At 44.9% G+C, this 72,089-nt stretch overlaps 1 long non-coding RNA gene across 1 annotated transcript; it reads right to left on the bottom strand.

Moving 5' to 3' along the window:
- Positions 1 to 32,929: 32,929 nt before the first annotated feature.
- LOC138658359 (uncharacterized) lies at positions 32,930 to 38,424 on the bottom strand. The gene is made up of 2 exons (XR_011317467.1): positions 38,240 to 38,424; positions 32,930 to 33,206 (listed from the first exon to the last, which is right to left on the bottom strand). It is a non-coding gene; the product is annotated as an uncharacterized lncRNA (long non-coding RNA).
- Positions 38,425 to 72,089: the final 33,665 nt, after the last annotated feature.

The raw sequence follows: 72,089 nt of genomic DNA on the forward strand, positions 1-72,089 counted from the left end.
TTGTATCTCCTTTATATGACAAGTTCTGTCTGCTGGGTGCGGAGCTCAGGATATACAGGACACAGTGTGACCCTGGAAAAAAAATACAATTGGGGCATCAAATGCTAAAATATTGCACCGTCACACAGAAACATTTCTTGTGAATTTACAGATGCTGATTTCAGACCATTAAACAAGCGCCTATAAGCCGTGTTCTAATGGTTTGGCGCCTGTTTGCTGGTCTCTTTACACAATCTGATGAATGATGGGGGTAGAACAATCACCAATAGATCATTCTGTCCACATACATATCACGTTATCAGCAGCACATCAGATGAATGAGCATTTTGTGTTGGGTCATCGCTGACATGTTTGTACCTTCCATCACTCCTCTGCATTGCTAGTATTTAATGTGAAAGCTGCACACACACACTGCATGCTCGAAACACATTGTATGTTACACACAGACACAGACACAATCGGCTTCAGAGGTGGGCAAAGGCAGAAGAGGGTCTCAGAACCATACCAGTATAGGGACCTTCTTGACATGGAAGTCGGCTTCAGTGTTACTGCACAAATGGTATGAACGCCCCTGCACTGCATACTGGAGACACACCGCTTCTTAAATATTGGAGAAAACAACTCAATCCCTAAGGCCGGTTTAACATGAGAATAGAGGGGTCCCCATGCTGGTTTTTTAATTATTTAAACAATTTAATAAAATGGCATGGGGTCCCCCCCACATTTTTGACAACCAGCCTTGCTAAAGCTGACAGCTGGGGGCTGGTATTCTTATACAGGTAAGGAGCCATGGATATTGCCCCCCCCCCCAGCCTAAAAATAGCAGCCCGCGGCCACCCAAAAAAGGCACATCTATTAGATGCATCTATTCTGGTGCCTTGCCTGGATCTTCCTGCTTGCCCTGTAGCGGTGGCAAGTGGGGTTCATATTTGTGGGGTTAATGTCACCTTTGTATTGTCTGGTGACATAAAGACCACTGATTACTAATGGAGAGGTTTGTATAAGACCCTTATCCATTACTAATCCTATAGTTACATGGTAAATAAACCAATCCTATTCCCCCTTCCACCACGACCTCGCTTTTTCCCCCTCTTGTTGTATGTAGCCTTCCCCTCTTGTACCCTGCTGTTTCGCAACCTTAGGCCCACACCTGTCAGTCACCTGTCACTAAATGAACAATCACTATTTATTTTCTTAGATAATGTGCCTGAACAACGCTGTTAAACTTAGCGATTTTTAAGTGGAAATCTGTCTTTCTGATTTCTCACTGAAACACAGTTTTATCAGAAATGATTTGGATTAACAAATGGTGTCTCCTGACTGCACCATGGTATTAGCACAATCTAGTTAGATGCTGGAAGATTGATTTCACACAGGACAGGATCCTATCTAGTGAACTGACAAGTTCCAGCAGCAGCAGCGCTATCAGGATCGACCTCTCTGCGCTGTGACACTAAGAAAATGGCGCCAGCAAAACAAGATGTCCGCGTTTTATATGACCAGGGACATGGAGCCGGCAGCCAATCACAGAAGACCTCGTGTCATGACGTATATGAAATGATGCATAAATTGACAACCGTATAACAAGTAGACATTCTTTTGACAAGAGGTGAAATATAAATACATGACAGAAATGAGATGACCAGAATCAGACCTGTCATAACCACAGCAGGGTCTTCAGACATGACCTCCGTCCAGGCTTCTCCAGTGGTTTAATTTCCCCTGAGATCACAATGTAACAATGTAACAATGTAAGCCGGCCTGGATAACTTTCAGCAATGCTTATGATAAAGCCATCTTGGTAACACGTGGCGAGGATGAATAATGCTGGCGACTGCCTTCGCCTGCACAATGTATCAGGATCATCTGTGAGATGAAACGATTTCATAAAGCTCGGAGAACTTAGATCCCTATTGATCTACAGATGTTACGGAATATTCTGTCTGTAGGCTGCAGCGCGCCAAGTCTGAGATGTGATGTCCTGGAACAACATAATGAATGCTCCGAGTGCGGTGGGCGGCCGACACATCAAGGTGCAAAACACATTCACTTAAGGTGAACCTTCCAGAGATTAAAGGAGAAGTCTGGAACAAAACGTACGCTGTGCTCCCCATGAGAGTGCTGGAGAGCGGAGCGAGATGTCTCTGCCCTTCAAGGTCTGTGCACACAGAGGTATTTAGGTGCCTTTAAAGCAGAAACTTAGTGAAGACTATGCAGAAACTCCCCAAATCCTTCTAAAAAGAACCTTCTGGGAGATTCCGCTCAGTTTCTGTTCGGAAAACTTTGCAAAAGTCATGAATATGCACATACCCTCACACCGTGCAGAACAACGTTTGCTTGAGTTTTCCTTTAAGGTCAGTGGACTCCGTCATTTCAGATTTAGGCTATGTGCACACGTTCAGGATTTCTTGCAGAAAATTCCTGAGAATTCCGGACATTTTCTGCAAGAAATCCGCAAGAAAACCGCATGCGTTTTTGCCGCGATTTTGCCGCGGTTTTGATGCGTTTTTGCCACGGTTTTGCCGCGTTTTTGCCGCGGTTTTTTCCGGACACTTCCCAATGCATTTTGGAGTGGGAAATCCGCAAAAAAACTGGAAAATTAATGAACATGCTGCGTTTTTTGCCCCGATGCGTTTTTTTCGCGGAAAAAAATGTATCATGTGCACAAAACATGCGGAATTCATTCTAAATGATGGGATGCTTATTGTATGCGTTTTTTTTGCGGTTTTATAGCGTTTTTATCGGGAAAAACCGCGAAAAAAACGCGGAAAAAACGCAACGTGTGAACACAGCCTTTGACTCACTCTGCGTTCACACATTATCATGCACTTTTGATCTTGTAACAAAATGTAACTTATCAAATTTGTCTTATTAGGCTAGGGTCACATTGCGTTAGTGCAATCCGTTTAGCGCTAGCGGATTGCGCTAACGCAATGTTTTTAAAGGGTCGCGTTTCGGGGTCGCGTTAACGTCCCCGCTCTCGCAGATCCCCGATCTGCGAGAGCGGGGAACGGACCTCGGGCGCGCCGCGGACGCTGCAAGCAGCGTCCGAGGCGCGCTACAAAAGACCGGCGCGTCGCTAGCTCGTGCCGAAAATGACACGCGCTAGCAATGCGCTGGTACATTGCGGGCAATGGGAGCGCTAACGGACGCGTTGCATGGCGTTAATTTCGCCGTGCAACGCTGTCCGTTAGCGCTCTGACCAAAACGCAATGTGACCCCAGCCTTAGAAAAACAAAATACAATCTGACATTTTATATTTTACAGCATTCATTTGCTACGCTAATAAAGAGTTAATTTTAATCTGTGCATCAGTTCATTTATGGCGATGCCAAATTGATTTATTTCTGTTTTATGGCTTTTATACAATAAATAGAATGTTTAAAAAATGGTTTGTTTTTGTGTCACCGTTTTCCATGTTCCAAGAACTGAGCTGTTTAGGGGCTTTGAGTGACAACATTTAGTTTTCATTGGTATCTTTTCTGTTACATAGGACTTTTTATTATTATTATTATTATTATTATTATTACTACTACTATTTATTACACTTTTTGGAGGTGGAAATAACAAAAATAAGAACAGTGATACTGGATAAAAAACAAACAAACAAACATTGCTTGCATATTCAGCAGAATTTATATAGGAACTTGTCAGATAATAAATGTCGCCCAAACGAAGTACATACATGGGAGAGACCGATTCCGGAGACACCTTAATGTATCTTTCATAGACGCAGCCGAGCACAGACCTGAATTCATAGGACAAGCTGGTGTTTTCATTAGTGATATTTTATTGATTTTTTATCACCTTTTGTTTCATTTTTAGGTGATAGAGATGAAAGCACAGACATTCTGTTATTGGTTTTATCATTATGTTTTTTTTCCCACCACGTTAGATAAATAATGATACAGTTTTACAATATGCAGTGTTACCCGAGTATCACAATATCCAAATCTGTGCTTTTTTGGGCGATGTCTCTTTTTCAGATAAAACCACTCTTTATTGGGACATTTAAGATCAAGGCTGGGTTCAGACAATCGTCCGCATTGTCATCCGTCTGTCCGTTTGTTACGTCCGTGTGCGATCTGTTCTCATGCTTCTACATTCATAAAGTGTATGTGATCAAATACAGTTTCCTAGGTTAATAATGCAAATGTATCCATAACAATGGGATGCTGTATGTGGGGTCTGATATTATTTTATGCACCCATAGACTTGTAAGGGGGCGAGTCTTGTCTGATACATAGAAAAGAACAGAGCGTGAAAAAAACTGGACAGCAATATCTTGGATCCAATATCTTGGAACATGCACTGCACTACTTCTGTACTTCAGTAGTGCAGTGTATCGGTTTTATAATTTCAGGTCGACTATTAGACCCCATCTAGGCTTTGGTCTAGGGCAGACCCTGGGGGCCATTGTTAGGCCTCTGATTACCACTGCAATTGTGCTGGAGGAGTGTCAATGGGCTGACAGAAGGAGAGGTCTCCATCTGTCAAACTCCTCAGATACTGTTGTCATCTGAGGGGTTAAACTGCTGAGACTGGAGATACATATTAGGCATATTACATCTGGCTCCTGCACAGTTCCTGTGCCCGCTCCGTCCTGATCCTGAACATGTATATTCTGATCCAGGAGGTTTCGTCCCATCAGGATTTACACCACACGCACAGAAATTTGTTTTAGGTGGTTACATTTTATTTTTTTCTCTAAACTTATAGGACATGCAGGAGTTAAAAAAGTCAAACAAAGTAAACTTTACTCCCCCCGCAGTGCTCCAGCACCAGTTCCCTGCTGTCACCCACGGTCTTTGGTGACAAGCTGCAGCGGTGACGACTCATGCCACGTGACCGCTGCAGCCTTTCATCTTCTCGGAGTTTTGCTTGTCTTCAGGCCTGGACCCCGTGGGCGGCAGCGCATTTACTCTGAGCGCATTTCTAAGAGTTACATAACATTCCACGGAAATCGTCACATTGTTTCGAGCTCATTAACTCTCTGAATTGATAATTATTATAATAATTGTAATTACAGGAGAGCAGCTCTGACCCCGGCAACATCGCGTCACGACGCCTTCTTATCTTAAAGAGTGATTCATTACATGGAACAATAGATGATTATTTCTTCCTTTCAGGACTCATTCTAAAACATTCTAAAGATATGAAAGTCTATTAAAGGGCCAGTAAAGCTTAAAGGGATTTACCACTCTTAGAAAAGTGGTCTCCAAATGACCAGAAAGAAAAAAAATATCTAGATAGTTCTCACCCTCCCGCGGTCCAGCGCCGTCTCCCCACATCACCTCTGCAACCAATCACTAAACTCTGGCTCAGTGATTGGCTGCAGCAGCGTGCAATCAATGATGGACTGAAGGAGGATGAGTATTATTTCGCTTTTACTAATATCTGACCGGTTGACGTCACCTTTCCTAAAAGTAGAAAACCCCTTTAATTATTTATAATATATACATACACCCTACTCTACTCACCTCCAGAGCTGAAATCGCAATCCTGCTTGGTAACGAACTTACATTCAACAGTTTGTCAAATAAAATGCAACTTCTATGGCAGCAAGTAGAGATCTTGACGGAATCGATTCAGAAAGTTAACAGTTGTATAAGTTTCCATTATACCAAAAATAAACTTATATTTGCTGAAAGTAACGCACCGCTTCGAGCCATCCCCGAATCTCCGCACCCTCCTGACCGGAGCAGAACTCCGCCATATCTGAAACTCGGCATTTTTCATGCTTTAGATTCCAGCTCCTCACCTCTAATTTCCCTTCTGCTCAGCTCATCATCATCCCCGCGTTTCATAATTTACTTGTGCAATTAATTACCATGTTCATGTTAATTATGTCATTAGGATGTCGTAACCTGACGGATCGTCTGCAGCCTCCTCAATAAATCTGCACATAGGAGAACGGTTTCTAATGAGGCGGCTCACACTGACTGTGAAACGCAATGAGATTATGGAAATGGCACAGACAGCTTCAGGGGTCTTCCATTCATTTCTCAGCAGGTGGTGATGTCATCGGATGATGTCACACCGTGAACAAGAACATCTCTGCCAGAGACCATGTGTAAAATAATGAGAAGTTCACGTAAGAAGTCACTGATTTGGACAATTCCTATTCAACAGGCATAACGTGGCCTGATTAATGCAGGATGTGGCTATACAACCGGTGATGATGGCAACCGGGTCTGTAAGCTTTAAGGATGGGGATACTGGAAAATCTTAGCAAATACAGATTAACCCCATCCTGAAATAAGCAATACATGGAAGCCAGAATGCGCCCAACGGCGGCCATGCATGGCGATGACAGTCACAGCGAAGGTTAGGGCGCCCTCAAGTCTCCATAACTTCGATGAGCGGACCCGTGGACGGTCGGGTTCGACCAAACTTTAGCCCAAAGTTCAGCTTGGGTAGCAGAACTCTACTCAAACTTGAACTCGAACCCTATAGAAGTCAATGTGGTCCCGAACTTTGGTGCTGTAAAAATCTCTATCCGAACACCGAACAGTAAAACGGATTTCTGGGAGAAGTCAGTGTTTGGGGTTCAGCACTAGTCTCCGGTACGAACCCCGAACATTGCAGCTTGGGTTCTCTCATCTCTATAACATACAGAATTAGAATATCATCAAAAAGGAAATTTATTTCAGTTCTTCAACACAAAAAGTGAATCTCATATATTATATAGACTTTTGGGTTTTCATTGGCTGTAAGCCATAATCATCAACATTAACAGAAAGAAACACGTGGAATAGATCACTATAGAATATAGGAGATTCACTTTTTGATGATATTCTAATTTTGTGAGAAGCTCCTGTATCTCATAAAAAGGAAAATTCCTCAATCTCTCCGTGTCTGAGTAATACGATGTCTGTCACTCTTCAGAATCTCTGTGTGATCTGCAATGAAGTAAACTTCAAAGTTAAACTTTGAAAGATTTACAACTTTCCAATAGACGTGACGCTTCGGATTCTCAGCAGTTTCCAGATCTCTGTTCACTGACGGCGAGTTTGAACACTTTACGCTTAAACACCGTAGCCCTGGATTTATAGTTCTACTCACAGCCAAGAAGTGGATACAATGGTATCCTGTAATAACAAATAAATAAATAATAAAAGTATCCTGCCTACTCAAAGCAAGACAAAGTAAAAGAGTCGGAAATGTCCAGCTGCAAATACACAAAACCATAGAAAAATTTGCAGAGAACAAAAAACTATAACATTATTTAGAATAAGCCCCCAAAAGGGAGAACAGAACAAAGTGACACGATAACTTATAGACTAGTGTTGGTGAGTATAACCCCAATTCCAAAAAGTTGTAAAGAACACAAGAATTAATGATCTGCAAATCTCTCAGAACATTTGTTTTACATAGTGTACAGCTTGTTTCCATGGAGCTCGCCCCCACAAGAGCTTTGAAAAGTGTTTACAGTTGTTAAGGAGAGACATAGAATCATAGAGATGGACCTCCTGGGTCATCTGGTCCAACCCCCTGCTCAAAGCAGGATTCACTAAATCATCCCAGACAGATGTCTGTCCAGCCTGTGTTTGGTCCTCAGATACCAATCAGTTCGCTCCAGCCTATTAGTTTTGATATCTACTTGCCTACCATCTCCATCCCCAGCTCCTGACAAGCTGCTGTTATAAATCTTGCAAGATCAGCAGCTTCCGCCATTAACAGCTTCCAGAGCAGTTCTCTTAATCATGGCCCTCATTTTCTGGAGCTCTGTGCTTGTTCAAATATCCTGTGTACGCATTAATAGCAATGTAGACTCAAAAAAATAAAAGGCTACATAGCTCTGAGCTGCTCGAGAGACAACTTTGATAATACCCCTTTAAGATTTTTATTGATATAAAGGGATGAAAAGGGCAAACTAATTTTTCTATTCAAATTACTACTCTTCCAATCTATCCCATCCCAGCACGAGCGCTGTCATATAATGAAGCAGAACAAACCAACCGTCATCATATCCATGAAGATGAAATTGAAGATATCCATTACAAATGAAACCCTGCTGAGTACGCACGTGCTGCCCCGGGGCTCACACGGCTGCTCGGAGGATTCTAGCGCTTGGCTCGGTGTGCTGGAAATAGAAGGGGCCTCATTTTATTGGAAATCGTGCAGAATCTTGTATTTCATAAGAATGCTGATGGGTATCAAAGAAGTCAACACGAAAAATAAGAACCAGCCCTTACAGCGCGGCGACTGCTGGAACCGACCAATTTGGAGTAAATTATATCAACTGAGTTTAATAAAAGTTCATGTTGTGCGGCGGCGACGGCAGTACGAAACGGTGGATACAGAAGATGGGAAGACTCTAGAAACACATGAAGACAACTTGTGGGATGAGACTCAGATTGAAGCTACTGGACGTTTTGCAAAACATAACCCAGGGGCCACACAATAATCATGTGTAATAATGTGGGTGTCGATGTGAAAGCATTGGTGTCCTGTGGTGGAAGGTGGTACAACCCTTATAAAGGATTTTGAAGTGATAAGCCTCTTTAAAAGTAAGAACACAATGAGCCTTAGTGGTGAAGTAGTTCTAGTACTCCACTCAGGGAATGAAAAATGCCGATGTACACATTATTTGCTTCAACATTTTTTACTCATCGGGAATCAGCAATGTTTCTTAAACATAAGTAGATCGTTGGTATTATTAAACAATGAGTCTTCTATCGTGATATTTTACACAGAGCTGCAATACTTCTCTGCAGCTCTTCCACTCAGGAACAGTGTCCCTGGTAACAGTCTGCTGGCAAGTTCCACAGCAGCACTTCCTTCACTCTGGAATGTAGAATATGGTAACAGTCTGCTTGCACACTCCACAGCAGCACTTCCTTCACTCTGGAACAGGGTCTGCGGTAATTCTGCTGGCATGCTCCTCAGCAGCATCTACTTCACTCTGGAACATAGTATATGGTAACAGTCTGCTTGCACACTCCACAGCAGCACTTCCTTCACTCTGGAACAGTGTCTGCAGTAATTCTGCTGTCATGCTCCTCAGCAGCACTTTCTTCACTCTGGAACATAGTATGTGGTAGCAGCCTGCTTGCACACGCCACAGCAGCACTTCCTTCACTCTGGAACAGGGTCTGCGGTAATTCTGCTGGCATGCTCCTCAGCAGCATCTACTTCACTCTGGAACATAGTATATGGTAACAGTCTGCTTGCACACTCCACAGCAGCACTTCCTTCACTCAGGAACAGTGTCCCTGGTAACAGTCTGCTGGCAAGTTCCACAGCAGCACTTCCTTCACTCTGGAATGTAGTATATGGTAACAGTCTGCTTGCACACTCCACAGCAGCACTTCCTTCACTCTGGAACAGTGTCTGCAGTAATTCTGCTGTCATGCTCCTCAGCAGCACTTTCTTCACTCTGGAACATAGTATGTGGTAGCAGCCTGCTTTCACACTCCACAGCAGCACTTCCTTCACTCTGGAACAGTGTCTGCGGTAATTCTGCTGGCATGCTCCTCAGCAGCACCTACTTCACTCTGGAACATAGTATGTGGTAACAGTCTGCTTGCACACTCCACAGCAGCACTTCCTTCACTCTGGAACATAGTATGTGGTAGCAGCCTGCTTGCACACTCCACAGCAGCACTTCCTTCACTCTTGAACATAGTATATGGTAACAGTCTGCTTGCACACTCCGCAGCAGCACTTCCTTTACTCTGGAACAGTGTCTGCGGTAATTCTACTGGCATGCTCCTCAGCAGCACTTCCTTCACTCTGGAACATAGTATGTGGTAGCAGCCTGCTTGCACACTTCACAACAGCACTTTCTTCACTCTGGAACAGTGTCTGCGGTAATTCTGCTTGCACCCTCCTCAGCAGCACCTACTTCACTCTGGAACATAGTATATGGTAACAGTCTGCTTGCACACTACACAGCAGCACTATCTTTTCTCTGGAACAGGGTCTGTGGTAAAAGTCTGCTGGCATGCTCCTCAGCAGCACTTCCTTCACTCTGGAACAATGTCTGTGGTAACAGCCTGCTGTCATGCTTCCTTCACGCTCTCTTTAGCTCTCCTAATGTAGCACAGCACACATGCTGTGATGGTTACAGCTCTTCTCAGGCACTATGCTACAACCTTCTCTGGTAATCCTAAAAACCAGAAAGCCGTGAACCTTCCCTTTGCTGTGAGAAATCCTCCTCCTGTCAATGGATGAACTGTTCACTCCCAGGAATAAGCCTCTCTGCTCCTCTCTATGGTAACAGTCCTGACACTCTCTTAGTTATGGCAGCACTCTCATGCTTGTGGACTGGTCTCGCTCACACAGATTGCTCCTCCCTGACCCATGATTCAATATCACCAGCAAACTCATTGCAAATTCCTATCAATAAAATAGCTTTAGTATATATGGGTATATATAGCACAGCTGCTTGGATATACTGTGTGTCTCGTATTTGCAGTCTATGGCAATCACATAAGTTGAGCATACCCTACTGTCCCTCCATGTTTATTGTAGCCCCATCCCCCGTCACCACTTTAATCGTATTCCAATATTATCATAAAAAGTAAAATCTGCAAAAAAAGCTGAATCAGGAATTCTGTCCATAAAGAGGAAAGAAATTCTGCAGCTCACGCTCGAATGTTCACAGGATCAGATTATTACATTCCTGTAAGGAGTGATTATAACCCCAGGTACTGGCACAGCTGGGATGTCGTATCAATGACATTACCTACAGCCGTCACTTACAGCACAAGCTGCTCACTGCCAGGACGGTAATGTAAAGCAGCGGACTCAACTGATGGGTCACCAGGAGGTTCATGTCCTCATTCACCCCCGAAGAACTGATATCTCATCAAATAAATGGAGAACTGCGATGTGTGCAATGTCAGTGCGCCCTGCATTCCTGCTAATGAGAAGAACCCTCCCACAACCTTGTCAGTGCTTCAGATTATCACCCCCCCACACAACCTCCTATCAAAGACCCCAATATTAGGAAGTGATTTGTTGAGTCTGAGGTCGTTTGGATGAAAAGATAGAATGTGTCTTTAATTAGACCTTTGAATAGAACATTGTTACATTATGTCACGTACAGTTTTCAGGAGCCAATGTGGCCCCTAGGTGAAGCTTGCAGCTGTTGTGAGGGGGTTCCTGTGGAGGTGGCTTAGGTATACATTTGTGTCAGTCAGTAAGGGACCCATCTGGGGGTCTGCTTTGTCCCCGAGTACAGGTCGTCTCGCTTCACTTGTCTTTTTCATTCACTCTTCTGATGAGTACAACTTCTGAATAGGAGGAGCCTAAAACCAGTCTGTGCAGCACAGAGAGGCAGTCGCCTGTATAGCAAAAAAAAAGCCTTCCTGTGCCTATGACAGAACAAGGAGCTGCATGTGGTCAAATAATGGTCACTCAGACTGGGAAACAAGTCAGATAATCAGCAGAAATGTCTACTCTGCACTCCCCATATATACGCCATCTAGGAATGAGCCGCTACGGGCCGGAATAATCTAGATATGGGTCACTATGGGCCGGTCTATACATGGTACTTCACTTTATGCTCATTCCCTTATATCAGTGTTCCCCATCTCCGGTCCTCAAGAGCCACCAACAGGTCATGTTTTCAGGATTTCCTTAGTATTGCACAGGTGATGGAATTATTGCCTGTGCAGGTGATGGAATTATCACCTGTGCAATACTAAGGAAATCCTGAAAACATGACCTGTTGGTGGCTCTTGAGGACCAGAGTTGGGGAGCACTGTCTTATATTGACAGCGCCCGGTCCAGATCCGACATCGCACATCCAGGAATCCAGAGTGGAGCCACGAATAGGACAAATCTCCACCGTCTCCACCTTGCTGACGGTCTCCATACAGCGCCACATCTGTAATACTCTGTGCTGCTGTGCTTCATCCAGTCTGTGACCACCTATAAGATCAGGACATGCCCCCTCCCCCTTAATAATCTGTGCTGCTGATTCTGCCCTTACCAATACATTTGTCTCCTGAAACACTCTGTGCAGCTGTGACTGTCCGCAGATTTCAGGATCCCTTCGTGATTATAACTTTAACCCCATTCTCCCCCTTCAGACATGTCTTCCTGTCACCAGCGGGGCGTGCTGTGCCTCCGCGCACGGCGTTGCGGCATCCCGCCTACAAACACTGGCTCAGTTTATGGATCTTAAAAATATTCCCGTCCCAAGAAACTAATTGCAGAGGCCGCGGGGTCATGTGAAAGTAAAAGAAGTGCGACCTCGGGATCATCAGACGTATCTGTTTGTAATAAGAAGATGATAGCCGACTTCAGGACGACATGTCCCCGCGCTCCTTAACTCCTTAATCGCCAGATCACCATACGAATCGGTGTCAGAACTAGGAAAAGTTCAAGGACATTTCCCCTTTAAGACGATAGTTCCCAGTAAATACTTGGGGTCAATGAATATTTATTTACTTTGTTTTAAACATCTGTTTCTAGGAAAGTTCAGCGGAAAGAAATCCGTCCTCAGGTTGTTGTCAGGCCCTTACACCGATACATTGTAACAAACATATGTGTAACATATAATGATATGTTACTGTTACAAGGATGTCAGTGCCAGCTATAACCACCATGCTGGGAGTTGTAGTGTTCATCATGCAAAGCCCAGGTTGGAGGTCAGTGATTTATACATTTGCTTCTTGCTCCGCACTCGTTCTGTTTTATATCTGGACATTCGCCAGCGAACATGTTAAGAAAGTTTGCGATTCTTCGGTGTGGAGTTTGGCCGGGGTCTGGCGCGTGTCAGATCGTCCTGTCATCCCCATTTTTGGGATCACTGTGATAACTCAGTCCCGCTGGAGTCATCGTTTTGCTAAGGATCGTTCAGGCTTTTAAATAGTAAGGATGAAATAGAAAGTTTAGAAACGCGCGAAGGAGCGGAACAATGCAGGAATTTACAACAGGTTTTTTTTTTTTTTTTTGCATCAAAACGTTGCATTTTTCACACCATTTTTCCGGAAAACTGTGTGATTTTTTTTTGCCCTTTATGCCGCTCTCATAACTTTTTAAAAGCAGTGATATCTAGATACAATTAGTTCTAAATGGAAATCTTATATCTTAAGATGCATTAAAGGGGTTGTCTGACATTGGAAAAAGTTTTCTTTATGCGTTGATGGGGACACAAAAACCTCGGTGTAATCAGCACCCTACTGGATCCAGCTTTGTTCGCCTAGGACATCTGTGCTGGATCGAAAAGTGATGTCTATTTCTCGACAGCAAGTCAACAGGACCACTGCAGCCAGTGATTGACTGCAGTGGTCAGGGGATTAGAAAAGTATTCATAAGAGAAACATTTCTGGCTGCACCGGTCTTGTTGACTTCCAAATGGAATAGACGTAATATTTGGATCTGGTGCAAACCTCAGGAGCAAGCAGCGCTGGAGAGTGAGTAAAAAAAATATTTTTAGGGTTGGAACATCCCTTTAATCAAATATTGTGTAACGCTTCCATAAAGACGGCACAAATGACGGAGATCACGAAGAGAAATCATACAATGGAGAGTAAGGCTTCTTTCACACTTCAGTTGTTTGGCGTCAGTCTGCTCCGACATAGTGGCGGATCGACGGATCCGTCACAATTGTTGAGAAAACGGTTCTAACGGATCCGTAGACAAAAAACGGTATAATGTCCGGCAATGTCTAGATGACGTCCACCAAATCTCGACGGATCCGCCACTTGGCGGATGGAACGGACGACCATCCGCCACAATCCGTCGCTAATGTATGTCTATGGGAAAATAGCGGATCCGCCCAAAAAATGGCGGATTCGCTATTTGAGGAAAATGGCGGTTTCAGACTGACGCCAAAAGACTGAAGTATGAAAGAGGCCTAAGACGGTGCCGGGCCGGGGACTTCAGCCTCCGCTCAGAATAGATGGCGCCCGAAGAGTCATAGACCTGGAGATAACCAGTGACCACTCGTAAGTGGCGCAGTTTAGGAGTGTGTGCAAAGAGCTGGGGGTAGCGGCATTTCTGGACATTTCCTGAGGAGCCTCCCGGCCTCTGATCATAGGGCAATGGCCTCTGGATATTTCTGCAGCTGTTATTAGATTTTGGTTTCTTTCTGTAGTGAAAGAAGTGATCATTTTACTTCTGGAGTTAATTTGTGCCAACGTTTGCAACTTTTCGAAAAGTTGCAAATTATAATCCATCAAAATAAACTTTCGCCGCTGTACAGCTTCAGCCTTTCAGAAGCCTGGGAAAGCTGGATCACCAGGTAATTTCAATAGACCACGGTGTCATATTCAATAGTTTTCCTTTAACTCTTCACATTCCCTCCAGCACAGCGGATGGTACAACCTGCTCGATGGCTTTTTCCAGTCTGACCTGGTGAGGTCGGTGCGCTGGAGAAACGTAAAGCTTTATGTTTGGACGTGTTGCTAAAATAAGTGAATGGTGTTCGTACATAGCGTGTAATCGATACACATGTATTCACAGTTCTCGTCATGAGTTATTGCTGGTCTGTCTCATGGATTTACTCCTGATCAATAGGCGGTTGTAAAGCTTTTTTTGGTGCTTTTTTTTCTTATTTAAACCCTTATTTAGGCACCGTTTCTGTATTTATCTTTATTAACTTGTAAAAGGCCCCAGAGTCCAGAAACGGGTTGTTTTTTTTAGTTTTTAAAAGTAAACTTAAGATCGATCAATACCTCCTCTGAAGTATCCGACACCTTCAGCGGTTTCCTCCGGACACCAACACATCAGTATCACATTGACTCTCCAGAAAATGTGGAATTTGTGTAATAAGGGACCTGGATACTGGCGCCAACAGCCTCCTTCTATATACTATAAAGGGCCAATGTATCAAAGAATGTGGATTCATTCCTTCAGTAATGTTATTTATTTACCCATTTATTTGATAGACACGTGTCACATTCTACAAATATTATAGACTATTGTATGGGACCCACCCTATATATTTCAGGTACATTGGCTATCACATCCATGTATACTGTTATTGATGGGTCCAAGGGCTGTGAAGCAGCACAGTTATTCTTGGAAAATAATACAATACAATACTCTCCAAATTGAGTTTATGATTTAATGTATCTCATTCATTTTGAAGCATAATTACTTTGTATATGACCATCAATTTTATTTACAAACATGGGGTCCGGCTATGGGGACCTGTTTCGCGCTGAGTTACGCCAACCTGTATGTTGCCAAGAGGGAACAGACTGCCATCTACAGGAATGGCGTGCTACGCAGATATATATATATATTTTAATGTTTCCTACAAATATTATATTATAATATATCTTATATTTGATCTCTGACCCTAATAAGGAGCAAGGATATAGTTTACAAATGTATACTATACAGTATATTTCATATTTTAAATGTCACATTATTTGATCAAGATGATTTTTTTAAATGTATGATAAGAGTTTCTATTCCTTTATGGTCCCTATATGATCTATCTATACGCTCCTCCTATGGGTGGGCCATTGACCTCCAAGAGAAGTTTGTGTAATAAGGGCCCTAGACAGGTGATAATGTTCTGATGAAAAAAAAGGAAAACGCCATCCCAAGGCAACAAGGTGTAGCCGATTAGGATGAGTCCTAATTCTAGTATCTCACCTTGCTATGTTACTTGCCTGTACTATTACTATTTCATCCTTACTTTGTTCATTGTTTTTATCCTAGGTTTTACCTATTATATCCATATCTGGTTGTAGGAAAGCTTTGTGGCAATCAGTATAGCCCCCATTACGGTTCCCATAATCTCCAGACATCACGAGTTATCATTAACAGGGACTTTTGTTTTTCTTAAGGGAAATTAATTTTAAAATGATAGAACGTTGAGCGATTCTATGCCCGGATCCAAATCAATAACACGATCAATTAACCTGTCAAATCTCATTAAGTTGTAGAGTTCAGTGTTAATGATCAGGATGCGAGGATTGGAGTAAAGAGATGAGAAATCTGTAGATCGTGTTCTACAGGCGAGAGCTTAGAAGAGGTAAAAAAGCAAGAAAAAAATGTAAAAAAAACAATATAAAAGATGCAGGGACAAGAGAGGCACATAAAAGTGCAAATAACACAAAAAGTCTTGTTTTTAGCAATGTTTGCTTGCACATTTCAGCCATGAGAACACTTTCATATGAGACCCCGTAATACAGTCACCTGTGTCTGTCCTAGGATAAACTGGAGAAGCAAAAGATCCAAATGTGCTTTAATTAAAAGCACTGTCAGACGGATGGATGGGAAGTAAGGTCAAGATGGAGGAAGACGTCCCTGGCGATGCACAAGGCAGACAGTAAATATGTAGATAGGACACCAGCATTCTGCAGACATTGAATACAATGTATTCATCTAATGAAAGGCACCCCCGCTTTCTTAGATAAGTCCTTAGAAGGAAGAATAGACACTATCCTGCAGCTGCAGTGCAGTACAGCGCAACCTCCACCAGGGGGAGCTTGGTAGGGAAGCCAGACTGCACACACAGAGCAACTGAACAGATGCCACCTAGTGGTGAGAGCGAGGTCAGGAAAGCTGAGTCAGATCACAAGACAGTACAATAGTACAAACAGAATGAATAGTCAGGACATAGCAAGGGATAAGTAAACTAGGACGGGCAAAATACGGTACAATAGCGACAAACTGAAACAGAGTCAAAGAGCCAAGCCAAGAGATCATAACCAGGGAGTCAAGCAGATATACAAACAAAGAGACACTGGGAAAGGGCAGGCAGAGGGAGATAACAGACACAGGACAAGTCAGGGTTCGCAGTAGGACAAACCAAGGGCATCCAGAGTCAGGTTCACACGTCAAAGACAGAGCTATAGCTGACACCACCCTCAGGATACCTGGGAGCTAAATAGCAAACCCAAGCCCAGAATGAGGCAGATCAAAGTTAACCCTTGGCATGATCCACCCAGAGAAAGAGCAGACAGGACTAAACTCCACAACGGATCATGACAGACAAGTTTTACACAAATACTAACAGCATCAAACTAGTGAAGAGTCTTTACATGGCTTCTTTCTGCTATAAACTTGCACATTGAGGCGCTCATCATGTTTCATTTGTAACTTTTTTACTTTCGCTGATACTTTTCTGAATACGGTGCTAATACAAATGGTGCTGGAGTTGGGGGTTTGACATAGGAGGCTCAGATTTTATTTTTTGTCACTTTGACAATAAAGAGCCAATTGTATAAAGTATTGACACATCTGAATAGTAAATCTGCCATTTAATGCAATAAAATAGGAACAGGGAACGACACTGAGAATCAAATACGGTAAATGCATCTTTTCTTTTTAGAATTTGTAAAGTTACAGAATTCGCATTTATTACAGTTTTTTCTAAAGGGACGCGAGATCTTTCTACAAATCTTTATTATCTGATATTTGCAGATCTAATGGAAAGTTTGCTGAGGAAACTTTTTTTGGTGAGGTAACGCGTTCTCCCGTGTGAGGAGCTTTCTCAACTTCTTCCCGATCAATAGAAGAAAACGAAGTTGTGTTTCTTTTTTTTCTTGTTCTTTTGTTCATTTTGCTGATATTCATGAGTTTTCTGCTTTTCCGTTCTCTGACTACATTCATCCACTGTATAATTCCACTTTATCAAGTGATTTTATTTGTTAGCCTTCTTCGTCTCATTTATTCGGTGGCGCTGAGGATCGGCACTGCTGTGATTTATATCTATCTGCAATTGTAATGTTGTATAAAGGCGGAGAGGTCCTACGATGCGGGACAATGGCGGAGCCGCTGGTGATGCGCTCGTCTCCGGTAATGGGTTTGTCATTTCATGCCATGGTTTATATTCATGAGAAGGACGGTCGTGTATCAGGAGAATTCAGGCACCTGAGATGATGGGATTTACAGCAAATCTCTAATCTCTACAGGATTCAGGAGAGGAAGTATGTGGAAGATAAGAAATAACAGGTCACGACGATTGATGCCCCCACCATGATAGGATTCCACTACAATGTATGATGCCCCCACAGGCCTTCCCATTCATTATGCTGCCCCTACAAAGGCAATCACATATGCTCCAACAGTTCCCCTAACAAAGTATGATGCCCCAACAGTGGTTGCCACACGGCAAGAGCAATACCCGAATTATACCACTACATGTAGAATGGTCTACAAAAATATACATCCAGCCCAATCTTCTCTTCAGGCTTCCCCTGGTCCAGTCTCCTCTTCAGTCATCATGTCACTCCCTCCAGTCCATTCTTCTCTTCAGGTCTCCTGTTGCTCTCCCCTGGTACAGTCTTCTCTTCACACATGCAGTCTCTCCCCCCAGTCCAGTCTTCTCTTCTGGCCACCTGTTGCTTCCTCAGATCTTGTCTTCTCTTCCGTTATCCTCTTGCTTCCTCCAGTTCAGTCTTTTCTTCTGGAATCCTGTCGCTTGCTCAGATCCAGTCTTCTCTTCAGGCCCTTGTTGTTTCCTAAAGTTCAGTCTTTTCTTCTGGCATCCTGTTGCTTCCTCAGATCTAGTCTTCTCTTCCATTATTCTCTTGTTTCCTCCAGTCCAGTCTACTCTTCTGGCATCCTGTCGCTTACTCAGATCAAGGCCTCTCTTCCGTTATCCTCTTGCTTCCTCCAGTTCAGTCTTTTCTTCTGGAATCCTGTCGCATGCTCAGATCCAGTCTTCTCTTCAGGCCCTTGTAGTTTCCTCCAGTTCAGTCTTCTCTTCTGGCATCCTCTTGCTTCCTCCAGTCCAGTCTTCTCTTCAGGTCCTTGTTGTTTTCCTCCTGTTCAGTCTTCTCTTCTGGCATCCTGTTGCTTCCTCAGATCTAGTCTTCTCTTCCGTTACCCTCTTGCTTCCTCCAGTCAAGTCTTCTCTTCAGGCCACCTGTCATTTCCTCAGATCTAGTCTTCTCTTCCGTTATCCTCTTGCTTCCTCCAGTCCAGTCTTCTCTTCAGGCCACCTGTCATTTCCTCAGATCTAGTATTCACTTCCATTATCCTCTTGCTTCCTCCAGTCCAGTCTTCTCTTCAGGCCACCTGTCATTTCCTCAGATCCAGTCTTCTCTTCAGGCCTCATGTTGTTTCCTCCAGTCCAGTCTTCTCTTCAGGCCACCTGTCATTTCCTCAGATCCAGTCTTCTCTTCAGGCCTCATGTTGTTTCCTCCAGTCCAGTCTTCTCTTCTGGCTTCCTGTGGTGATCTTGGGCAGGAAAGTTTCCCTTTTTATCTAATTGGTTTAGTTCTGGAATTCTTACAGAGGTTGAAGCTTTTGGAAGCTGTGAGAGGAGGGGAATCAGTGAAGAGATACAGCACCGATGTGACATCACATACCAATGAGCAAGAAAACGAACTGGAAAAATAAATATATTTATAGAAGTCAGAAAAATAAAGACCCAAACGCCCAGAAAAGGCCACAATGCATTTCTGAACAATAAATGGAAAAATGCGACGAGGAGGAGGGTGATGCAGCTGCAGCTTTTCTCTCCGTGTGTTTCTGAGACTCATTCTATGAGAGGGGAAAAGCGTCAGCAAGTAAGACACATTGCACACTAGTGACATCCCACTAGGATAAGCCACCCACCCCAAAAAGCAAAGGAAACATAGCCATTCATATATATGGCAACAGCGGAAGAAGAAAGGCATCCATACCCATCCCAATGTAGGTGTAACAAGGGGTCCGAGGTGGTAGTTGCGGGCGAGTCCACCAAGGTAGAGTAGGTCCATACCCAGGCCCCTTGGACATCAAATGACAGTCCTAGTCCCAGCCCCGGGTCACAGTGGGTTACCTAAGTCATGCAGCTGTCCTCCATGCTGGATCGGTGTCCTCCAGACGAACCACATGGCACAATTTGTAGGTTCCAAAAGAAGAAAAATGTCCAGCTTCACCAAATCCGTGAAAATAAAGTTTCTTTATTCACAAACATGTAACATAGAGGATACAAACTTCAGCACAAACCATGTGGGTGTGAATCTCAACGCGTTTCTGGAGACTAAGCTCCCTTAATCATGACATAATTAAGGGAGCTTGGTCTCCAGAAACGCGTGAAGCTGGAGATTCGATGAAGCTGGACATTATTCTTCTTTTGGATCCTATACGCCCAGAAACAGCGGGCCCATGCGCCCGAAGTTCAGCCTATGCATCACGGGTGAGCTGGTATATATTTCTTCTCCTCACAATTTGTAGGTCCCAACAGTGGCAACTTGTATTTAATAAAGATGATGAAGATGCAAAAAAAAGAAAAGTACAACTGCTGATCTGTCCCTAGTCACAGCAGTGGCTGCAGCAGCAGAGGCAATAACTCCCAGGAGGCTCTCCAGAGCCAACAGTCTCTAGTGGGTCAAACTCCCAGTCCTTGTGCCCACTGCCCAACAGTCTTCTGGCAGCTTGGTCCCCTCCAGGGGTCTGACCAGTTCCCAGCAAGGGAGCACATCTTCCCATGGGCAAGCCTGCCCGGCCTCTGAGCTGCAGACACTGACTTCCTGTCTGCTTGGAAGCTGCTAGCCCAGCCTCTTAGGCTAACCCCTTCTGTCCCTACCTCTAACATATGCACGGCAAACACAGCACCCTACAGTACATGTTAATAACAATGTCAAAGACAAGGAACATCACAGCTCATTCATTATAATGATACAGCATAAAGACATCACAAACACAGTACAGTTAAACTAGAAGAAGAGGGGACGGGAAGAAAAACATTAGACTTGAACAAAGAAGATCCAGGAAAACATACTCAGAAGGGAGGTAAGAACATTTCTAAAACAATCCACAGTGAGGAGATTGGAACAAAACAAAATCCTCTAAACTGCATGCTCGCAAACGCCAGAAGCCTGACAAACAAGATGGAAGAACTAGAAGCAGAAATATCTACAGGTAACTTTGACATAGTGGGAATAACCGAGACATGGTTAGATGAAAGCTATGACTGGGCAGTTAACTTACAGGGTTACAGTCTGTTTAGAAAGGATCGTAAAAATCGGAGAGGAGGAGGGGTTTGTCTCTATGTAAAGTCTTCTCTAAAGTCCACTTTAAGGGAGGATATTAGCGAAGGAAATGAGGATGTCGAGTCCATATGGGTCGAAATTCATGGAGGGAAAAATGGTAACAAAATTCTCATTGGGGTCTGTTACAAACCCCCAAATATAACAGAAAGCATGGAAAGTCTACTTCTAAAGCAGATAGATGAAGCTGCAACCCATAATGAGGTCCTGGTTATGGGGGACTTTAACTACCCGGATATTAACTGGGAAACAGAAACCTGTGAAACCCATAAAGGCAACAGGTTTCTGCTAATAACCAAGAAAAATTATCTTTCACAATTGGTGCAGAATCCAACCAGAGGAGCAGCACTTTTAGACCTAATACTATCTAATAGACCTGACAGAATAACAAATCTGCAGGTGGTCGGGCATCTAGGAAATAGCGACCACAATATTGTGCAGTTTCACCTGTCTTTCACTAGGGGGACTTGTCAGGGAGTCACAAAAACACTGAACTTTAGGAAGGCAAAGTTTGAACAGCTTAGAGATGCCCTTAATCTGGTAGACTGGGACAATATCCTCAGAAATAAGAATACAGATAATAAACGGGAAATGTTTAAGAACATCCTAAATAGGCAGTGTAAGCGGTTTATACCTTGTGGGAATAAAAGGACTAGAAATAGGAAAAACCCAATGTGGCTAAACAAAGAAGTAAGACAGGCAATTAACAGTAAAAAGAAAGCATTTGCACTACTAAAGCAGGATGGCACCATTGAAGCTCTAAAAAACTATAGGGAGAAAAATACTTTATCTAAAAAACTAATTAAAGCTGCCAAAAAGGAAACAGAGAAGCACATTGCTAAGGAGAGTAAAACTAATCCCAAACTGTTCTTCAACTATATCAATAGTAAAAGAATAAAAACTGAAAATGTAGGCCCCTTAAAAAATAGTGAGGAAAGAATGGTTGTAGATGACGAGGAAAAAGCTAACATATTAAACACCTTCTTCTCCACGGTATTCACGGTGGAAAATGAAATGCTAGGTGAAATCCCAAGAAACAATGAAAACCCTATATTAAGGGTCACCAATCTAACCCAAGAAGAGGTGCGAAACCGGCTAAATAAGATTAAAATAGATAAATCTCCGGGTCCGGATGGCATACACCCACGAGTACTAAGAGAACTAAGTAATGTAATAGATAAACCATTATTTCTTATTTTTAGGGACTCTATAGCGACAGGGTCTGTTCCGCAGGATTGGCGCATAGCAAATGTGGTGCCAATATTCAAAAAGGGCTCTAAAAGTGAACCTGGAAATTATAGGCCAGTAAGTCTAACCTCTATTGTTGGTAAAATATTTGAAGGGTTTCTGAGGGATGTTATTCTGGATTATCTCAATGAGAATAACTGTTTAACTCCATATCAGCATGGGTTTATGAGAAATCGCTCCTGTCAAACCAATCTAATCAGTTTTTATGAAGAGGTAAGCTATAGGCTGGACCACGGTGAGTCATTGGACGTGGTATATCTCGATTTTTCCAAAGCGTTTGATACCGTGCCGCACAAGAGGTTGGTACACAAAATGAGAATGCTTGGTCTGGGGGAACATGTGTGTAAATGGGTTAGTAACTGGCTTAGTGATAGAAAGCAGAGGGTGGTTATAAATGGTATAGTCTCTAACTGGGTCGCTGTGACCAGTGGGGTACCGCAGGGGTCAGTATTGGGACCTGTTCTCTTCAACATATTCATTAATGATCTGGTAGAAGGTTTACACAGTAAAATATCGATATTTGCAGATGATACAAAACTATGTAAAGCAGTTAATACAAGAGAAGATAGTATTCTGCTACAGATGGATCTGGATAAGTTGGAAACTTGGGCTGAAAGGTGGCAGATGAGGTTTAACAATGATAAATGTAAGGTTATACACATGGGAAGAAGGAATCAATATCACCATTACACACTGAATGGGAAACCACTGGGTAAATCTGACAGGGAGAAGGACTTGGGGATCCTAGTTAATGACAAACTTACCTGGAGCAGCCAGTGCCAGGCAGCAGCTGCCAAGGCAAACAGGATCATGGGGTGCATTAAAAGAGGTCTGGATACACATGATGAGAGCATTATACTGCCTCTGTACAAATCCCTAGTTAGACCGCACATGGAGTACTGTGTCCAGTTTTGGTCACCGGTGCTCAGGAAGGATATAATGGAACTAGAGAGAGTACAAAGGAGGGCAACAAAATTAATAAAGGGGATGGGAGAACTACAATACCCAGATAGATTAGCGAAATTAGGATTATTTAGTCTAGAAAAAAGACGACTGAGGGGCGATCTAATAACCATGTATAAGTATATAAGGGGACAATACAAATATCTCGCTGAGGATCTGTTTATACCAAGGAAGGTGATGGGCACAAGGGGGCATTCTTTGCGTCTGGAGGAGAGAAGGTTTTTCCACCAATATAGAAGAGGATTCTTTACTGTTAGGGCAGTGAGAATCTGGAATTGCTTGCCTGAGGAGGTGGTGATGGCGAACTCAGTCGAGGGGTTCAAGAGAGGCCTGGATGTCTTCCTGGAGCAGAACAATATTGTATCATACAATTAGGTTCTGTAGAAGGACGTAGATCTGGGGATTTATTATGATGGAATATAGGCTGAACTGGATGGACAAATGTCTTTTTTCGGCCTTACTAACTATGTTACTATGTTACATGAATATAGCATTAATGCATTAATAAACAGGTACACCGTCCGGGTACAGCATAAGGGGCACGGGCACAGCACACGGGAGAGAGACGGCAGACAAGGGTCCCTGCCACCTCCTTACACCGCTGGAGTGGACGGATGACCTCGGAGTCAAAAAGGGTGAATTCTGTACTGTAGGTTTTGACATCAAAATGTTATAAATAATATAAAGTGATAATAATACATAATACATGGTAAAAAATAATAAAAGTATTAGAAAATACATAATTTACAGTTTACTTTGCCGTCATGATGGAAATGTTTTTGCTATTGGTGCTGTTATCATGTGTAGAATAATATTTAGAATTGAGAGTCCTCAGTGGTTGATACCTTTTAATGGCGAACTGAAAAGATGGTAACAAATTGCAGCTTTCGAGACTACACAGGTCTCTTCATCAGGCAAAGACTAAAACAAATTCTGAAGAATCACATTTTTATACACAACACAGCACAGAACTGTCATTATGGGAGAGTGATAAACAGTTGTGTCCATGAATATTGGAACAGTTTGTAGATAAGGAGTGTGAATGTTTTATTGTCCTCTGCTTGGGGTCTGTTTCTGTGTTATGATGCCCCATAAGGTCTGAAGTGCAAATTCCTTAATTGATGTACAGGAAAGATATATTTATCTTGGTACTGTGTGCATGGCATTATTTCTGTGCTGTGTTGAGCATAAATATGTGAATCTTCAGAATTTGTATTAGTCTTTGCCTGATGAAGAGACCTGTGTAGTCTTGAAAGCTGCAATTTGTTACCATCTTTTCAGTTTGCCATTAATAGGTATCAACCACTGAGGACTCTCAATTCTAAATATTAATTGATGTAAAAAGACATAAATCCATGAGACACATTCATTCCTGCACTGAGTGTGTCAAAGGTCGAAATAAGTTTATACTCCCAGAATCTCCTGTCTCTCTGAGATTTGAAGTTACCTTTCAATACAAGTAATTTCATGTCCTTGGTGCTATGATCAGGCATACAAAAATGTTTGGCCACAGGTAGATCCATTCTTTTTTCTCTTATTGTGTGGTGATGAGAGTTCATCCTTGTTCTCAGTTTCTGCCCTGTCTCCCCCACATACAGACCCCCAGTTGGACATTTAGTATATATAATGAAATACACCACATTAGAAGTGACGCAGCTGAAAGTACCTGGGATCTTGTAGTCCTGATGTGAATTGGGAATCTTTATCTTGTCTGTGGTCATTATAAATGGACAGGTTTTACATTTTTTCTGGTTGCAAGGAAAGGTTCCTTCAGCTGTTGGAGAGGACAGGGAGCTTCTGACAATGATGCTTCTTAGATTTGGGGGCTGCCTAAAACACAGTAGTGGGGGGTCTGGAAAAATGGATTGTAAGCGGGCATCTTTTTGTAGTAAAGGATGAATTTTATAAATTTCACCATAGAATCAGCATCAGTCCCTGTGTTTTCCAGGAAGAATTTGCAGGCATTTAATCCATCCTGGTGTGGGATATTGGAGTACAAAGATTCCGCATCCATGGTGACCAGGATGGTTCCTTCTGGTAGAAGACCTATTGCTGATAGTTTATTCAATAGGTCAGTTGTGTCCTGGATGAAGCTGGTGTACCCTTTACCAGGGGTTTAAGAAAACCCTTTACCCATCCAGATACCTGCTCAGTAAGGTGCCCACACATGAGATAATTGGTCTTCCTGGGTTTCCAGATTTGTGGATTTTGGGAAGCATGTAGAATGTCCCTGTTCTTGGACTTTCTGGTATCAGGTCACCGGCTCTTATGGATTCGTCAGGCAGACAAGATAATAACTTCTTTAGTTCCTTGTAATAATCCTGTGTAGGATCCGACTCCAATTTTTTGTAGTAGCGTGTGTCCATAAGTTGCCTGTTTGCTTCCCTCATATAGTCTGATGTGTTCATCATGACTACTGCACCTCCCTTGTCAGCAGGTTTGATGATGATTTCTTCATTAGTTTTCAGAGACTGTGTGGCCTTTCTCTCCTGGGCACTGATGTTGGATGCTTGTCTCCTGTTAGTATCTATGATGGTGGATTTTATCTACAGGAGACTGGCACAGCAATGGGAAGTAAAATGGCCCCACAGTATGCAAATGTTATCATGGCCAAGCTTGAAAGCGACTTTTTGTCCTCATGTCCCATCAGGCGTCTGGCGTACTACTGCTACATTGATGACATTTTAATCATCTGGACGGAGTCTGAGCCGCAGCTAAAGACGTTCCATGAACAGTTTAATCAATTTCATCCCACCATCAACTTGACACTCAACTACTCCTGCACTGAAATTAACTTTTTGGACACCATCATTAAGCTGCAGAACAACAAAATAGAGACATCCCTGTATCAGAAGCCAATCGACCACCCAACATACCTTAAATGGGACAGTTTCCATCCAAAACACATAAACTCCATTGTCTACAGCCAAGCCATCAGATACAATCGTATTTGTTCTAACCCCATGGATAAGGATGAACACCTTGGTCACCTCAGAAAGACCTTTTTGAATCAGGGCTACCATCCAAGAACAATTGAAAACCAGATCACAAAAGCCACCAGAATATCAAGGAATCACCTGCTACATTACAAAGCTAAAGAAGAAAATAACCGGGTGCCTCTAGTGGTGACCTACAATCCAAATCTGGAGGTGCTAAGGGGAGCTGCACGGAAATTACAACCTTTACTACAAAAAGATGCCGCTTACAATCTATTTTTCCAGGCCCTCCACTACTGTGTTTTAGGCAGCCCCCAAATCTAAGAAGCATCATTGTAAAGAGCTCCCTGCCCTCTCCAACAGCTGCAGGAACCTTTCCTTGCAACCAGAAAAAATGTAAAACCCGTCCATTTATAACGACCACGGACAAGATAAAGATTCCGAATTCACATCAGGACTACAAGATCCCAGGTACTTTTAGCTGTGTCACTTCTAATGTGGTGTACCTAATTATTTGTACTAAATGTCCAACTGGGTGTCTGTATGTGGGGGAGACAGGGCAGAAACTGAGAACAAGGATGAATTCTCATCGCCACACAATAAGAGAAAAAAGAATGGATCTACCTGTGGCAATACATCTCTATATGTCCGATCATAACATTATGGACATGAAATTACTTGTAATGAAAGGTTACTTCAAATCTAAGAGAGACAGGAGATTCTGGGAGTATAAACTTATGACAACCTTTGACACACACAGTGCAGGAATGAATGTGTCTCATGGATTTATGTCATTTTATATCAATTAAGGAATTTGCACTTCAGACCTTATGGGGTCACCATAACATAGAACCAGACCCCAATCAGAGGACAACAAAACATTCACACTCCTTATCTATGTTCCAATATTCATGGACACAACTGTTTATCACTCTCTCATAATGACAGTTCTGTGCTGTGTTGTGTATAAATATGTGATTCTTCAGAATTTGTTTTAGTCTTTACCTGATGAAGAGACCTGTGTAGTCTCGAAAGCTGCAATTTGTTACCATCTTTTCAGTTCGCCACTAAAAGGTATCAACCACTGAGGACTCTCAATTCTAAATATTCTTCTATCTACTGACTAACACGGTACCAAGAAATATATCTTTCCGTTATCATGTATAGTAATTGTTATGATTCTTTTTCTATTGTTATTAGTCATAGTATTATTTATTATTATGGATATTATGTTAGTATTATTTATTATCATGGATATTATTATCTTAGTATTATTTATTATTTTTTATATCATTACTAATATTATTTATTATTATGGATATTATTATCTTAGTATTATTTTTCATTATGGTTATTATAATCTTAGTATTATTTTTTATTATTATATATACTATTATCTTAGTATTATTTATCATTATAGTTATTATACTCTTAGTATAATTTATTATTATGGTTATTATAATCTTAGTATTATTTATTAATGTGGTTATTTATATTATCATTGTTATTATTGTATTTTTTTAGATCTTTATGTTCATTTTTCCCTCGTTCCCCCCAGGCTATCTTCCTCACTTCTCTCTCCCTAGGATTATTTTTACCGTTGTGTCTGGTTTCCGGGTCGATCCCATTCTGTCTGATCCTTTTTCACATTTCTCTGCGGTTTATGAAATATTCAAGGATCCTCCGATGAATCTCTTCACCTCAAAGTGCGAGAACGTTGTAACTGAGCGCATCCTGCAGCGGCATAACAGAGACATCACGCTGCACCGCAGACCCCGCCGAGTCAGAGGCAGCAGCTGTATCCCCCCGTTATCGCAGGCGGACCACTGGAAACGATTATTGCGCAGATTCCGATCCTGGGAGAGATAAAATGGCTGAGAACATTACTTACAGATGTGCGTTACGAGCGGATCAATAAACCATGAATGCTCAGCCCGGGACGTCATTCACACTTTACCAATCCTATCACGTCTGTCTGGCGGAAATTCACAATCTTGCCTTAATCTGACCCCCCCCACAAAAATGACCGTGTAATAACAGGGACGACGGTGGGGAAAAGAATGAAGCTTAGGCCATGTTCACAGCACCGGGGGTCCGACTGCCAGGATCACCAGTGATTCTGAGAATGGGGGTAAACAGTGTGCAGGGGGCCATGCTCGGCCACCGCTGCATTCATTGTGTATGGGACAGCGGCTCATAGGCAGTGAATGGAGCGGAGGCCGAGTACATTCATAGTGAAGGTGATGGGTGCAGATATCTGGTGACCCCACTGGTCGGACCCCTAGCGATCTATCCCCTATTTTATACAGAACTTTTGCTTTTTGGCGTGCCCCCTATTTATTGTATACTAGCTGAAGAGCCTGGCGTTGCCTGGGCATTGTAAATATCTGTGGTTAGTTATAGCACCTCACTTCTCTTATTTTCCCATCATGCCTCTCATTTTCTCCCTTACACCTCTCATTTTCCCCCTCATTCCTCTTATTCCCCCTAACACTTGTCATTTCGACATCACATCTGTCATTTTCCGATCACTCCACTATTTTCCCTCACTCCTCTCATTTTGCACTCACACCTTTTCATTTTCACCTCAGTATATACATGTTTGTCATCTCCCTTGTATACAGTCATGGGCAAAAGTATTGACACCCCTGCAATTCTGTCAGATAATACTCAGTTTCTTCCTGAAAATGATTGCAAACACAAATTATTTGTTATTATTATCTTCATTTAATTTGTCTTAAATGAAAAAACACAAAGAATTGTCCTAAAGCCAAATTGGATATAATTCCACACCAAACACAAAAAAGGGGGTGGACAAAAGTATTGGCACTGTTCGAAAAATCTTGCGATGCTTCTGTAATTAGTGTAATTAACAGCACCTGTAACTTACCTGTGGCACCTAACAGGTGTTGGCAATAACTAAATCACACTTGCAGCCAGTTGACGTGGATTAAAGTTGACTCAACCTCTGTCCTGTGTCCTTGTGTGTACCACATTGAGCATGGAGAAAAGAAAGAAGACCAAAGAACTGTCTGAGGACTTGAGAAACCAAATTGTGAGGAAGCATGAGCAATCTCAAGGCTACAAGTCCATCTCCAAAGACCTGAATGTTCCTGTGTCTACCGTGCGCAGTGTCATCAAGAAGTGTAAAGCCCATGGCACTGTGGCTAACCTCCCTAGATGTGGACGGAAAAGAAAAATTGACAAGAGATTTCAATGCAAGATTGTGCGGATGTTGGATAAAGAACCTCGACTAATATCCAAACAAGTTCAAGCTGCCCTGCAGTCCGAGGGTACAACAGTGTCAACCCGTACTATCTGTCGGCATCTGAATGAAAAGTGACTGTATGGTAGGAGACCCAGGAAGACCCCACTTCTTACCCCGAGACATAAAAAAGCCAGGCTGGAGTTTGCCAAAACTTACCTGAAAAAGCCTAAAACGTTTTGGAAGAATGTTCTCTGGTCAGATGAGACAAAAGTAGAGCTTTTTGGGCAAAGGCATCAACATAGAGTTTACAGGAGAAAAAAAGAGGCATTCAAAGAAAAGAACACGGTCCCTACAGTCAAACATGGAGGAGGTTCCCTGATGTTTTGGGGTTGCTTTGCTGCCTCTGGCACTGGACTGCTTGACCGTGTGCATGGCATTATGAAGTCTGAAGACTACCAACAAATTTTGCAGCATAATGTAGGGCCCAGTGTGAGAAAGCTGGGTCTCCCTCAGAGGTCATGGGTCTTCCAGCAGGACAATGACTCAAAACACACTTCAAAAAGCACTAGAAAATGGTTTGAGAGAAAGCACTGGAGACTTCTAAGGTGGCCAGCAATGAGTCCAAACCTGAATCCCATAGAACAACTGTGGAGAGATCTAAAAATGGCAGTTTGGAGAAGGCACCTTCAAATATCAGGGACCTGGAGCAGTTTGCCAAAGAAGAATGGTCTAAAATTCCAGCAGAGCATTGTAAGAAACTCATTGATGGTTACCGGGAGCGGTTGGTCGCAGTTATTTTGGCTAAAGATTGTGCAACCAATTATTAGGCTGAGGGTGCCAATACTTTTGTCTGGACCATTTTTGGAGTTTTGTGTGAAATGATCAATGTTTTGCTTTTTGCTTCATTCTCTTTTGTGTTTTTTCATTTAAGACAAATTAAATGAAGATAATAATACCAAATCATTTGTGATTGCAATCATTTTTAGGAAGAAACTGAGTATTATCCGACAGAATTGCAGGGGTGTCAATACTTTTGGCCATGACTGTATAGTATACACCTGTATGTCTTCTCTTGTATATAGTATATACTTGTATGTCATCTCCCCTGTAAATAGTATATAACTGCTGTATGTCATCTCCTCCTGTATATTGTATATACCCATGTGTCATCTCCTCTATTATATACCTGTATGTCATCTCTTCTGTATATACTATATACCTGTATGTCATCTCCTCCTATATATAGTATATACCTGTATGTCATCTCCTGTATATAGTATATACCTGTATGTCATCTCCCCTGTATATAGTATATACCTGCTGTATGTCATCTCCTCTATATACCTATGTCATCTCTTCTTTTATATAGTATATACCTGTATGTCATCTCCTGTATATAGTATATACCTGTATGTCATCTCCCCTGTATATAGTATATACCTGCTGTATGTCATCTCCTCTATATACCTACAGTATGTCATCTCCTCTTTTATATAGTATATACCTGTATGTCATCTCCTCCTGTATATAGTATATACGTGTGTCATATCCTCCTGTATATAGTATGTACCTATAAGTCATCATCCCCTGTATATAGTATATACCTGTGTATCATCTGCTCCTGTATATAGTATATACCTGTGTGTCATCTCCTCCAGTATATAGTATATGCCTGTATGTCATCTCCTCCTGTATATAGTATATATCTGTGTGTCATCTCCCCTGTATATAGTATATACCTGTGTGATCTCCTGTATTAGACCGCGTTCACACGTTATTTGCTCAGTATTTTTACCTCAGTATTTGTAAGATAAATTGGCAGCCTGATAAATCCCCAGCCAACAGGAAGCCCTCCCCCCTGGCAGTATATATTAGCTCACACATACACATAATAGACAGGTCATGTGACTGACAGCTGCCGTATTTCCTATATGGTAAAGTTGTTGCTCTTGTAGTTTGTCTGCTTATTAATCAGATTTTTATTTTTGAAGGTTAATACCAGACTTGTGTGTGTTTTAGGGCGAGTTTCATGTGTCAAGTTGTGTGTGTTGAGTTGCGTGTGGCGACATGCATGTAGCGACTTTTGTGAGATGAGTTTTGTGTGGCAACATGCGTGTAGCAACTTTTTGTGTGTCGAGTTGCATGTGACAGGTTAGTGTAGCAAGTTTTGCGGATGGTGAGTTTTGTGCGTGTCGAGTTTTATGTGTGGTGCGTTTTGAGTATGTGCAAGTTTTGTGTGAGGCAACTTTTGCATGTGTTGCAACTTTTGCGCATGTGGCAATTTTTCCACGTGTGCAAGTTTTGCGTGTTGTGAGTTTTCCATGAGGTGAGTTTTGCGCGTGGCGAGTTTTGAGCAGCGACTTTTGTGTTTCGACTTTTATGTGGCGAGGTTGGTGTATTTGTGGTGAAATGTGTGCTGAGGGTAATATGTGTTCAAGCACGTGGTAGTGTGTGGCGCATTTTGTGTGTGTGTTCATATCCCCGTGTGTGGTGAGTATCTCATGTCGGGTCCCCACCTTAGCAACTGTACGGTATATACTCTTTGGCGCCATCGCTCTCACTCTTTAAGTCCCCCTTGTTCACATCTGGCAGCTGTCAATTTGCCTCCAACACTTTTCCTTTCACTTTTTCCCCATTATGTAGATAGGGGCAAAATTGTTTGGTGAATTGGAATGCGCGGGGTAAAAATTTTGCCTCACAACATAGCCTATGACGCTCTCGGGGTTCAGACGTGTGACCGTGCAAAATTTTGTGGCTGTAGCTGCGACGGTGCAGATGCCAATCCCGGACATAGATACATACATACATACATTCAGCTTTATATATTAGATTTTATTGTATAATAATAAAACAATTTTTGCACGTTTCTAATATTTTTCAAGTTACTTTTCTATTTTTCTTTTGCAATATTTGCAAATGTTTTGATCGTCAAATTCTTCAAAATGGCGCACAGCACGGTGGATGGAGAAATCAGTGGCCAGACTTTGCTGGAGTTCAGACCCCTGCAGTAGATCCTGGGGCTAAACTGGGGTCCCTGAAAAGTGTGTGCGAATGTATCAGTGCTGCAGTGTAAAGCATGGGGAAGTGACAAAACGGCAGCCAGAGATTTAGATCAGACACAGATGGAGGATCATAGATTGGCGCTAAATCTGCAGTGTAAAGGATGGTGGACAGGACAGCGGCCAACGTAGTGAGGCCATAAGTGAAGCTCCACGTCCGCTCTGCTCTTCACCCTTTATTGCCGCCTTCGGGAACAGCGGTGTAGGGGACACGTGAATGGCGATTTTCATTACTTTTAACCCTTTAGTGTGCCATCTTGGAGACCTTGGAGAATAAGAAATGACTTTTTAACAACAATAGGCGCATTCGATAAATTTGACCTAAATCTGAATTCTCGGCAGACGCGCTCATCCGGAGACTTTACTAAAGAAACGTCATGTAATATGCAGACTTACGATCCACCTCCATTAATTACCTCCCCCGATCGCGGAGGTAACATTCGGGTCGCCTCTCGTCTGACGCCTTCTTACAATTCTGTTACTTTCCCTAATTGCAGAGGAATCGTTAGTTAAACTTCTAAACAAGCCCAAAGTCTGTGACCCCTCCGCCTGCGACCCCCGACCCTCCTGACAAGCGCTAACGAGCAGCTCGGGAATAAAGCAGCGAGCCGCTAACTTCTCCGCCACTTTATTGGACGCGCTAATTAGGTAACATTAGGCTGGATGCCGCCGCGGAGGAAATCTGAATACAGCCGACAACAACATTACAAAGTCCATCAGCGCCGTTACCCGCTGTCCGCGCGGCTCATTAGCGTTCGTTTTGCTCATTACCGCTGTGAGGTCTCCGTTCCCGCCAGTCTCCTGATCGCGACCTTACAGATTCCCCGTGGGATTTTACCTCCTAGTATTGTTGGTGATGGTGAAGAAAGCCATGGGTGTCTCCTTCACACTGCAGATGAAATAGTAATAGTTAATTAAGAAGAAAGACGAGCGAGTCGTTAATCAGTGTTACCGCGAGCCGAAATTCATGCAAATATTTATTCAGCGTTTTTTTCCCGCGTGCACACGGAGCCGAAACGTAGGAAAAAAGGCGGAAACTGAACAGAACTCCGAATGTTTTGTAGCTTTTATAGCGATCAGATGTTGCCCGCTGCCCCGTATCCTGCAGGATGCCCACATACACCATAGCACCAAGAAGTTCACTCCCATCCAAAATGTTACCTTTTACCAAACTTTGCACCTCTTTAAAAACGGAGACACCCCCTGGATTCCTGGGGGCCACATCCTGGATGAATTCTCACCTCTTCTCCTTCCTGTACAACACTCCAGTCCCATCAGCCGCCATGTACAACACGTTACCTGCAGCGCCACCTGGTGGTGGAGAGCAGTGCAAGCTGCAGGAACAAGACTTGTGCCTGTATTTATAGAGAGCAGTCGTCGTGCATTTCTCTGGGCGACTCTGTGACGAAAATACGTCTCCAATAGCTGCTGAAAATCAAACAGCTGCAGAAAAATAGCAATTTCTCTGCTGATGGTTTGGTTGATTTCGCTGCTACAGACACTATTTTTTCCCCGTATATATTTACATTGGTGATTGAAGGATTATTCCAATCTTTCTATAGGAGTATTATTGGGACTAGCAATTTTTGCAATTTACTGCTTATTAAATTTTTCTGACATTCTAGCAATATTAACACTTTTCTGTTTCTTACAGCTCATTGCCTAGGAAACCGACCACTGCAGCTAGCGAGCAGAGTGTGTGCAGCGCTTACAGGCTCCAGATCTGTTTGGAAGCTGCCAGGACCACTGGCACACAAGATAGCAGCCGTGGCCGGTCTCCCAGGCAGAGAGCTGGAAAATAAAAATAAGTGTTAATTTCTAAAGAACTGCTGAAAATGTTAATCAGCAATTAATTACAAAAGTGCATGTACACTGGAATGTAAAAGTTTGTGCACCCCTGGTCAAAATTACTGTTATTGTGAACAGTTAAGCAAGTTGAAGATGAAATGAGATCTAAGAGGCCTAACGTTACAGATGACACATTTCCTTTTCTTTTACATTTTAAAAAATAACAAAAAGAAAATTGGTCCGATGCAAATGTGGCGCCCCTGAGGGTCCAGCACCACAGAGGTACTGCACCTCATCCAGAGGTGTGGTATCCCACTATCGGGTAAGGAGGGGGGCACTACACAGGACTCTAAGGCCGCCGTCACACATGCGAGTTTTACGGACGTAAGAGCGCAGAATCTACGTCCGTAAAACTCGCAAAAAATACGGCACAATTATTCTCTATGCCCCTGCTCCTATTTGCCGTATTTTACTGATCAGTATTATACGGCTTTCTACGGCCGTACAAAATCGCAGCATGCTGCGTTTGTCACCGTACTGCGCAAGAAATACGCCAATGAAAGTCTATGGAAGCGTGAAAAATACGGATTACACACGGACAAGCAGTGTGACTTGCGAGAAATACGCAGCGGTGTTAGAGAGAAAAGCCGGCAATTCAGTGCGGTGTACAGTAAAATCACACTGACAGCTTACAGTAGAATAGGTAGAATAAATGTCTACACATAGAATAGGTATATATATATATATATATATGTCAGTGAGACACATATATGTATATATATTAATATTTTTTCCAGCGCTATACAGCTTGAAAGCCGGTAATTCCAATACCGGCTTTTTCTTTCTCCTTCCTAAAACCCGACATGATTTGAGACATGGTTTACATACAGTAAACCATGTCTTCTCTCCATTTTTTTTGCAGATTCCACACTACTAATGTCAGTAGTGTGTATCTGCAAAATTTGGCCGTTCTAGCTCTTAAAATAAAGGGTTAAATGGCGGAAAAAATTGGCGTGGGCTCCCGCGCAATTTTCTCCGCCAGAGTAGTAAAGCCAGTGACTGAGGGCAGATATTAATAGCCTGGAGAGGGTCCACGGTTATTGGCCCCCCCCTGGCTAAAAATATCTGCCCCCAGCCACCCCAGAAAAGGCACATCTGGAAGATGCGCCTATTCTGGCACTTGGCCACTCTCTTCCCATTCCCGTGTAGCGGTGGGATATGGGGTAATGAAGGGTTAATGCCACCTTGCTATTGTAAGGTGACATTAAGCCTAATTAATAATGGAGAGGCGTCAATTATGACACCTATCCATTATTAATCCAATTGTAGTGAAGGGTTAAATAAAACACAAACACATTATTTAAAATTATTTTAATGAAATAAAAACAATGGGTGTTGCAGTATTTTATTCAACGCCCAATCCAGTCACTGAAGACCCTCGTTCTGTGAGTAAAAAAACATAATAAACCAACAATATACTTACCCTCCGCAGATCTGTAACGTCCAACGATGTAAATCCTTCTGAAGGGGTTAAAACATTTTGCAGCAAGGAGCTGTGCTAATGCAGGCTACTCCTCGCTGCAAAACCCCAGGGAATGAGGCTAAAAATAGATCAAGGATCTATATTTAGCTTTATTTGCGGTGAGGCGCCCTCTGCTGGCTGTTCATAGATCGTGGGAAATTACCTAGAAAGCTCCCTGGCTTTCTAGGTAATTTCCCACGATCTATGAACAGCCAGCAGAGGGCGCCTCACCGCAAATGAAGCTAAATATAGATCATTGATCTATTTTTAGCCTCATTCCCTGGGGTTTTGCAGCGAGGAGCAGCCTGCATTAGCACAGCTCCTTGCTGCAAAATGTTTTAACCCCTTCAGAAGGATTTACATCGTTGGACGTTACAGATCTGCGGAGGGTAAGTATATTGTTGGTTTATTATGTTTTTTTACTCACAGAACGACGGTCTTCAGTGACTGGATTGGGCGTTGAATAAAATACTGCAACACCCATTGTTTTTATTTCATTAAAATAATTTTAAATAATGTGTTTGTGTTTTATTTAACCCTTCACTACAATTGGATTAATAATGGATAGGTGTCATAATTGACGCCTCTCCATTATTAATTAGGCTTAATGTCACCTTACAATAGCAAGGTGGCATTAACCCTTCATTACCCCATATCCCACCGCTACACGGGAATGGGAAGAGAGTGGCCAAGTGCCAGAATAGGCGCATCTTCCAGATGTGCCTTTTCTGGGGTGGCTGGGGGCAGATATTTTTAGCCGGGGGGGGCCAATAACCGTGGACCCTCTCCAGGCTATTAATATCTGCCCTCAGTCACTGGCTTTACTACTCTGGCGGAGAAAATTGCGCGGGAGCCCACGCCAATTTTTTCCGCCATTTAACCCTTTATTTTAAGAGCTAGAACGGCCAAATTTTGCAGATACACACTACTGACATTAGTAGTGTGGAATCTGCAAAAAAAATGGAGAGAAGACATGGTTTACTGTATGTAAACCATGTCTCAAATCATGTCGGGTTTTAGGAAGGAGAAAGAAAAAGCCGGTAATTGAATTACCGGCTTTCAAGCTGTATAGCGCTGGAATAAATATTAATATATATACATATATGTGTCTCACTGACATATATATATATATATACCTATTCTATGTGTACACATTTATTCTACCTATTCTACTGTAAGCTGTCAGTGTGATTTTACTGTACACCGCACTGAATTACCGGCTTTTCTCTCTAATATATGTGTCTACTGACATATATATATATATATATATATATATATATATATATATATATATATATATATAGACAGTATATATATATTTTCTTTTCTTTTTGGGACACATGGATCACTTCTATAGCGGTATGTTGGTTTTGCTAGCCTGCGAGAAAACCACGCAGTACGGATGCCATACGGATTACATACGGAGGATGCCATGCGCAAAAAACGCTGACACACCCTGCCTACGGAGGAGCTACGGACCACTTTTTTCGGGACTTTTCAGTGTATTACGGCCGTAATATACGGACCGTATTGTTTTACGCTGTGTGTGACGCCGGCCTAACACTCACACCCAACACACACATTATTACAGTTGGGGCACCTGGGCGTACCCTTAGGGAGGATGGCCTCATCTCAGACTGGATAGGCCTGGGTGGTGGGAGTGGGTGGGGTAGATAGGAAAAAGGGGAGGGGCTTAGAAAGCGGGAGGACAGCGCTGAGGAGTAGTTGGTCCTTGGAGACCGAAGGAAGAGGAGTGAAGAGTGTAGTTGAGGAGAGAAGTGTGAGAGAGAGACAGATAGAAGCTCCCGGGAGGACAGAAGGGGTCCTAGGGGCACGGGAAATGCAGAAGCCACCCGTGGGGCCCGCATTCAGACTGACCAGTGTCTGGTGGAGGGACCAGGTCACAGTCAGGGGACCGGCCCCAATTTAGTGGAAATCTTCAAGGTTCAGCTAAGAAACCGGGGAGTGTGACATCTATAAGAGTCACAGCCACATCCACCCATAACTGGCTAAAAAGGCAGCGTATAGAATCTGGGGGACTCAGAGGACGTCGCCCGACCAGGTTAATGGCTGCTGGCTTGGGAAATTGTGGGTGAGACGCTGGGCAGGAGAGGATGCTGGGCAGGGGAGGTGAAAGCCAGCGTAGCAAGACGATCAGAGAAAGACATACTGTAAGCGAGGAGTCCTGGAATAGTGCACCCCAATGCACCCCAGTGTTTAAAAGTGGAAAATATCAAACCTTTTAAAATTTTCCATTAAAAACAAATGATAGTAAAAAATGAAAACATTAACACTTTGCATTTTTTCAGTCGTAGAAAAAGTATTTTTTGATGGCACCTTCCTTAACTTACCCCACACCCCCACCCAGCATCGGGCATTTCATGCCGTAACCATGCAGTGAATAGAAGCTCCGTTGCTGCAGACAATCCTCCGTGCAGCGGACGCCTCTTCCCTCCCGGCACTGACAGTACCAGACGGGCTCGGGCTTCTGATCCTTATAGGTGATAATTAGGTAGAGACGCGCGTCGCTTACACAACAACCTCCGATTCACAATCCATTATAACTCTGCCAGGAAAACATCCTGTAAGAAGAGGTGAAGACAAATGATTACCCATCTGAAGACCATCGAATCCCGAGGTGTTACGCAGCCGGCGCTCCGCAACCTTCCATCATGCTTCCATCAGTTTACCGACATTTTTAAGATTTCTGTTTAGTGTCTCAAAATGGAAAATGTCTTGAGGTTTCTGGTTGAAAATGCTTAAAGTTCTAATACTGCTCACAGCTGGGGGTTTGTTACAGTTGAATCCAGTCTAGACCATCCTCTGTGAGTGAAAGAGCTGCAGACTGATACATTTTACACTCCGCTGATACATTGTAACAAGCAGCACAACAAAGAGAGGCTACAGCCACATGTTGCGTTTTTTTTGCTGCCTTTTTTCACAAGTTGCGTTTTACAGTGATAGCAAAAGCCCTGAGATTCCAGAAATCTCCCGCACACATTGTTTAATTTTCCCGACTGAATTGGAAAACTGTTTTGTATTTCAAAACTGCAGTGTCACTTTTTTCAGCGTTTTTGCAGGGTTTTTTCAGCCATAGTAAGTACTGAGTGCAAAAATGCAGCAAAAATGCAGATATCAGGATTTACTGCGTATTTTGTGCAAAAACCTAAGGAAGATACATCACTTTTTTTTTCGGGGGGGGGGGGGGCACTAAAATGTTTCAGCATGCACAAGAGACAATAAAAACAACGCAAAGTCTTCTTTTCGTAAACAGCTTCTTATTCCTGCCAAGAGAGTAGGTTTTGCCTGCAGCAAAAAATACAGCAAAAACGCAACGTGTGAACATAGTCTAAGTGGACGAGGAGCAGAATGTATTACCCTGCTCCAGCTAATATCATAGATGAACAATATAAAACTGCTGTATCCAAATAGCAGCCGTGTGTACAGTGCTACAGTGTATGTTACTGCACCTCTGCACCTGCCCCTCTCTATATACAGATATACAGTGCCAGACACTCTCCTGCCGCTGAGAGGATAATACAAGGGGTAACTGAAGAGCAGTAATGTAATGTATGTACACAGTGACTGCACCAGCAGAATAGTGAGTGCAGCTCTGGGGTATAATACAGGAGGTAACTCAGGATCAGTAATGTAATGTATGTACACAGTGACTGCACCAGCAGAATAGTGAGTGCAGCTCTGGGGTATAATACAGGAGGTAACTCAGGATCAGTAATGTAATGTATGTACACAGTGACTGCACCAGCAGAATAGTGAGTGCAGCTCTGGAGTATAATACAGGATGTAACTCAGGATCAGTAATGTAATGTATGTACACAGTGACTGCACCAGCAGAATAGTGAGTGCAGCTCTGGAGTATAATACAGGATGTAACTCATGATCAGTAGTGTAATGTATGTACACAGTGACTGCACCAGCAGAATAGTGAGTGCAGCTCTGGGGTCTAATACAGGACGTAACTCAGGATCAGTAATGTAATGTATGTACACAGTGACTGCACCAGCAGAATAGTGAGTGCAGCTCTGGAGTATAATACAGGATGTAACTCAGGATCAGTAGTGTAATGTATGTACACAGTGACTGCACCAGCAGAATAGTGATTGCAGCTCTGGGGTATAATACAGGAGGTAACTCAGGATCAGTAATGTAATGTATGTACACAGTGACTGCACCAGCAGAATAGTGAGTGCAGCTCTGGAGTATAATACAGGAGGTAACTCAGGATCAGTAATGTAATGTATGTACACAGTGACTGCACCAGCAGAATAGTGAGTGCAGCTCTGGAGTATAATACAGGAGGTAACTCAGGATCAGTAATGTAATGTATGCACACAATGACTGCACCAGCAGAATAGTGAGTGCAGCTCTGGAGTATAACACAGAATGTAACTCAGGATCAGTAATGTAATGTATGTACACAGTGACTGCACCAGCAGAATAGTGAGTGCAGCTCTGGAGTATAATACAGGATGTAACTCAGGATCAGTAGTGTAATGTATGTACACAGTGACTGCACCAGCAGAATAGTGATTGCAGCTCTGGGGTATAATACAGGAGGTAACTCAGGATCAGTAATGTAATGTATGTACACAGTGACTGCACCAGCAGAATAGTGAGTGCAGCTCTGGAGTATAATACAGGAGGTAACTCAGGATCAGTAATGTAATGTATGCACACAATGACTGCACCAGCAGAATAGTGAGTGCAGCTCTGGAGTATAACACAGAATGTAACTCAGGATCAGTAATGTAATGTATGTACACAGTGACTGCACCAGCAGAATAGTGAGTGCAGCTCTGGAGTATAATACAGGATGTAACTCATGATCAGTAGTGTAATGTATGTACACAGTGACTGCACCAGCAGAATAGTGAGTGCAGCTCTGGGGTCTAATACAGGACGTAACTCAGGATCAGTAATGTAATGTATGTACACAGTGACTGCACCAGCAGAATAGTGAGTGCAGCTCTGGAGTATAATACAGGATGTAACTCAGGATCAGTAGTGTAATGTATGTACACAGTGACTGCACCAGCAGAATAGTGATTGCAGCTCTGGTCTATAATACAGGATGTAACTCAGGATCAGTAATGTAATGTATGTACACAGTGACTACACCAGCAGAATAGTGACTGCAGCTCTGGGGTATAATACAGGATGTAACTCAGGATCAGTAATGTAATGTATGTACACAGTGACTGCACCAGCAGACTAGTGAGTGCAGCTCTGGAGTATAATACAGGATATAACTCAGGATCAGTAATGTAATGTATGTACACAGTGACTGCACCAGCAGAATAGTGAGTGCAGCTCTGGGGTCTAATACAGGACGTAACTCAGGATCAGTAATGTAATGTATGTACACAGTGACTGCACCAGCAGAATAGTGAGTGCAGCTCTGGAGTATAATATAGGAGGTAACTCAGGGTCAGTAATGTGTTATGATAAGGTAATTCAGTACCACAATTGACATAGAGGTCAGAGCACATTCAGTGACCTGACAATAACCCAAAAACATAGAACGAGCTCTGAGACGTGGGAACTCTGCTGACCGCAAACCCTAATCCTCTCCAACCACACTAGAGGCAGCCGTGGATTGCGCCTAACGCTCCCTATGCAACTCGGCACAGCCTGAGAAACTAGCTAGCCTGAAGATAGAAAATAAGCCTACCTTGCCTCAGAGAAATACCCCAAAGGAAAAGGCAGCCCCCACATATAATGACTGTGAGTTAAGATGAAAAGACAAACGTAGAGATGAAATAGATTTAGCAAAGTGAGGCCCGACTTTCTGAACAGAGCGAGGATAGGAAAGGTAACTTTGCGGTCAACACAAAACCCTACAAAAACCACGCAAAGGGGGCAAAAAGACCCTCCGTACCGAACTAACGGCACGGAGGTACACCCTCTGCATCCCAGAGCTTCCAGCAAGCAGGAAAAAACAAATATACAAGCTGGACAGAAAAAACAGCAAACAAAATAGCAAAGCAGAACTTAGCTATGCAGAGCAGCAGGCCACAGGAACGATCCAGGAGGAAACAGGTCCAATACTAGAACATAGACTGGAGGCCAGGATCAAAGCACTAGGTGGAGTTAAATAGAGCAGCACCTAACGACTTCACCACATCACCTGAGGAAGGAAACTCAGAAGCCGCAGTACCACTTTCCTCCACCAACGGAAGCTCACAGAGAGAATCAGCCGAAGTACCACTTGTGACCACAGGAGGGAGCTCTGCCACAGAATTCACAACAGTACCCCCCCCTTGAGGAGGGGTCACCGAACCCTCACCAGAGCCCCCAGGACGACCAGGATGAGCCATATGAAAGGCACGAACAAGATCGGGAGCATGGACATCAGAGGCAAAGACCCAGGAATTATCTTCCTGAGCATAACCCTTCCACTTAACCAGATACTGGAGTTTCCGTCTTGAAACACGAGAATCCAAAATCTTCTCCACAATATACTCCAACTCCCCCTCCACCAAAACCGGGGCAGGAGGATCAACAGATGGAACCTTAGGTGCCACGTATCTCCGCAACAATGACCTATGGAATATGTTATGTATGGAAAAAGAATCTGGAAGGGTCAGACGAAAAGACACAGGATTAAGAACCTCAGAAATCCTATATGGACCAATGAAACGAGGTTTAAACTTAGGAGAGGAAACCTTCATAGGAATATGATGAGAAGATAACCAAACCAAATCCCCAACACGAAGTCGGGGACCCACACAGCGTCAGCGATTAGCGAAACGTTGAGCCTTCTCCTGGGACAAGGTCAAATTGTCCACTACATGAGTCCAAATCTGCTGCAACCTGTCCACCACAGTATCCACACCAGGACAGTCCGAAGACTCAACCTGCCCTGAAGAGAAACGAGGATGGAACCCAGAGTTGCAGAAAAACGGCGAAACCAAGGTAGCCGAGCTGGCCCGATTATTAAGGGCGAACTCAGCCAAAGGCAAAAAGGACACCCAGTCATCCTGATCAGCAGAAACAAAGCATCTCAGATATGTTTCCAAGGTCTGATTGGTTCGTTCGGTCTGGCCATTAGTCTGAGGATGGAAAGCCGAGGAAAAAGACAAGTCAATGCCCATCCTACCACAAAAGGCTCGCCAAAACCTCGAAACAAACTGGGAACCTCTGTCAGAAACGATATTCTCTGGAATGCCATGTAAACGAACCACATGCTGGAAGAACAATGGCACCAAATCAGAGTAGGAAGGTAATTTAGACAAGGGTACCAAATGGACCATCTTAGAGAAGCGATCACAGACCACCCAAATGACTGACATCTTTTGAGAGACGGGAAGATCTGAAATAAAATCCATAGAGATATGTGTCCAAGGCCTCTTCGGGACCGGCAAGGGCAAAAGCAACCCACTGGCATGAGAACAGCAGGGCTTAGCCCGAGCACAAATCCCACAGGACTGCACAAAAGAACGCACATCCCGCGACAGAGATGGCCACCAAAAGGATCTAGCCACTAACTCTCTGGTACCAAAGATTCCAGGATGACCAGCCAACACCGAACAATGAACCTCAGAGATAACTTTATTCGTCCACCTATCAGGGACAAACAGTTTCTCCGCTGGGCAACGATCAGGTTTATTAGCCTGAAATTTTTGCAGCACCCGCCGCAAATCAGGGAAGATGGCAGACACAATTACTCCCTCTTTGAGGATACCCGCCGGCTCAGATAAACCCGGAGAGTCGGGCAAAAAACTCCTAGACAGAGCATCCGCCTTCACATTTTTAGAGCCCGGAAGGTACGAAATCACAAAGTCAAAACGGGCAAAAAACAGCGACCAACGAACCTGTCTAGGATTCAACCGCTTGGCAGACTCGAGATAAGTCAAGTTCTTATGCTCAGTCAAGACCACCACGCGATGCTTAGCTCCTTCAAGCCAATGACGCCACTCCTCGAATGCCCACTTCATGGCCAGCAACTCTCGATTGTCAACATCATAATTTCGCTCAGCAGGCGAAAACTTCCTGGAAAAGAAGGCGCATGGTTTCATCACCGAGCAATCAGAACTTCTCTGCGACAAAACAGCCCCTGCTCCAATCTCAGAAGCATCAACCTCGACCTGGAACGGAAGCGAAACATCTGGTTGACACAACACAGGGGCAGAAGAAAAACGACGCTTCAACTCTTGAAAAGCTTCCACAGCAGCAGAAGACCAATTGACCACATCAGCACCCTTCTTGGTCAAATCGGTCAATGGTTTAGCAATACTAGAAAAATTGCAGATGAAGCGACGATAAAAATTAGCAAAGCCCAGGAACTTTTGCAGACTTTTCAGAGACGTCGGCTGAGTCCAATCATGGATGGCTTGGACCTTAACAGGGTCCATCTCGATAGTAGAAGGGGAAAAGATGAACCCCAAAAATGAAACCTTCTGAACACTAAAGAGACACTTTGATCCCTTCACAAACAAAGAATTAGCACGCAGGACCTGAAACACCGTTCTGACCTGCTTCACATGAGACTCCCAATCATCCGAGAAGATCAAAATGTCATCCAAGTACACAATCAGGAATTTATCCAGGTACTCTCGGAAGATGTCATGCATAAAGGACTGAAACACTGATGGAGCATTGGCAAGTCCGAATGGCATAACTAGATACTCAAAATGGCCCTCGGGCGTATTAAATGCAGTTTTCCATTCATCGCCTCGCTTAATACGCACAAGATTATACGCACCACGAAGATCTATCTTGGTGAACCAACTAGCCCCCTTAATCCGAGCAAACAAATCAGATAACAACGGCAAGGGGTACTGAAATTTAACCGTGATCTTATTTAGAAGGCGGTAATCTATACAAGGTCTCAGTGAACCATCCTTCTGGCAGACGCGGTACTGTATAAGGTGCGCGTCTCTGACTGGGGAGCACACAGAGAGCTGCACGAAAAGAATGTCTGTGCCAGTTCCCCCCTAGCATCACTCCCCCCCTTTAGTGATGCACTAATTGGAAGACCCCAGCCGGCCAGTGGGCACTAGAGGGGAGGGGTCCTACGGCCACTCCTACAGGGGTTAAATCCAGGTGTCCGGCCGAGAACTTTCTCTTTCACTCTCGGCAGGACACCTGGAAGCTTTTGTCTGTGCCCCTGCAGTGATGTCGGACCCCCTGGTTGCGGCCTTGTTGAAGGGAGCGGCACAGAAAGGTGAGCACTGGCTTCAAGCCATTTTTACCGGGGTCAGGGCTCAGCTTTCTGTCCCCTCTCCTCCCCCCTGCTCACAATCCCCTCACCTGGTGGTCCGGCTAGAGTCGTCTCCCCTGGGCCCTCAGGTCGCTCCATGTCCGTCTCTCCTCAGCCGCGGATCGGCACGCCGGCTACGGGTCGTTCTGCGATGGGTGCCGGGGGTACGGAGGGTGGAGCTGCCTGGATACCTGCGCCCCCCACTGGTCCGCAGCTGTCCGGGGCCCGACCAGCGTCGGGCGGGCATAGGCGGCGGAGTAGGTCCGGGCGACGCACCCGCCGTAGAAATGTTTGCAGTCCCCCGTCAGAGGGGGCGGCGGGTCGCGCCGTTCCACCCGCGGCACCGCCACTTTCCCCGCCTGCAGCTCCGGCTGCAGGCGGTGTGTCGGCGTGCGGCGCCGGGCGGTTGGAGCCCTCGCCCCAATCCCCGGTCGCGCCGTTCTGCCCGCGGCGCCGCCACTTTCCCTTCCTGCAGCTCCGGGGGCAGCAGCGGGGGTGTGCAGCGCCGGGCGGTTAGAGGTATCGCCCCAATCCCCGGCCGCTCCGGGGCCGCTGCGGGCGATACAGGGGGAAAGGCGGTCTGCCCGCTTACCCCGCGCCCCAGAGCGGCTCCAGGTTGGGGAGGGGGCTGCCTCACCGCCTCGCAGCTGCCGGCATCTTCCGGCTCCCTCCTCGGGCTTGGTCCGGCACCGGGGAAAAGCTCCACCCACCAACTTCCTGTCTCCGCCCACCCACTTCCGGTCATCGGATCCCAGCGAGGAGAACAGCGCTAGCCAGTCCTCCATTACCTTCCCTGCGGGCACATATACGCTGCCCGCAGGGGGTAACCTGGAGGCTGGTTTTAACCCCTCACGTTCCCCAGAGCGCGCTGTTCGGTCGAACTCGACCGAACAGCGTGCTGATTTGTCACCGGGCGTGACCTCTAGCCTACCCCCGGCAGGCGCAGCACTGATGCCTGCACGGGGGTATCAGGGGTCAGGCCAGAGAGGTCATAGGGCGGCTGAAGAGCGCGTTGTTCGGTCCCATGGGACCGAGCAAGGCGCTCAACAGCCGCACAGCGGGAATCACGGCAACATCTCAGTAAACGCACCAAGCACAGACACATTCTCACCTCCCCCCACTGCCCAAAACCTTAATAAAAATCTTCCGTTAACCACCGCCCCGTCAAATCCCAGCAATAGGGAAGAATACAGTTACCTCCTTACGCCCCCCCTTCTAATTAGCACTGCAGGACCATCTACGGCCAATAATCCCCCTCTGTCTACTCATAGAATCCCCCCCATTACACCGCATTATAACGGCGGACGAAGGCGTAGACGCCGCACGTCCTCCCAATCTTCCTCCGATAACTCCCTTCGCCGTTCCCGCTACTCCTCTAAGCGCCACTACCGTCGCAGACGCAGCTCCCATAGGAGCCACCGCAGATCCCGGCCACAGGATGGCTGTCATCAGCAACATCCGAGGGGTCCGAGGTATCGCAAAGTCCGGATAGGAGTCATCATGCACGCGGCAAGTCCTCTAAATCACGGTCACCCTCTAGGGCTATCAGCCGGGGAGAACAATCCCCCGCGGCTTCCAGCCACAACAACCACCACGCAGTCACGGAAGACAGAGCCATCAATCCACCACTACGTGGTAGTAATCGGGCTCCAACGTACGATAATCAGTGCATCGGCCAATCCCTCGCTGTAGCGGGAGCCAGAGTTTCCCCGTCCTGCGACATCCCCCCGTCAACATCTGCGGGGGTTCCTCCAGGATCGGTGTACACTCGTCCAGAGTCACACAGCGGTGAGTGTACCAAGGGTAGCGAGGAAACGTTACGCTACGGAGTTAATGTAAAGGAAATGGAGCTAACGTCAGCGTTAAAGGAGATAATCCTACAATTAACTCATGCAAGGGGAAATGTGGTGAACAATTCAACACCACAGTCCGCAAATCTACACAAAGACGCCTAGGCGCTCATATAGACCAGGAAACGAGACAGAAAATCTGGGACAACGATTATATTGATATTTGGTCGCTGTTATCAACGGACCAACAAACGGTTGATAGAGCTAACGAAAGGGGTTTCGATAGAGGGAGATCAAAAATCGGGTTAACGAGGAATAATGGGCTCCAGGCCTTCGCAGTATTAGTCCACAACTGCAGGTCAGAACTCAGTAGTCGTGCGAAAACCCGGGGCCTGCTGGCTATATAACGAGGGAAACTGCCGTTTCCACAATTTATGCAAATTCAGACATGACTGTTCTGCTTGCGGGGGGGACACCCAGCGGCAAGGTGCATTTGTCAGGCATACAAAGGGCCTACAAGGCAGAACCCCAGTGAGCGCAACCGCGATGGCCCCCTGGCTAAAGCTCTATCTTAATAAGAAAGCGGCTCAGCAGCTGCAAGCAGGATTCTCTGACGGGTTCTTTCTTCCCTTTAGGTTAACAAGAACGCCAACCCTATCTGATAACCTAAAATCGGCTCGCGAATTCCCCAAAATTCTTAGATAAAAAAATCATCAAGGAGGTGGAAATGGGTAGGGTAGCAGGCACCTTTAAGTCGCTCCCCTTCAAAAACATTAAAATATCTCCATTTGGCATCATACCAAAAAAGGAACCCGGTAAATACCGCCTAATCCGTCATTTATCTCACCCAAAGGGCGATTCGGTTAATAACGCAATTTTCCCAGAAGAAGCTTCCGTCTCATACGCGTCGTTCGATAAAGCGGTAGAATTAGTACGGGCAGCCGGACCCGGCGCCCTACTAGCCAAATCCGACATAGAATCGGCATTCCGTTTACTACCCGTGCACCCCGAATGTTTCCACTTTCTGGGCTGCAAAGGGGACCAATACTATTACTTCGACATGTGCCTCCCAATGGGATGTTCCATCTCATGTCACTATTTCGAGCTATTCAGCACGTAGTTCGGTACGAAACGGGCAGTAAATCCCTAATTCACTACCTCGACGATTTCCTGTTTGTCGGCCCCAGAAATTCTAAACTCTGCTCCAATCTACTAGAAAAATTCAAATCTATCTCACTGAAATTCGGCGTGCCCTTGTCACCGGAGAAAACGGAGGGACCATGTAATGTATTGCCCTTTCTGGGCATTGAAATAGATACCAAGATGATGGTTTTCTGATTACCAGAGGATAAAATACAAAAAACCCTGCAAATGTTGAAAAGCTTCCTCGAAGTTAACAAGGTAACCCTACAGCAAATGCAGGCGTTATTGGGTCTACTGACCTTCGCCTGCCGCGTAATGCCGGTCGGCAGAGCTTTCTCGCGCAGACTATCCCTGGCAACAAAAGGTGCTTCTTAGCCCGGCCCTAGAATTAGGCTCACTCGTTCGCTAAAAGCTGATCTGCTGGTATGGCAGACGTTCCTACAATCGTACAACGGTCACACGTGCGTCATGGCTAAAGAGATCACAAGCAAGGAATTAGGACTGACAGTAGGGTGGAACAAAAAAGAGGGTTTCGCAGCAATCTATAAAAATCAATGGTGCAAATCTGGTTGGCCAGAGAAATGGACGACAACAATGTGGGGGCAAGACCCGGCCCTATGGGAATTGTTTGTGGTAGTAGCAGCATTGGAGATATGGGCCGATCAGTTGAGGAACATGAACATTCGTTTCCAAACTAAAAATGTAAAAACAGTGAAGAGTTTAAATCACATGTCTTCTTCATCCTTGCCCATACTCGCTCTCTTGCGACGGCTTGCACTGATATGCCTTGAAAACAATATTTGGTGTAGAGCCACCGTGGTGGTGGAAGTCGATGAGAATATCATTAACCCATTGTTATTTTCCAATTGGCAGGCTTTCAGAATCCAGCAGCCCAACGCGCAACCCCCGGGGTATTCGGTGTCCACAGTCCCTGTGGGACACAGTGGCCAATCATTGATGCCCTTAATCCGGGCCTCCGTTTCGTCAGCTACCTGGCAGGTGTATGGTAAGGCTTGGGAGGAGTGGTGCTCACTAATTCGGGGTAGGCCAGTCGATAAATGCGACCGAGCACGAAGCGCGGTGACAACCGATTTCTTATTACGGATGAGGGAAAGTGGGGCGTCGGGCACCTCGGCACAACGGAAATTATCGGGGCTAGCATTTTTCTTTCAATTATTGGGTTGGGTACACGTAACTAAGTCCTTTTGCATAAGACAAGCCATAAAAGGTTGGAAAAGGCTTCAGCCAAGCCAAGAAGGTCGCCGCCCCATTTCTCTGAGACTATTGCAGGACCTGATTGCGATATCCCCGTCGGTCTGCTTATCGCAATATGAGGCGGCCCTCATATCAGCAACTTTTGCGACCGTCTTTTTCGGAGCGCGGCGTATCAGCGAATTGCTACCGCGGTCAAAAAACGCGTCGGAAGGAGGCCTAATTAATGAGGACATAGTTATATGCAGTGACGCCCTGCGCATCAGGGTTAGAAAATCCAAATGCGATCCCACTGGTAGGGGCACATGGGTACTGGTTAACTCCACAGATGGCCCAGCTTGCCCGCTAAAAATGGTTAGAAGATACGCCGGGATAAGACACGCTGGTAGATTTTTCTTCACTCATACAGACGGGTCCCCTATGACCAAGTACCAATTTCAGGCGATGTTCAAGCTATGCTTGGAAAAAGCCGGCGCAAATCCAAAGGAGTACGGAACACATTCGTTCCGCATAGGGGCAGCCACAGAAGCGGCTAGGGCAGGAGTGTCAGAGGCCGAGGTGCAGAGAATGAGTCGTTGGAAGTCCGCATGCTTCGCCAGATACATAAGACCCGACTTGCTTAATTAACATGTGTTGTCTCTTTCAGGGGTTGATGTTTGGGTTGTAGGAGATTCCTACGTTTACTGGGCCGAAAAGAGGGCCAAACTGCGGCCAGGAGGAACAAATCTTTACCTCCCGGGCATAAAAGTTAACTGGAGGGGTGTCAGAGGCCTCCAGTGGAAACAGGTGTTCAAAGAGATGGTTGGCATAGCAAGGATGGCGGAACATCCGGTGATAATGGTGGTACACGCGGGTGGCAATGACCTGGGCAAACAAAAGGTGGCTGAATTGTACAAATGGGTGACAACGGATATGGAAAGGTTCAACTGTCTATTCAGGAACATGATACTGGTGTGGTCGGATATAACACCACGGGCCGTTTGGCGAGGAGTAAGAGATAAAAAAGCCATAGAGCGGACAAGAAGGAAATTCAACGCGCGGATTGGAAAATATGTGAGAGGAAGAGGCGGTATCGTGATCCGGCAACGCCAGCTACAAGGGGATAACACGCCACAATTAAGACCGGACGAAGTTCACCTAACGGACATTGGCCTCGATATTTTTCTGTCTGGTGTACAGGATGGGGTTGAACAGGCCCTAACATCGAGGGGTGGGGTCGGAGTCCCGCGTAGTTAATACACGGGATCCTCCGTGGCGGAAAAAGCGGAGGAGGGCAAAGGTCGTAACCGCTCGTTGGGCCAATTCCCCTGTCGATCACTGACAGGAGCTCGGCGCGAGCCGCTCGTTACGATATGTAATTGCCCTTTCTCCGATTATTTAATTAATAAACTGTGACCGACCTGTTCAACCCACCTAGGACTGTGTGTGTTTCATTACGGGACTGATGGGAGGGGGGAAGGCACTGGTTACGACACCCAGGTCTCCACAGTCTGGCAGACGCGGTACTGTATAAGGTGCGCGTCTCTGACTGGGGAGCACACAGAGAGCTGCACGAAAAGAATGTCTGTGCCAGTTCCCCCCTAGCATCACTCCCCCCTTAGTGATGCACTAATTGGAAGACCCCAGCCGGCCAGTGGGCACTAGAGGGGAGGGGTCCTACGGCCACTCCTACAGGGGTTAAATCCAGGTGTCCGGCCGAGAACTTTCTCTTTCACTCTCGGCAGGACACCTGGAAGCTTTTGTCCCACCCACCCTCCCTTTTAAAGGCTAATGATTAAACTAACCTCCAGGAGAATGTAAATGTGTGAACTATGTTATAAGATTTAAAAAAAAAAAAAAAAAAAATTTATTACGTATGTTGTTATAACTAACCCTGGTAACCTTTATTAAGTCACAGCGGAAAAAGCGGAGGAGGGCAAAGGTCGTAACCGCTCGTTGGGCCAATTCCCCTGTCGATCACTGACAGGAGCTCGGCGCGAGCCGCTCGTTACGATATGTAATTGCCCTTTCTCCGATTATTTAATTAATAAACTGTGACCGACTTGTTCAACCCACCTAGGACTGTGTGTGTTTGATTACGGGATTGATGGGAGGGGGGAAGGCACTGGTTACGACACCCAGGTCTCCACAGTCTTGGCTACAAAAAAGAACCCTGCTCCTAATGGCGACAATGACGGGCGAATATGCCCCTTCTCCAAGGACTCCTTCACATAACTCCGCATAGCGGCGTGCTCAGGCACAGATAAATTAAACAGTCGACCTTTTGTGAATTTGCTACCAGGAATCAAATCGATAGCACAATCACAATCCCTATGCGGAGGTAGGGTATCGGTCTTGGGCTCATCAAATACATCCCGGTAATAAGACAAGAACTCTGGAACCTCAGAAGGGGTGGATGACAAAATAGTCAGAAATGGGACATCACCATGTACCCCCTGACAACCCCAGCTGGACACAGACATGGATTTCCAATCTAATACTGGATTATGGACTTGTAGCCATGGCAACCCCAACACGACCACATCATGCAGATTATGCAACACCAGAAAGCGAATAACTTCCTGATGTGCAGGAGCCATGCACATGGTCAGCTGGGTCCAGTACTGAGGCTTATTCTTGGCCAAAGGCGTAGCATCAATTCCTCTCAATGGAATAGGACACTGCAAGGGCTCCAAGAAAAACCCACAACGCCTAGCATACTCCAAGTCCATCAAATTCAGGGCAGCGCCTGAATCCACAAATGCCATGACAGAATACGATGACAAAGAGCAGATCAAGGTAACGGACAGAAGAAATTTTGACTGTACAGTACCAATGGTGGCAGACCTAGCGAACCGCTTAGTGCGCTTAGGACAATCAGAGATAGCATGAGTGGAATCACCACAGTAGAAACACAACCCATTCAGACGTCTGTGTTCTTGCCGTTCAACTCTGGTCAAAGTTCTATCGCACTGCATAGGCTCAGGTTTAAGCTCAGGTAATAGCGCCAAATGGTGCACAGATTTATGCTCACGCAAGCGTCGACCGCGCTGAATGGCCAAAGACATAGACTCATTCAGACCAGCAGGCATAGGAAATCCCACCATGACATCCTTAAGGGCTTCAGAGAGACCTTTTCTGAAAATAGCTGCAAGCGCACCTTCATTCCATTGAGTGAGTACGGACCACTTTCTAAATTTCTGACAATATACCTCTATCTCATCCTGACCCTGACACAGAGCCAGCAAATTTTTCTCTGCCTGATCCACTGAATTAGGTTCATCGTACCGCAATCCGAGCGCCAGGAAAAACGCATCGATATTACTTAATGCAGGATCTCCTGACGCAAGAGAAAATGCCCAGTCCTGAGGGTCGCCACGTAAAAAAGAAATAATGATCCTAACTTGTTGAACTGGGTCACCAGAGGAGCGAGGTTTCAAAGCCAGAAATAGTTTACAATTATTTTTGAAACTCAGAAATTTAGTTCTATCTCCAAAAAACAAATCAGGAATAGGAATTCTCGGTTCTAACATAGAATTCTGAACCACAAAGTCTTGAATATTTTGTACTCTTGCCGTGAGCTGATCCACACATGAAGACAGACCTTTAATGTCCATCGCTACACCTGTGTCCTGAACCACCCAAATGTCTAGGGGAAAAAAAAGGCAAAACACAGTGCAGAGAAAAAAAAATGGTCTCAGAACTTCTTTTTTCCCTCTATTGAGAATCATTAGTACTTTAGGCCTCCAGTACTGTTATGATAAGGTAATTCAGTACCACAATGGACATAGAGGTCAGAGCACATTCAGTGACCTGACAATAACCCAAAAACATAGAACGAGCTCTGAGACGTGGGAACTCTGCTGACCGCAAACCCTAATCCTCTCCAACCACACTAGAGGCAGCCGTGGATTGCGCCTAATGCTCCCTATGCAACTCGGCACAGCCTGAGAAACTAGCTAGCCTGAAGATAGAAAATAAGCCTACCTTGCCTCAGAGAAATACCCCAAAGGAAAAGGCAGCCCCCACATATAATGACTGTGAGTTAAGATGAAAAGACAAACGTAGAGATGAAATAGATTTAGCAAAGTGAGGCCCGACTTTCTGAACAGAGCGAGGATAGGAAAGGTAACTTTGCGGTCAACACAAAACCCTACAAAAACCACGCAAAGGGGGCAAAAAGACCCTCCGTACCGAACTAACGGCACGGAGGTACACCCTCTGCGTCCCAGAGCTTCCAGCAAGCAGGAAAAAAACAAATATACAAGCTGGACAGAAAAAACAGCAAACAAAATAGCAAAGCGGAACTTAGCTATGCAGAGCAGCAGGCCACAGGAACGATCCAGGAGGAAACAGGTCCAATACTAGAACATAGACTGGAGGCCAGGATCAAAGCACTAGGTGGAGTTAAATAGAGCAGCACCTAACGACTTCACCACATCACCTGAGGAAGGAAACTCAGAAGCCGCAGTACCACTTTCCTCCACCAACGGAAGCTCACAGAGAGAATCAGCCGAAGTACCACTTGTGACCACAGGAGGGAGCTCTGCCACATAATTCACAACAGTAATGTAATGTATGTACACAGTGACTGCACCAGCAGAAGAGTGAGTGCAGCTCTTGAGTATAATATAGGAGGTAACTCAGGGTCAGTAATGTAATGTATGTACACAGTGACTGCACCAGCAGAATAGTGAGTGCAGCTCTGGAGTATAATACAGGATGTAACTCAGGATCAGTAATGTAATGTATGTACACAGTGACTGCACCAGCAGAATAGTGAGTGCAGCTCTGGAGTATAATACAGGATGTAACTCAGGATCTGTATATAATAAGTGATCTAACATATGTACATAGTAACTCTATCGGAAGAATAGCGAGTACAGCTCTGAAGTGTAATTCAGCATCAGAGCAGGATAGTCATATATTCATACAGTATGTCACATTTCCTTCTTTGAATCTTATTATATGGGATGAATTTGTGCTCAGTAGTAAACATTTATTTTTACAAGCTTAATTACACTGATTAGTTTTCTGGCCCTGTGTGTTGTTTCTGTGTCTCCGCAGCTTGATGATCCTTTAGTATCTGAGCAGGGTCGGACTTTTCAGTCAATAACATCATTCAGTTCAGTCATTTTTGCAGCCGGTTATTATGAATAGTTATGTGTCATAGATCTGGGCCGCGAATCGTTGCCACTCATACTAATCATTAAGTGCAGGCTGCCGTATAACAGAAGGTATGTATTCCTTCATTTTCATCAATAAATTTAATATAAAAAGACGTTCCGTCCATTTGGCATCTGAGAATAGAGAGTAAAGGCCGCTTTCCTCTACTCGAGAGTTTTCATGTAAGATCGGAGGTAATTACCACATTCCTCTCTCCCCTCCCACCCACTCGCTTCTTTGAAAATGTGTTTCCGTGTGACATCTTCCTTTGGCATGTAATCATTAATTAGATTTTTAATCATCATCTTAAGGTTAATTGCAATTTTTGGTCTTTAAGTCCCCAAGCACAACATATTAATGACCCTAATTTTCTGGCACTCGGAGTGCATCTTCTCCCCTTCTCCTGCCGCTCCTGACGACCTGCTGAAGGTGGGACATGCTCGATCAATAACTGGATGGCTGGAAGCTTTTCCATTTACTTCTATTTTTTTTATTGAAACCGGCAGCTGAACGGAGCGGAGTCTGCAGAGACGAGTGAGAACGGAGATTTCCAGCCTAGAATAGAACATTTCAGCCAGATTCCGTGAGCAACGTTGTCCTGTTGGGGGATTGTCCGGGACGAGCAGGATAACGTCGTTAAGTGGAGAATATTGGTGGGACTGTTTTGCATTCTAATACAATAATATATTTTATATTTTCCTATTTCTTGACAGTTGGAATCGAGGAACGGGATTGTGTGAGATTTTATGGGATAGTAATTGCTCGCTTTGAGCCTTGGGGATAGAGGGGCTTCTGAAAAACATGGTCAGTGGTGGTTGTAGCCTTGAATAAATGCATGAATGGACCCTCTGGGTCCGCAATTATAAATTATACACCAGGCGAGTGTTACAATATGATAGAAATTTTCTTTTTTTTCTTCCTTATGTTGATTCTTTTAAGTTTTCCTGGACAGGTTTTTCTATAAATTTCCCAGCAAAATTAGGGCAGATTTACCATTTTTTGGCTCAGATTATTAAAAAATGTGGCAGTAGATTTATTAGACGAGACCTCAGGCAAGGAGCTGCTAGGATCCCCCACAATCAAGTGTTAACTCTGTGGTTAAAGGGTCTTTCCTAACTGTGTGATCAGTGAGTTTCCAACTGATGGAGCCCCCACCAATACCGAGACCGAGGCTCTGAAATGTAGAGATGGAACGGAGCGGTGGCCATGCAGGCTCAACTATCTCCTATCCATTGTCTACGGGGCTGGAGGTAGTTGACTACAGCTTATGGCTATCCTTGGCCTTTCCATAAAGGATGAGTAGATCAGAAGTGACCATTTGTGACCACTTATCCTTTCCTACGGGACATTGGGAGGAGGGGAGTGGATGCAGAAGTCACAGCTTTCCCGATCAATAGAGCCATTTAAGTTGAAAGTTTTTAATTTTGGAACTAAGTAAAATGCCCAACAGAAAACATGGCGCACAATAAAATCATAGGTGACAGCGGGCATCCAAATAGGCGATCCCATTGAGGTGGTCAAAAGCCGACATCCTCTAGGCTCTATGGGATCATCCTGGACAGGTAGGGGTGACATTGGACCACCCAACCTGTAGTAACACAATAAGTGTGATGACATCAGTAATTGGAGGTGAGCCGGACCCCTCGGCCTGGAGTGACGTCATTTCATGACCAGCGGTATAAGATCAGTCATTAGTGGTGGTCCCAACCACTCAATCTTCAGATCAGCTTTAGCTGAGGGTCCATACTGGTGGACGAGCTTAGGTGTAGCTCCACCAAGGGACCAGTACACCAGTACTGCAGCCATTATGGATGCCATCCAACCTTCCCAAAAGCAGATACCACCTTGATAAGGCAGGATTTATAATACTGAGTAAGATGAAGACTCCAGAACGTGTTTTCTCTCCTCGCTTTTTGGTCGTATTTCCCCAGACTTGCCTCCTGAAGAGTCATTTAGAAAGCTGAATAGAATTAGCCGGCATTGATCGCAGTAACGATCTGGCGTCAGGAATACGCATACACATTGGCAACATTTCCATTCTCAGCGCGTTCGCTCAATATTGTTTAGTCGCTAATTATCTGTGATTTTGTTTGGCGAGCAGGTGATCACGCTTTCTGCAGACGGTTACGGTCATATCCATATGAAAAGGAGCTCCTCCAGCCGCAATCTGCAGCCGCTTTGTGCACTGCGCGGGGTAATTTAAGAGGTAAATAGTTTATAGAGACCTTAAGGATTTCGTATAACTCTTCATGTGCCAGAGCAGTGAGAAAAGTGCTAATAACAAACAATGACAGCGTCCATTACCAGTGACGATCACTGTGCTCTCAGCCTCACAGCGATACCCATTATGAGTGTCGGGCACAAAACTGTTTATCTATAATATAAGGCTGGGAGCGTCACTCTGTCCGAAGCCTTTATAGACTGCGCAAGTGCAAGCGCCGGCGCAGTCTGAACCCCACAGAGTGACGCAGCCCAGGAGATCGCGGTATGGGTAAGCACTGAACGCACACCGCGATCTCCAACGGAGAAGCAGGGACGTGCCAGGAGGGTGAGTATAAGCTATAGTCACCTGGCCCCATTCCAGCGCCGCTCCATCTTTCGGGTCCTCTGCCTGTGACGTTCACAGTTCAGAGGGCGCGATGATGCGCTTAATGCGCGCCGCCCTCTGACTGAACAGTCACAGCCAGAGGACCCGGAACACGAAGCGGCACGCAGCGCTGGATCAGGGCCAGGTGACAATAGCAAGTGTCGGGGACCTGAGCTAGCGGCGACTCCGGCACCTGACCCCCACAGCGCGCCGGTGTCCCCGCCTGCTCAGGCCCCCCAGCACTCGGCGCCCAGCGATGATAGGAGAGTATGTTATTTTTTTTTTTATATATCGCAGCAGCATAAGGGACATATATAGTATGGAGCATCTTATGGGGGCCATAAACCTTTATGGAACAGCACACAGGGCATATACTATGGAGCATCTTATGGGGGCCATAAACCTTTATGGAGCAGCATACGGGGCATATAATACTATGGAGCATCTTATGGGGGCCATAAACCTTTATGGTGCAGCATACGGGGCATATAACAATATGGAGCATCTTATGGGGGCCATAAACCTTTATGGAACAGCATACAGGGCATATACTATGGAGCATCTTATGGGGGCCATAAACCTTTATGGAGCAGCATACGGGGCATATAATACTATGGAGCATCTTATGGGGCCATCAACCATAATGCAGCAGCATATGAGGCATATACTATGGAGCATCTTATGGGGGCCATCAACCATAATGCAGCAGCATGAGGCATATACTATAGAGCATCTTATGGGGCCATCAACCTTTATGGAGCAGCATATGGGGCATATGGATGGGAGCAGCAAATTACAGAACGGTGGCGCAGGATGGGAGCAGCACATGACAGAACGGGGGCGCAGGATGGGAGCAGCACATGACATAACGGGGGTGCAGGATGGCAGCAGCACATGACAGAATGGGGGTGCAGGATGGAAGCAGCACATGACAGAACGGGGGCGCAGGATGGGAGCAGCACATGACAGGATGGGGTGCAGGATGGGAGCAGCAAATGACAGAATGGGGGCGCAGGATGGGAGCAGCACATGTCAGAATGGGGGTGCAGGATGGGAGCAGCACATGTCAGAATGGGGGCGCAGGATGGGAGCAGCACATGACAGAACGGGGGCGCAGGATGGGAGCAGCACATGACAGAATAGGGCAGCACATGACAGAACGGGGGTGCAGGATGGCAGCAGCACATGCCAGAACGGGGTGCAGGATGGGAGCAGCACATGACAGAATGGGGTGCAGGATGGGAGCAGCACATGACAGGATGGGGGCGCAGGATGGGAGCAGCAAATGACAGAATGGAGGCGCAGGATGGGTGCAGCACATGTCAGAATGGAGGCGCAGGATGGGTGCAGCACATGTCAGAATAGGGGCGCAGGATGGGAGCAGCACGTGTCAGAATGGGGGCGTAGGATGGGAGCAGCACATGACAGAATGGGGGCGCAGGATGGAAGCAGCACATGACAGAATGGGGGCGCAGGATGGAAGCAGCACATGACAGAATGGGGGCGCAGGATGGGAGCAGCACATGACAGGATGGGGGCGCAGGATGGGAGCAGCAAATGACAGAATGGAGGCGCAGGATGGGTGCAGCACATGACAGGATGGGGGCGCAGGATGGAGCAGCACATGACAGGATGGGGGCGCAGGATGGAGCAGCTCATGACAGGATAGGGACGCAGGATGGAGCAGCACATGACAGGATGGGGACGCAGGATGGAGCAGCACATGGCAGGATGGGGACCATATACCAATATAAATGCTCGCCACCCGGGCGTAGAACGGGTTCAATAGCTAGTAGTATCATAATCGCAGTAGTGCTCATTAGCACCGACAGTCACTGTACTGTCTATAATGTCAAAAACACAGAAATGCCCATTAGTCTGCAGTCTGAATGATAGCTGATAAGAAAAATTCCCAATATCTCTTTACAATTGGTAAGGACATATTGAAAAGTGTAGGTGCATGCAATAAAATGTATAAAAGGGTGGCCTGACTATGCAATAGATCACTGCATTAAAAGGGGTTATCTAAAGTTTCCTGTATTCATGTACTGAAGGTGGTCCTAGTGCTGTGTTCATGTACTGATGCTGACTTTGGTGAACTATTCATGTACTAATGCTTATTATGGTGCTGAATGCATGTACCAGTAGTGGTTCTGATGGTTTATGTATGTACTTATGGTGAAATTGTTTATGTAATCATATACCGATAGTGGTTCTTGTGCTGTTGTCATGTACAGATGGTGGTTTTGGTGCTGTATTCGTGTACTAATGGTGGTTTTAGCAATATATTTATGTACTTATGGTGATTCTGATTATGTATTCATGTACTGATGGTGGATCTGGTACTGTATTCATGTACTGATGGTGGTGCTATATTCATGTACTCATGGTGATTCTAATGCTGTATTGATGGTGGGTTTCTTGTTGTATTCATGTACTGATTGTGGTTCAGGTGCTGTATTCATGTACTGATGGTGATTCTAGTGCTGGATTCATGTACTAATGATGGCATTGGTGATGTTCTCATGTACTGATGCATATTCTTGGGCTATAGTCATGTACTGATGGTGGTTCTGGTGGTTTATACATGTCCTTCTGATGGCTCTGGTGATGTATTCATGTACTGATGGTGGTTCTAGTGATATATTTATGTTCTAATGGTGGTTCTGGTACTGTATTAATGTACTCATGGTGTTTCTCATGGTGTATTCATGTACTCATGGTGGTTCTAGTGCTGTATTCATGTATTGATGGTGGTGGTTCCAGTGATGTATTCTTGTACTGTTGGTGGTTCTGGTGGTGTATCAATGTACTGATGGTGGTTCTGGTGTTGGCAGTATCACAAACCAAACATTTTTTTTTTTTTACAAAGAAAAGCAGTTTTCTCCATAATGACACTTACCTGAAGAATCATGTTTACAGTTACTTGTACCATACAATGAATAGCTTAAAAGAAAAACTCAAACAACAGTTACACAGTTGCTTTTATTCACTGCAGCTACAGTATATTTTGCAAGGAGGGGCATTATTTTCATTTTGGCTTCAGGCAGCAACAATACTGAAATCGGGACTGATTACTGCTAAATATGCTAAGCACTATGCAGATTTGGTAATCAGAAAAGGTAAATAAATACTTTGCAAGAATAGCAAGACAAGTGGTTTCTGCAGTAAAGCTAAGCATGAAGGCTAAACGAGAAGTGGTACTCTGGTGTCATTATGCCGATTGTGCATGCCTGGTATTCAGCTTGGTGCCACCCCGAGCATGCACGATCAGGTTTGACCAACAGTAGAAGGCATCTGTGCCATGGACCTAAATACACATACACCACACACAGCACTGTGATAGGCTAAATTCCAATCAGGGGACAGGATTAGTGGGACATTTAAGGAATTGTGCGACTATCCAAACCATCCAAACTATCCAAACAATGCGTAAAACGTGCATTGGGGTAGTAGTCGGTGCCCCACTTGGATCTAAAATGGGTGATAACTGTTTTTGATTTTGCATGTTCTCACTACATTTTGCACTCAGGTATTATACTATATTTGTATGTGACATATACGTTTATGTGTATTAACAAATGAGCGTAAGATGCTAGAAATGCCTTTATGGCTGCATCTTAAATGTATTTCCTGAACAGATGATACATTTCTTGTAATTACTTTTCTTGTAATATAGCACTAGCACATTAGTATTTAACTTTGCCATTAGGTGTATTATGGTATACAGTGCTGGGACAATCTGGGAGAATCGGGCGTGATTTTGTCAAAAAAGCAACATTTTGGTTCAACTTCGAGCTGTGCCAAAAATTTTCAACTTTTAAAAACTTTTTCTCCACTTTTTGGGCATAAAAGCTTTGATGAATCATGATCATAGTACGGTACTTATTTCAGTCCATGTATATAGTTCTTGTGCAGTCCTGCCAAACCACTAGTATTGCCTTGATCATCTAATGAACTATAGTAACGTCTTTACTAAATGCAAAATAACAATTATTTTACAAAGCTTGTGGACTCCTAGTTCTCATCTTTCTTTGATGTCATATCCGGAGATCTTGAGTCATAACATAATGTTATTATTGATATCTGGGATTATATGGGAATCAGTGAGTGGTACTCTGCAGACGCACAAAGGTGACGCATGCACAAAAAGAAGAGTTCACGAAGAAAGATGCCGAGAAGTCGCCTTGTGCCGTCTGCTACAATTAAGACACAATTTAAGTTCCTAAAATGTAAGTTGTATTGTGCATCTATAAATACCAAATTTTAACACATAAGCCATAAGGTACACATTTTCACAAAATTAAAAATCATTTACATCCTGGAGCACATGTAAGATTGAATAGAACAGCCGGTCCTGTAGAATCTGTTCAATGTGAGAGATTCTAGGAAATTTCTGTTAGGCTGGTTTCACATTTGCGTTTTTTGCCGCTGCGTTTTAGCGCAAAAAAACGCATGCGTTTTTTCCTATACTTAACATTAAAAACGCATGCGTTTCTATGCTTGCGTTTTGTTGCGGAAATGCAACATGTAGTAACTTCTAGAGGCGTTTTTTTGCCGCAAAAAAACATATTGCTGTCTATGTAAACGCATGCGTTTTTAAGCACATGCGTTTGCTTGCGTTTTTAAACGCATGCGTTTCAATAGAAAAAAACAAGAATACACACTGATAAGCCACCCCCACCATCAAGGTGATAAAGGGATCCAAACCCTAACCCTAACCCTAATCCTAGGGATCCTAACCCTAACCCTAGCCCTAACCCTAGGGATCCTAACCCTAGCCCTAACCCTAGGGATCCTAACCCTAACCTTAACCCTAGGGATCCTAACCCTAAACCTAACCCTAGGGATCCTAACCCTAACCCTAGCCCTAACCCTAGGGATCCTAACCCTAACCTTAACCCTAGGGATCCTAACCCTAAATCTAACCCTAGGGATCCTAACCCTAACCCTAACCCTAGCTATTTCTGTTTATAGTGGGTTTTCTAGTTGATTTTGATGATTGACAGCTGTCACACACTTCTAATCATGCGTTTCAAAAACGCAAACGCAGGAAAAAACGCATGTAAACGCATCAAAACGCTGCGGTTTTTTTTACCACATGCGTTTGCGTTTTAAACGCTGCGTTTTTAAACGCAAATGTGAAACTAGCCTTAGGCACCAATAAGAGCAAGAGAGCAGTAAATATTCAGCACATCAGTATTGCAGACATAACCGGCTATATATATATATATATATATATATATATATATATATATACGATATATATATATGTATATATATATATATATATACATATATAGTATATATACATACATATACAAAGTAATGTTATTGACACTCACTCCCCCCCATCTGCCCCTATGGGAAATCAAACATTGTTACTTATTAATTTGCACGTTACCTATTCAAATCTGGTAGAAACAATGTAACATCGAGGTGCAGCTTCCCCTCCCATATTATCGATGCTCATTATTCTACCCCACATATATATCACATGTGCTGGAGAGGAAATCTTTAAGGACTTCTCTGGATTACTTCCTTTATTGCCTCCAGTTCTTCTATGTGATTATTCCTCCTTAGTCTTAATTAAAACACATTATATGTCGCACACAAAGGCCCCTGCATTGTCGTAGCCCCGGGATATTTATCAAATGGTTAGTTATTATATAAACATTAATTATTTAGCTTGGAGCCCTCTTCTTGCCCCTCCCCCACAAAGCGTAACTTCTGTAATCGTGCCCTAACAGATGTTTGGGAAACTAATTAATTACTGGCTACAAAAAAAAAACACAGATGAGTAATTAATATAATAGATACAAGTTTCAAAAATTTTTACTCCCTCATTCAATTTGCCACTCATTCAAGATCATATGGCTGTGGAGCCGCAATCAAAATGAACATAGAAAGTGGTGGACGAACATGGCTGCATGCCTGGAATAAAATGATCCACCAAGAAAGTGTGCAAAAGAGCTTTTAACCCCTTTACCCCCAAGGGTGGTTTGCACGTTAATGATCAATTTTTACAATTCTGACCACTGTCTCTTTATGAGGTTATAACTCTGGAACGCTACAACGGATCCCAGTGATTCTGACATTGTTTTCTCGTGACATATTGTACTTCACGATAGTGGTAAAATTTCTTTGATATTACCTGCGTTTATTTGTGGGAAAAAAATGGAAATTTGGCGAAAATTTGGAAAATTTCGCAATTTTCCAACTTTTAATTTTTATGCCCTTAAATCGCAGAGATATGTCACACAAAATACTTAATAAGTAACATTTCTTACATGTCTACTTTACATGAGCACAATTTTGGAACCAACATTTATTTTTTTTGTTAGGGAGTTATAAGGGTTAAAAGTTGACCTGCAATTTCTCATTTTTACAACACCATTTTTTTAGGGACCACATCACATTTGAAGTCACTTTGAGGGGTCTATAAGATAGAAAATAACCAAGTGTGACACCATTCTAAAAACTGCACCCCTCAAGGTGCTCAAAACCACATTCAAGAAGTTTATTAACCCTTCAGGTGTTTCACAGGAATTTTTGGAATGTTTAAAAAAAAATGAACATTGACTTTTTTTCACAAAAAATTGAGTTCAGTTCCAATTTATTTTATTTTACCAAGGGTAACAGGAGAAAATGGACCGCAAAAGTTGTTGTGCAATTTGTCCTGAGTATACTGATACCCCATATATGGGGGTAAACGACTGTTTGGGCGCATGGCAGAGCTCGGAAGCGAAGGAGCGCCGTTTTACTTTTCAATGCAAAATTGACTGAAATTGAGATGGGACGCCATGTCGCGTTTGGAGAGCCACTGATGTGCCTAAATATTGAAACCCCCCAAAAGTGACACCATTTTGGAAAGTAGACCCCCTAAGGAACTCATCTAGATGTGTGGTGAGCACTTTCAAGTGTTTCACTACAGTTTATAACGCCGAGCCGTGAAAATAAATTCTTTTTTTTCCACAAAAATTATATTTTAGCCCCCAGTTTTGTATTTTCTCAAGGGTAACAGGAGAAATTGGACCCCAAAAGTTGTTGTCCAATTTGTCCTGACTACGCTGATACCCCATATGTGGGGTGAACCACCGTTTGGGCTCATGGCAGAGCTCGGAAGGGAAGGCGCGCCGTTTGGAATGCAGACGTAGATGGAACGGTCTGCAGGCGTCACATGGCATTTGCAGAGGGTCTCAGGGAAGCATGCAGGGAGCCCCCTTCCTGCGCGATGCTGCCCTGTGCCGCCAGAACGCTGAGATCATCTTTGATCACAGTGTTCCGGGGGTTAATGTGCCATGAGTGGTCCGTTGTCAGCTGCGATAATCAGCAGACACCCGGCCCCGATCGGTGATGATGTACTATTCCGTCGGTGGTCATACGGGTCCATACCACCTTGACAGGATAGTACCTCATATGTCAGAAAGGGGTTAAAGGGGTCAGATGCAGTTGAATTCCAATCTCTTCACAGAAACATTGAGTGACTAAGGGGAGCTCCAAGTATACTGAGATACATAATAAGATTCTGTCTGCAGCCACCACTAGGGGGAGCTCCCTGTATACAGAGATACATGATAAGATCCTGTCTGCAGCCACCACTAGGGGAGCTCCCTGTATACAGAGATACATGATAAGATCCTGTCTGCAGCCACCACTAGGGGAGCTCCCTGTATACAGAGATACATGATAAGATCCTGTCTACAGCCACCACTAGGGGGAGCTCCCTGTATACAGAGATACATGATAAGATCCTGTCTGCAGCCACCACTAGGGGGAGCTCCCTGTATACAGATACATGATAAGATCCTGTCTGCGGCCACCACTAGGGGGAGCTCCCTGTATACAGAGATACATGATAAGATCCTGTCTGCAGTCACCACTAGGGGGAGCTCCCTGTATACAGAGATACATGATAAGATCCTGTCTGCAGCCACCACTAGGGGAGCTCCCTGTATACAGAGATACATGATAAGATCCTGTCTACAGCCACCACTAGGGGGAGCTCCCTGTATACAGATACATGATAATATCCTGTCTGCAGCCACCACTAGGGGGAGCTCCCTGTATACAGATACATGATAAGATCCTGTCTGCAGCCACCACTAGGGGGAGCTCCCTGTATACAGAGATGCATGATAAGATTCTGTCTATAGTCACCACTAGGGGGAGCTCCCTGTATACAGAGATACATGATAAGATTCTGTCTGCAGCCACCACTAGGGGGAGCTCCCTGTTTACAGAGATACATGATAACATCCTGTCTGCAGCCACCACTAGAGGGAGCTCCCTGTATACAGAGATACATGATAAGATTCTGCCTGCAGCTATCACTAGGGGGAGCTCCCTGTATACAGAGATACGCGATAAGATTCTATCTGCAGCCACCACTAGGGGAAGGTCCCTGTATACAGAGATACATGATAAGATCCTGTCTGCAGACACCACTAGGGGGAGCTCCCTGTATACAGAGATACATGATAAGATCCTGTCTGCAGACACCACTAGGGGGAGCTCCCTGTATACAGAGATACATGATAAGATTCTGTCTGCAGCCACCACTAGGGGGAGCTCCCTGTATACAGAGATACATGGTAAGATCCTGTTTGCAGCCACCACTAGGGGGAGCTCACTGTATATAGAGACACATGATAAGATCCTGTCTGCAGCCACCACTAGGGGGAGCTCCCTGTATACAGAGATACATGATAAGATTCTGTCTGCAGCCACCACTAGGGGGAGCTCCCTGTTTACAGAGGTACATGATAAGATTCTGCCTGCAGCCACCACTAGGGGGAGCTCCCTGTATACAGAGATACATGATAAGATTCTGTCTGCAGCCACCACTTGGGGAAGCTCCCTGTATACAGAGATACATGATAAGATCCTGTCTGCAGCCACCACTAGGGGGAGCTCACCGTATATAGAGACACATGATAAGATCCTGTCTGCAGCCACCACTAGGGGGAGCTCCCTGTATACAGAGATACATGATAAGATTCTGCCTGCAGCTACCACTAGGGGCAGCTCCCTGTATACCGAGATACATGATAAGATTCTGTCTGCAGCCACCACTAGGGGGAGCTCCCTGTATACAGAGGTACTTGATAAGATTCTGTCTGCAGCCACCACTAGGGGGAGCTCCCTGTATACAGAGATACATGATAAGATTCTGTCTGCAGCCACCACTAGGGGAAGGTCCCTGTATACAGAGATACATGATAAGATCCTGTCTGCAGCCACCACTAGGGGGAGCTCCCTGTATACAGAGGTACATGATAAGATCCTGTCTGCAGTCTCCACTAGGGGAAGCTCCCTGTATACAGAGATACATGATAAGATCCTGTCTGCAGCCACCACTAGGGGGAGATCCCTGTATACAGAGATACATGATAAGATCCTGTCTGCAGACACCACTAGGGGGAGCTCCCTGTATACAGAGATACATGATAAGATTCTGTCTGCAGCCGACACTAGGAGGAGCTCCCTGTATACAGAGATATATGATAAGATTCTGTCTGAAGCCACCACTAGGGGGAGCTCCCTGTATATAGAGATATATGGTAAGATCCTGTCTGCAGCCACCACTAGGGGGAGCTCCCTGTATACAGAGATACATGATAAGATCCTGTCTGGAGCCACCACTAGGGGGAGCTCCCTGTATACACAGATACATGATAAGATCCTGTCTACAGCCACCACTAGGGGGAGCTCCCTGTATACAGAGATACATGGTAAGATCCTGTCTGCAGCCACCACTAGGGGGAGCTCCCTGTATACAGAGATATATGGTAAGATCCTGTCTGCAGCCACCACTAGGGGGAGCTCCCTGTATACAGAGATACATGATAAGATCCTGTCTGGAGCCACCACTAGGGGGAGCTCCCTGTATACAGAGGTACATGATAAGATCCTGTCTACAGCCACCACTAGGGGGAGCTCCCTGTATACAGAGATACATGATAAGATCCTGTCTGCAGCCACCACTAGAGGGAGCTCCCTGTATACAGAGATACATGATAAGATCCTGTCTGCAGCCACCACTAGGGGGAGCTCCCTGTATACAGAGATACATGATAAGATCCTGTCTGCAGACACCACTAGGGGGAGCTCCCTGTATACAGAGATACATGATAAGATTCTGTCTGCAGCCGACACTAGGAGGAGCTCCCTGTATACAGAGATATATGATAAGATTCTGTCTGAAGCCACCACTAGGGGGAGCTCCCTGTATATAGAGATATATGGTAAGATCCTGTCTGCAGCCACCACTAGGGGGAGCTCCCTGTATACAGAGATACATGATAAGATCCTGTCTGGAGCCACCACTAGGGGGAGCTCCCTGTATACACAGATACATGATAAGATCCTGTCTACAGCCACCACTAGGGGGAGCTCCCTGTATACAGAGATACATGGTAAGATCCTGTCTGCAGCCACCACTAGTGGGAGCTCCCTGTATACAGAGATATATGGTAAGATCCTGTCTGCAGCCACCACTAGGGGGAGCTCCCTGTATACAGAGATACATGATAAGATCCTGTCTGGAGCCACCACTAGGGGGAGCTCCCTGTATACACAGATACATGATAAGATCCTGTCTACAGCCACCACTAGGGGGAGCTCCCTGTATACAGAGGTACATGATAAGATCCTGTCTACAGCCACCACTAGGGGGAGCTCCCTGTATACAGAGGTACATGATAAGATTCAGGCTGCAGCCACCACTAGGGGGAGCTCCCTGTATACAGAGATACATGATAAGATCCTGTCTGCAGCCACCACTAGAGGGAGCTCCCTGTATACAGAGATACATGATAAGATCCTGTCTGCAGCCACCACTAGGGGGAGCTCCCTGTATACAGAGATACATGATAAGATCCTGTCTGCAGACACCACTAGGGGGAGCTCCCTGTATACAGAGATACGGTATATGATAAGATTCTGTCTGAAGCCACCACTAGGGGGAGCTCCCTGTATACAGAGATACATGGTAAGATCCTGTCTGCAGCCACCACTAGGGGGAGCTCCCTGTATACAGAGATACATGATAAGATCCTGTCTGGAGCCACCACTAGGGGGAGCTCCCTGTATACACAGATACATGATAAGATCCTGTCGACAGCCACCACTAGGGGGAGCTCCCTGTAGACAGAGATACATGGTAAGATCCTGTCTGCAGCCACCACTAGGGGGAGCTCCCTGTATACAGAGATACATGATAAGATCCTGTCTGCAGCCACCACTAGGGGGAGCTCCCTGTATACAGAGATACATGATAAGATCCTGTCTGGAGCCACCACTAGGGGGAGCTCCCTGTATACAGAGATACATGATAAGATCCTGTCTGGAGCCACCACTAGGGGGAGCTCCCTGTATACAGAGATACATGGTAAGATCCTGTCTGCAGCCACCACTAGGGGGAGCTCCCTGTATACAGAGATACATGGTAAGATCCTGTCTGCAGCCACCACTAGGGGGAGCTCCCTGTATACAGAGATACATGGTAAGATCCTGTCTGCAGCCACCACTAGGGGGAGCTCCCTGTATACAGAGATACATGGTAAGATCCTGTCTGCAGCCACCACTAGGGGGAGCTCCCTGTATACAGAGATACATGATAAGATCCTGTCTGCAGTCACCACTAGGGGGAGCTCCCTGTATACAGAGATACATGATAAGATCCTGTCTGCAGTCACCACTAGGGGGAGCTCCCTGTATACAGAGATACATGATAAGATCCTGTCTGCAGCCACCACTAGGGGGAGCTCCCTGTTTACAGAGATACATGATAAGATCCTGTCTGCAGCCACCACTAGGGGCAGCTCCCTGTATACAGAGATACATGATAAGATCCTGTCTACAGCCACCACTAGGGGGAGCTCCCTGTAGACAGAGATACATGGTAAGATCCTGTCTGCAGCCACCACTAGGGGGAGCTCCCTGTATACAGAGATACATGATAAGATCCTGTCTGCAGCCACCACTAGGGGGAGCTCCCTGTATACAGAGATACATGATAAGATCCTGTCTGCAGTCACCACTAGGGGGAGCTCCCTGTATACAGAGATACATGATAAGATCCTGTCTGCAGCCACCACTAGGGGGAGCTCCCTGTATACAGAGATACATGATAAGATCCTGTCTGCAGCCACCACTAGGGGCAGCTCCCTGTATACAGAGATACATGATAAGATTCTGTCTGCAGCCACCACTAGGGGGAGCTCCCTGTATATACACAGATACATGATAAGATCCTGTCTGCAGTCACCACTAGGGGGAGCTCCCTGTATACAGAGATACATGATAAGATCCTGTCTGCAGCCACCACTAGGGGGAGCTCCCTGTATACAGAGATACATGATAAGATCCTATCTGCAGCCACCACTAGGGGGAGCTCCCTGTATACAGAGGTACATGATAAGATCCTGTCTACAGCCACCACTAGGGGGAGCTCCCTGTATACAGAGGTACATGATAAGATTCAGGCTGCAGCCACCACTTAAATGTTGAGACAAAAATTGATTACCCTGGACAACAAAGTGAAAATACCACAGATGTGCTGGCAGTTTTCAGCTCTACTCACATTGTTGGCTTCTGGCTTCCCCCACTAGGGGGCAATCTGTAGACAGCTCATGGTCTGCTCGGCTGTATCCAGGTACTAGGTACAGCACTGTACTCATTGCCTCCTCGTAGCAGATAACACTCCGCTAAAACCTCTATAAATATTAGTTCTGCCGGGTCTTCATGAAGAAACTGAACCCCGTTTATCAGGAATATGTTACAGATCATTAGATGATTTGTGCCGCTGGTTTGCAGATGAGCTCAGGCAGGAGGTGCCCTTTAAGGCTTTGTCCATGCAAATTTTAGAAGACGAGAAGCATTGGATCATTTTCCTTCTGCTAATTTAATAACATGACAAGGGAGCCGAAGGCCTAATCTCAGTCAACACCACCCTGCTGAGGGAGCGCAGCTCCGGGAGCCCGAGACAACGGAGAATTGAGAACACAAAAGTGATAAACAGAATCGTGCTCAGTATTTATATTAGCAATTAAGTCCTAATTGTTGATGTTTCAAAAATCACTTTTCGGAGCCCCCAGCGGAGAAGGCGCGGTGCCCGGCTGCAATGGCGCTCAGAGCCACCGTCTTCTGCCTGGAGAAGCCTCTCGAAATGAAGCGCCAGCAGCAAAAAGAGCAACAACAACAGTCGTCTTACAAGAAGCCGCTCTTCATGGTAATCCATCTCCCTGCTTACTTGGCTGGGGTCTCGTTACATGCATCACCCAAGACACAGCTAATACCAGGAAAAAGTCATGTTAATTATTAATTCTTTAATTATAGGTTCACGATGAGCTAATTACAGTTCTACGCTTTATTAAAGGATTATCCAGCTTCAGACGACTTTGATATATTTGCTTCCATGCAGCATTGCTACAAGTCAAAATGTTCCTTGCATTTTTTTATTACAATTTTTGTCACATTTATACTTTGCAGATTCATTTTTCTTTTTATCAGTGTAATATTACTATTGGGCACAATGATTTCCTACCGTCAGATGACATTGATATATTCGCTTCCATGTGGCTGTTCTGCACATTTATTCTTTATAAATTAAGTTCAGAAGAAGCTGAACTGTGCCACTGCCGACCAGTCAGAAATTAGAGATGTGACCAACCCCAGACCAGGCCTGTGCTGCAGACCAGTCACAAGTTAGAGATGTGACCATCCCCGGAAAAGGCCTACACTGTGGACCAGTCACAAGTTAGAGATGTGACCAAGCCCAGAAAAGGCCTACACTGTTGACCAGTCACAAGTTAGAGATGTGACCAACCCCGGAAAAGGCCTACACTGTGGACCAGTCACAAGTTAGAGATGTGACCAACCCCGGACCAGGCCTACACTGTGGACCAGTCACAAATTAGAGATGTGACCAACCCCGGACCAGGCCTACACTGTGGACCAGTCACAAATTAGAGATGTGACCAACCCCGGACCAGGCCTACAATGTGGACCAGTCACAAGTTAGAGATGTGACCAACCCCAGAAAAGGCCTACACTGTGGACCAGTCACAAGTTAGAAATGTGACCAACCCCGGACCAGGCCTACACTGTGGACCAGTCACAAATTAGAGATGTGACCAACCCCGGATCAGGCCTACACTGTGGACCAGTCACAAGTTAGAGATGTGACCAACCCTGGACCTGGCCTACACTGTGGACCAGTCACAAAATAGAGATGTGACCAATCCCAGAGAAGGCCTTCACTGTGGACCAGTCACAAGTTAGAGATGTGACCAATTCCGGACCTGGCCTACACTGTGGACTAGTCACAAATTAGAGATGTGACCAACCCCGGACCAGGCCTACACTGTGGACCAGTCACAAGTTAGAGATGTGACCAACCCCGGACCAGGCCTACACTGTGGACCAGTCACAAGTTAGAGATGTGACCAACCCCGGAAAAGGCCTACACTGTGGACCAGTCACAAGTTAGAAATGTGACCAACCCCGGACCAGGCCTACACTGTGGACCAGTCACAAATTAGAGATGTGACCAACCCCGGATCAGGCCTACACTGTGGACCAGTCACAAGTTAGAGATGTGACCAACCCTGGACCTGGCCTACACTGTGGACCAGTCACAAAATAGAGATGTGACCAATCCCAGAGAAGCCCTTCACTGTGGACCAGTCACAAGTTAGAGATGTGACCAACTCCGGACCTGGCCTACACTGTGGACTAGTCACAAATTAGAGATGTGACCAACCCCGGACCAGGCCTACACTGTGGACCAGTCACAAGTTAGAGATGTGACCAACCCCAGACCAGGCTTACACAGTAGACCAGTCACAAATCAGAGATGTGACCAACCCCGGACTAGGCCTACACTGTGGACCAGTCACAAATTAGAGATGTGACCAACCCCGAACCAGGCCTGTGCTGCAGATCATTCACAAATTAGAGCTGTGATCAACACCGGGTCAGGCCTACACTGTGGACCAGTCACAAATTAGAGATGTGACCAACCCCGGACCAGGCCTACACTGTGGACTAGTCACAAATTAGAGATGTGACCAACCCCGGACCAGGCCTATACTGTGGACCAGTCACAAGTTAGAGATGTCACCAACCCAGGACCAGGCCTACACTGTGGGCTAGTCACAAGTTAGAGATATGACCAACCCCAGACCAGGCCTACACTGTGGACCAGTCACAAGTTAGAGATGTGAGCAACCCCGGACCAGGCCAACACTTTGGACCAGTCACAAGTTAGAGATGTGACCAACCCCGGACCAGGCCTACACTGTGGACTAGTCACAAGTTAGAGATGTGAGCAACCCCGGACCAGGCCAACACTGTGG

Source organism: Ranitomeya imitator, chromosome 1, assembly GCF_032444005.1.
Source record: "Ranitomeya imitator isolate aRanImi1 chromosome 1, aRanImi1.pri, whole genome shotgun sequence".
Taxonomy (NCBI): domain Eukaryota; kingdom Metazoa; phylum Chordata; class Amphibia; order Anura; family Dendrobatidae; genus Ranitomeya; species Ranitomeya imitator.